Source organism: Glycine max, chromosome 3 (genome assembly GCF_000004515.6).
Source record: "Glycine max cultivar Williams 82 chromosome 3, Glycine_max_v4.0, whole genome shotgun sequence".
NCBI lineage: Eukaryota > Viridiplantae > Streptophyta > Magnoliopsida > Fabales > Fabaceae > Glycine > Glycine max.
In genome coordinates this window covers 2,081,566-2,152,749 of record NC_016090.4, presented here as the reverse complement: position 1 = coordinate 2,152,749, position 71,184 = coordinate 2,081,566, and the positions used below count along the sequence as shown (strand labels likewise).

The 71,184-nt window shown below is 30.9% G+C and overlaps 7 protein-coding genes across 16 annotated transcripts; 6 read left to right on the top strand and 1 right to left on the bottom strand.

Moving 5' to 3' along the window:
• Positions 1-5,907: 5,907 nt before the first annotated feature.
• LOC100809483 (geraniol 8-hydroxylase-like) lies at positions 5,908-8,132 on the top strand. Its single transcript, NM_001317421.2, has 2 exons — positions 5,908-6,820; positions 7,351-8,132. The coding sequence occupies exons 1-2, from the start codon at positions 5,927-5,929 to the stop codon at positions 8,005-8,007; spliced, it is 1,551 nt and encodes a 516-aa protein (NP_001304350.2). The 5' UTR covers positions 5,908-5,926; the 3' UTR covers positions 8,008-8,132.
• Positions 8,133-11,163: 3,031 nt separating this feature from the next.
• LOC100804672 (ribosomal RNA processing protein 36 homolog) lies at positions 11,164-15,514 on the bottom strand. Of its 4 annotated transcripts, none has more exons than XM_006576336.4 (11): positions 14,872-15,514; positions 14,662-14,754; positions 14,410-14,543; positions 14,234-14,300; positions 13,662-13,714; positions 13,006-13,074; positions 12,534-12,588; positions 12,375-12,449; positions 12,168-12,285; positions 11,547-11,593; positions 11,164-11,443 (listed from the first exon to the last, which is right to left on the bottom strand). In XM_006576336.4, exons 1-11 carry the CDS (start codon positions 14,878-14,880, stop codon positions 11,342-11,344), a joined length of 822 nt encoding a protein of 273 aa, XP_006576399.1. In that variant the 5' UTR covers positions 14,881-15,514; the 3' UTR covers positions 11,164-11,341. The 4 variants fall into 4 exon arrangements, with proteins under 4 accessions (XP_006576399.1, XP_006576400.1, XP_040870271.1 ...); XM_006576337.3 differs by having other exon boundaries at positions 14,662-14,748; positions 14,872-15,200; XM_041014337.1 differs by lacking the exon at positions 13,006-13,074 and having other exon boundaries at positions 14,662-14,748; positions 14,872-15,188.
• A 234-nt stretch (positions 15,515-15,748) lies between these two features.
• On the top strand, positions 15,749-30,275 carry LOC100820175 (putative acyl-activating enzyme 19). 3 transcript variants are annotated; one of them, XM_026127723.2, is made up of 18 exons: positions 17,053-17,187; positions 17,280-17,338; positions 17,412-17,516; positions 18,675-18,871; positions 19,078-19,281; positions 20,039-20,746; positions 23,049-23,695; positions 24,676-24,751; positions 24,846-24,932; positions 25,928-25,971; positions 26,860-26,968; positions 27,050-27,109; positions 28,037-28,118; positions 28,228-28,292; positions 28,385-28,444; positions 28,754-28,798; positions 29,757-29,866; positions 29,954-30,275. In XM_026127723.2, the coding sequence occupies exons 3-18, from the start codon at positions 17,462-17,464 to the stop codon at positions 30,183-30,185; spliced, it is 2,781 nt and encodes a 926-aa protein (XP_025983508.1). In that variant the 5' UTR covers positions 17,053-17,187; positions 17,280-17,338; positions 17,412-17,461; the 3' UTR covers positions 30,186-30,275. The 3 variants fall into 3 exon arrangements, with proteins under 3 accessions (XP_006576395.1, XP_006576396.1, XP_025983508.1); XM_006576332.4 differs by adding an exon at positions 15,749-16,230 and having other exon boundaries at positions 17,013-17,516; XM_006576333.3 differs by adding an exon at positions 16,094-16,230 and having other exon boundaries at positions 16,984-17,516.
• A 1,299-nt stretch (positions 30,276-31,574) lies between these two features.
• On the top strand, positions 31,575-34,649 carry LOC100499989 (uncharacterized). Of its 3 annotated transcripts, none has more exons than XM_006576112.4 (3): positions 31,575-31,703; positions 32,895-33,242; positions 33,878-34,649. In XM_006576112.4, the coding sequence occupies exons 2-3, from the start codon at positions 32,898-32,900 to the stop codon at positions 34,166-34,168; spliced, it is 636 nt and encodes a 211-aa protein (XP_006576175.1). In that variant the 5' UTR covers positions 31,575-31,703; positions 32,895-32,897; the 3' UTR covers positions 34,169-34,649.
• An 8,343-nt stretch (positions 34,650-42,992) lies between these two features.
• On the top strand, positions 42,993-53,682 carry LOC100798484 (calcium-dependent lipid-binding protein). 3 transcript variants are annotated; one of them, XM_006576331.4, is made up of 13 exons: positions 42,998-43,276; positions 43,412-43,545; positions 46,768-46,869; positions 46,959-47,009; positions 48,640-48,760; positions 49,843-49,964; positions 50,115-50,213; positions 50,810-50,890; positions 50,981-51,066; positions 51,662-51,887; positions 52,580-52,744; positions 52,951-53,152; positions 53,186-53,682. In XM_006576331.4, exons 2-13 carry the CDS (start codon positions 43,441-43,443, stop codon positions 53,398-53,400), a joined length of 1,575 nt encoding a protein of 524 aa, XP_006576394.1. In that variant the 5' UTR covers positions 42,998-43,276; positions 43,412-43,440; the 3' UTR covers positions 53,401-53,682. The 3 variants fall into 3 exon arrangements, with proteins under 3 accessions (XP_003521498.1, XP_006576394.1, XP_014628931.1); XM_003521450.5 differs by having other exon boundaries at positions 42,993-43,276; positions 52,951-53,682; XM_014773445.3 differs by having other exon boundaries at positions 42,999-43,276; positions 51,662-51,800; positions 52,951-53,682.
• A 13,787-nt stretch (positions 53,683-67,469) lies between these two features.
• Positions 67,470-70,332, top strand: LOC100819101 (receptor-like serine/threonine-protein kinase At2g45590). The gene has a single exon (XM_041014335.1). The coding sequence runs from the start codon at positions 68,176-68,178 to the stop codon at positions 69,328-69,330; it is 1,155 nt and encodes a 384-aa protein (XP_040870269.1). The 5' UTR covers positions 67,470-68,175; the 3' UTR covers positions 69,331-70,332.
• On the top strand, positions 69,613-70,332 carry LOC121174643 (receptor-like serine/threonine-protein kinase At2g45590). Its single transcript, XM_041014336.1, has one exon. It carries the CDS (start codon positions 69,613-69,615, stop codon positions 70,129-70,131), a length of 519 nt encoding a protein of 172 aa, XP_040870270.1. The 3' UTR covers positions 70,132-70,332.
• Positions 70,333-71,184: the final 852 nt, after the last annotated feature.

Genomic DNA, 71,184 nt, shown 5'->3' with positions numbered 1-71,184 from the left:
ATGTATAAATGTTTGATTTTACAAATTTCATGTTCAAAATATATTTTGTCCTTAACATGAAAAAAAAAAAAAAACATGTTCTAATTGATAATATAATTAAACTAATGTATATAAATGGTGAATAATTTTTACTTTACAAATTAATTTTGTAAGGTTGATTGCACAAATCTTTGAAAATTACAAAACGTATTAAAAATAAGATGACAAACAAAATATTAAGCAAATCCTGGTGAATTTTTTTCTCTCTCGTAGTCTTTTTTTCCAAACGGTTCTGTCCCTTTCTTGTCTTTGTCTTTGCACATCTCATTTGTGAGGATTCCGTGCACACAACGAACTGATGATTTGTAAGGCCAATTATTTAAAATTATCTTTTTGCTAATTTGCAGGACATCTCACAATTGATTAAACAACACGTATTTCTATGGAAAATAATTTGTGAACACCAAATCTTAGATGACACCTCAGGAAATAAAAAGAAAGTATAATAGATAATATGATATAATAATAAAAAAATAAATATTGATAATATGTTTGAAGTAATTAAGTATTCATATACCATTATTTATTGGGGTGGTGATATATTTATACACTCATAAATTATAAATATCTCATCAATATTTTTAATTTATTTATATCTCTTTCTTTATCTTATATATCACTAATTATATCAATTATTTATCATTCATTTTTTTTATCTCTCTCAAGTTATAGACGTCTAAAATTCATTTTCTTACTTTATTTTCATATGGTAATAATTAATAATATATCAATATTTATATGTTAAAATATGTTTATAATTCTTAATAAATATTTTAATTTTATATTTGTTCACTAATAAATTATGTCTTCATTTTTGTTCCATAATAAAACAAAAATTTTATTTTTTTTCCTTAAAACTTATTTTTAGTCCCTATAAATTAGAAATTTTATATTTTCTCCTCCACAAAAATTTATTTATTATTAGTTCATTTGAAAAAAAACTAATAACAAATGAAAAAAATATATCATAAAAAAATAAAAAATTTGTTAATTTATCATAAATTAAAAAAAAATATTAAGAACCAAAAATAAAATTATTATTCTATTAAAGACTCAATGTAAAAAAAATTATCATAAAATACACATAAAATTCAAATATTTATTAAGAATTAAAAATATATTTCAGTCATAATTATTTATGATAAGATACACACTTATTTCACACCATTTTCGCATGCGTAATGACATCTCTTGTTACTCTCAATGTATGTTTTGACCTGCCTCCAATTGCATAAAAAAACACACAAGAAATTAACAAAAGAAACTAAGCACAACGGAAGCTAAGGACCATGGACTATATTCAAGTATTTGGACAAACCCTAATCAATTTACACCTGAAAGATTCTTGGAAAGTGACATTGACTTTAAAGGCCAAGATTTTGAGTTAATACCCTTTGGAGCTGGGAGAAGGGTTTGTCCTGGATTACCATTGGCTTCTAGAACTCTGCACGTTGTGTTGGCTTCTCTTCTATATAACTAAGATTGGAAGCTCACAGATGGACAAAATCCAGAGGACATGGATGTGTCTGAGAAATTTGGGATTACCTTGCATAAGGCTCAACCTCTCCTAGTCATTCCTATCCAAGCATAATACTAAGAAAGATTGCTTGATCAAATTGTTAAATTAAAGGACTGTAAAACCTTTCAAAATACTGTTTTACTGCTGTAATTAGGTTTGCTTGTTCCAGCAATAAGTAATGTTGTGATTAGTGGGTTATAATTTGTTTTTATTTTGGCCAAAAATGCACACTTAATGTTAGTGGTGTATGTCTTTTGTTGACATAATGTATGTTGTGTTTTTAATTAATATATTTTTTTAATTATTATCTGCAAGATTATGGTTAGTAAAATCATTTAATGTTACTCATAAATTTCATCAAGCATTATTTATAAATAAAAATTTACCTTAGTCTCTCGTATTTTTATATAGAGTATATATAAAGTATTTCTTAAAGGTGCAAAAATAGTAATTTAATCTTCTAATTTATTTTATTTTTTTCTGTTTGATCCTTTAACTTGATAAAAAAAAACGTCACAAATTAATAAATTGTATTAAATTAAAATTAAACAACAAGATAAATCGATATAAAACTGTTGGATCGAGTGGCTTCGGAATAATTAAGAAGGAGAATTGAATTAATTATTAATATGTCTTGACTAATTAACAACTTATCTTTCTTAATGTTACTAGATTCAATTCGGCTTTACTACTAAGTTATGAGAAAGTAAAGAGCATAAATAATAACTTAAACAAAAGTAAAGCGGAAATAAAAAGTACACAACGGAAAAGTAAAGAGTGTAGGGAAGAATAAAGCAAACACAAGATTTATACTGGTTCGGCCACAATTCGTGCCTACATCCAGTCCCCAAGCAACCACCGGTTCTTGAGATTTCCTTTAATCTTGTAAAATCCTTTACAAGCAAAGAGCCACAAAGGATGTACCTTTCCTTGTTCTCTTTGAAACACAAAGTGGGTGTACGCTCAACTTGAACTGATCCACAAGAGATGTACCATCTCTTGTTCTCAGTATTACAACCCAAGTAGATGTACGCTCTACTTGTACCACAAAGGATGTACGCTCCAATGTGTTAAGACAAAGAATTCTTAGGCGGTTAGTCCCTTGAATCTTTGTAAGGGGAAACAAAAGATATCTCAGGCGGTTAGTCCTTTGAAATCTTTTGTTCAGAGGGAGGAGGAGGAATCAAAAGAATTCTTAGGCGGTTAGTCTTTTGAATTCTTTTGGCAAAAGGGAGAAGGAAGAATCAAAAGAATTTTCAAACGATTAGTCCTTTGAATTCTTTTGGCAAGAGAGAGAAGGAAGAAAAGATAGCACACTTTTATTTTCTGCAGAATTTTCACTTACAGAAAAACAAAAGTTTTGAAACCGAGGTTTAGAAAGCTTTTTGTCAAGAGTTTTTGCAAAGAAAAACAATGGGCAATGGTCAGAAAAGATTTGAAAGAGATATGTGTTTTTGGATGCTTGTAAAATGCATGTCAAGGTCTTGCTTTTATAGACTCGTCATATCTGGTCAAAAAACTATTGGAAGAGTGATGACTTTTGAGAAAATCATGTTAAGAGTTATAATTCTTAACTTTTTCTTCAAAACTATTCACTGGTAATCAATTACCACAATGGTGTAATCGATTACACAATGTATTTTATGAAAAGTTGTGACTCTTCACAATTGGATTTGAATTCCAACATTCAGATTCACTTGTAATCGATTACTAATATAGTGTAATCGATTACATTATTTGAAAATCATTTTGGAATATTACAAATCATTTGAAAACATTTTGAAAATCAATCTGATCACTGGTAATCGATTAACAGAGAGTAATCACTCTGGTAACTTTAGAAAATTTGAGAAAATTCTTTTGTAAAACAAAACTGTGCTATTTGATTTTTGAAAAAATCTTTTAATATTTATCCCATATGAAGTCTTGACTTGTTGCTTCTTGATTTCTTTTCTTAAATCTTGAATCTTGGATTGAATTCTTGATACTTGATCTTGAAGTCTTGAATAAATCTTGAATCAATCACTTGGACTTTTGGCATCATCAAAATTGCTTGATTCATCATCATGAAGCTTGCTTCTAAAAAAAAAAAAAAGGTAAAAGAATAGATAAAATGTAAGAGTAATTAATGTTAACATAGAAAAACTTCTCTAATTATCTCTAAAATAGAATTTTGGCAAAAGACAAACTAATAGAGATATCGAGAGTTATAGATTTTTTTAAAAAAAATAACTTTTTTGTTTGGTATAAAGGTTTCTACGTTATCAAATAATTAAAAATTGTTTTAATATAATTTTAAAAATAATTATTATAAAATTCAATAAATTTATCATAAATGATATAATTTATTATTAAATGATATATAAAAAATATTTAGACTATCAATAAGTTCTAATTCTCTTTTTCACAATAAACATATTTTTTTAGATATATTTTCTTACAATAAACATATTAGTTTCGCTAACTTAATTATAAAAAATCTTTAAGATTCTTTTTTTATTATGGCAATAATATCGGACCGGTACCGACCCACTCTTTCGTCGTTTATCAAAAAGTCTTTTAATCAGGAAAAGGTCACATTCTGTACTCTGTAGTACTGCAGACTGCATAAGAGGAAGGTTTACACATACTTGCAATTAATTACTTGTTTGATTTTTATACTTGTATAATTTTTACTCTTTTTGTTACTACGTTAATAAATCATTTGTTATAGTTTCTATACATATATTTCTTTTTTAAAAAAAAATAGTTTCCGTTGTCGAAAGTTATAAAAATTAAAGCAGATTAAAAGAGTTTCTAAGAAGACCAAAATGAGTTAAAAAAATAATACATTTTCAAGTATTGAAATGAATAGTTTCTACTTTATAGATAAAAAAAAACACATGTTCAAGAATCAAGAACGTAGATCAATGGGTTGTTCTAACTTAAGTTGAGTCTTAGATACTATTATTGAGCATATCCAGTTGCATGATTGTTGTACCTTAAAGGAAAATGTTTATAAATTATAACAGTTTTATCTCATTTAAATAAAATTGATTACTAGATATTAAAATGTGTAAAGATTAGAGGTCTAATCAAATGAATAATTAAAATAAAGAACTAAACAACATGTGAGATCTTTAAAGGATTATCTTTATTTTTTATTTTTGTATCAGTAAATATTAAACCATTAGATATATATAGGACATACAGAGCTAATGAATAACCTAATATATCCTATCCATTAGATATTTTCGTGACATTTGACTTTTCATACGTGAAAGAGAAAATTGATTTTGCTGCCAAAATAATAAACCATTTTATACAAACGAAGCAAAAAGAAAATCCTTGTCATTCTATATAAAAATAAAAATAAAAACCTTGTCAGTTTCCCTTTCTCTGTTTCTAAACAGTTTTGCCTCTCTTGCATGCAATGAATCTGATGAGATAAGACGAATTATTCAAAGTCCCCATTTTGCCAATTTGCAGTACATGTGACGTTTGATTTTGATACAGCAACTGCTATTTTCATACACGGTCGTGTAACCCATAAAATAGTTAAGAGAAGTGTCTTACCACTTTTTTTTTATTTTTTATGAATAGACTTTAGTTATATTTATTTTTTTAATAATTTTATTTAAATATATAAAAATTAGTGTTTTAAATTTTTTATTATTATTTCTATTCAGACATTAATATGCAGCATGTTTATTAGAATATTACGAATATTACATATTAATTAATATATAACTAAAAAAATTGTGCAGTTTGTATTTATCATATTTTAAGATAATTTAATTAAAGCTAATAATAATTTTATTATTGGGATTTAATTTGAACAATTTTTACAATATGATTTTTTTTTATTTTGCATCCAAAAAACATATAAAATTTTAGGTGAAGATAAATTAAAAAATATTATACTAATCTTAATTTATTTATTTTTATAGATTTAGTGAGTTTATTAAACACTACAAGTAACACTTACGACTGTTGAAAGAAAATCTTTAAAATTATAATTACTAAAAATCTATTAAAAGTCAACAATATTATCAAATAGAATAAATAAATTAACAACTTATCTATTAAGAGTGAATTACTAAAATTGATTGATGACTTATTTTTCACCTCAATTTTTTTTTTCTTGGGCTTCATATTCTTTAAACACGACCATGTGATCAGACATTTGATTTTCAGGATTTTGTGTATGAAGAGTATCTATATGGAAAGTAGTTTCTTACTTTACTAGATATTGGTATTGTTCCAACATCTATATTCTATATATATTGAAGAATTAGTTTCTTGTTTTTTTCACTATTCCGGGTTCATTTACTTCATCTATATATACCGATATACACCAGAAACAAACCACAACAGAAACAAAGCACAATGGACTACCTTCTACTTCTTCCACTAATAATCACCATAGTATGGATAAACATTCATGTATTCATCTCTAGCTTCAAACCACTCAAATCCTCTAAAAATCCCCCGGGTCCTCGCCCTTTTCCAATCATAGGAAACATCTTGGAGCTTGGCAACCAGCCTCACCAAGCACTTGCCAAGCTTTCTCAAATTTATGGTCCTATAATGAGTCTCAAGCTTGGTAAGACTACCACCATTGTCATTTCCTCTCCACAAGTTGCCAAAGAAGTGCTACAAAAACATGATCAAATTTTTGCTAATAGGACAGTCCCTGATACTCTCCGAGCACTTGATCATCACATACTTTCTGTGGTGTGGATGCCACCTTTAGCACAATGGAGGACCCTTAGGCGAGTTTGTGCTACCAAAGTGTTCTCTTCTCAGCAGCTTGATTCTACACAGGTTTTTCGTCAAAGGAAGGTTCAAGATCTTATGGATTATGTGAAGGAAAGATGTGAGAAAGGTGAAGCTTTGGATATTGGTGAGGCTTCCTTTACAACTGTGCTTAATTCCATATCAAACACTTTCTTCTCAATGGATTTGGCTTATTACACTTCTGATAAGTCTCAAGAGTTCAAGGACATCGTTTGGGGTATCATGGAAGAAGCTGGGAGGCCTAATGTTGTGGACTTTTTCCCAATCTTTCGCCTGCTTGATCCACAAGGTGTGCGGAGAAGAATGAATGGTTATTTTGGAAAGTTAATTGCGTTTTTTGATGGTCTCATTGAGGAAAGGTTGCGTTTAAGGGCATCAGAAAATGAATCCAAAGCATGCAATGATGTGTTAGATACTGTGCTGGAACTCATGCTTGAAGAGAATTCACAAGTGACCCGCCCTCATGTTTTGCATTTGTTTCTTGTGAGTATATATATTTGCTAGAAATTCAATTCAATTCTTTACACAAATTCATGATGATACTTTTACCTCATTAGAAAGAAATTCAATTTTATGTTAAGAATAAGGAAATATGCATAGTTAAAACAACAGATCCCATTCATTATGAAAGTAATGAAGTCATCTTTTATCAGAACAGAGGAAGATGGTTTTACATATTGGCATCATATCATATAGCATGAAAAGGTAAAAGTTGAATTGAGAAAGCATGAAGAGTGGTAGATTCCTTTTCTGCTTATATTTTAAGAATAAAATCCTTATAGATTCATATCTTATGAATTTCTTTTCTTACATATTAATTTTAACAATCTGATTCCTCAAGACTCCGTTCTCCAATTTTTACTCTCATTAGTCCCCATTTAATTCTCCTTAATTATTTGGACTGGATTGACTATAAACTTGGTTTTTTGTTTTCTTCTTCAAAGAACACTTGCCTCTTACACTTATATTAGTAAATCTTGTATATTATTTGACTAATTGATCACATATATCAGGATTTATTTGTGGCTGGAATAGACACAACATCAAGCACGATAGAATGGGCAATGGCTGAGTTGCTACGCAACCCTGAAAAACTAGAAATAGTTAGAAAAGAGCTTCAACAAGTCCTTGCCAAAGGTGAACAACTAGAAGAATCACATATCTCGAACCTTGCTTACCTACAAGCAGTGGTGAAAGAAACTTTTCGCTTGCATCCACCCATCCCAATGTTAGTGCCACACAAGTCAGAAGTTGATGTTGAACTATGTGGCTTCATGGTGCCTAAAAGTGCCCAAATTCTAGTCAATGTATGGGCCACAGGAAGAGATTCAAGTATTTGGACAAACCCAAATCAATTTACACCTGAAAGATTCTTGGAAAGTGACATTGATTTTAAAGGCCAAGATTTTGAGCTAATACCCTTTGGAGCTGGAAGAAGGATTTGTCCTGGGTTGCCATTGGCTTCTAGAACTGTGCACATTGTGTTGGCCTCTCTTCTATACAACTATAATTGGAAGCTCACGGATGGACAAAAGCCAGAAGACATGGATATGTCTGAGAAATATGGGATTACTTTGCATAAGGCACAACCTCTCCTAGTCATTCCCATCCAAGCATATTACCAAGGAAGATTGCATGCATGCAATCAAATTCTTAATAAGTTGTCGTAAACTGTACCTGAGTTCGATTCTTATGAATAAAAAAAATTCTTAATAAAACCTTTAATCATTTGCATGCAAATGTAATTGGATCATAATTAGTTAGTTAGTAAAAACTTCATTGTTTTTTACCCCCTTCAGTTTGCTCAACTTAATGGTTCTCAAATCTTTGGATTCTAGAATGACCATTTCAACCACCTTAACAAAATTTTGGCACCGGTGCTTGATTGGTTCTTAATAGGAATCAAATTACAAGGGAAGATATTACCAGACCCCGGTTCTTAAAAAGAAAAAAAAGTATAAGCACCTTCTGATAGAGGTGGCATTAGCAAGTAGAATTATATACGTGGGGAAAAAAGTTATTCCAGTCCAAGTTTCGTATGTAAGATAAAGAGTGTATATAAATCATAATGAAGTTAATTTGTTAAGGTGGGTATAGTAGGCTAAACTGGGCAACTCAACCTGCTTTAGGGATTTGTACAAAAAAAATATGCTTTTTAAGATTGCCAAGCCAAAAACTCAACTTCTTTTTCACTCTGCAGGTTACCAAACAATAATCACCTTATTTTGAAGTGGGCTCTTCCTAACTAGCATTACTTGTGCATTAAGGCATTCTTTTGTAGATTTTTCACATCTTTACATTGTTGAGTTTTTGTGTGCTAATAGGCTGAACAAAACCAAACTTGAAATGCATTACCCCTGCTGCTTCAGCTCTTCATGAAAGAAACAAAATTCAAGATATGGATAGTTATTAAGTTCTGTCACTCCCTGGGCTGGGTGGTGCTTTAGTTTTTTATGATAGTTTTGTTACATGCCTGTTCTGCTTTTGAAGTGAAGCTTATTTTGTGTTTACATTGCACTATTCTTTATGGTTAACAAAAATGTGGCTTATATGCATCATGATGATTGTCCCCTAGTTTGGGACAAAAGGACAATCATATCTAATTGTTATATCATTTTACATGGAAGGTAGTTAGTTTTATATGTCCAAAAGCATCTAAGTTTAGTTTCAAGGAATCTATATCTAAAAAATCAATACATTTAAGATATCATTATTTGTCCCAAATATTTCCTTATCCCCATATCCCTTAGAAAGAACCAACTTAAAAGATAATATGACCTTTTAGATTGGAACTTCCGAGAGAAACTGTGATAAGCACATCAAAGCAAGAAAAAAAAAGGAAGATATAAAAAAATTATAATTAGTAATACTAATTAACCTCAGGTATATGTAGTCTCCTAAAGTTGTCAACAAAATGTAAATTTCTCTACATCTCTAAAGTTTAGGCTCGTTTGTTTATTTAATCAGCAAAAAGGTAAAATTATATATAAGAGGACACAAATGGGTACCCAAAATCATATACATAAGAACATGATACCCTGCAATATCAGCCCACCGTTATACCAAATTAACAAAAGCATGTAAATATAGTTTAACCATAGGGGATCAGCTTTAACTATGAATTGGCCAAGTGGAAAGAAGCGCAAGTGCCTGTACTGAGATATAGGAATAAATGAATATCCCATATAAACTCTTTGTTGGTGCTTCATCACGTGATATGCTTCAGATAGGCCTTAAGATACAGAGTGCAACTTATCTTAGGCTTGTCAAACATGACTTTGATTGGAACAAATATTTAAGCAAGGACGCGTATTCTTTTGTTGAGTGGGTGTATCATCTTATGATTCTTTAACAAAAACAGGGTGATTCTTGCTTCACATCCTATGTATGATGATACCCAATTAAATTTGGCTTAGTCCATATTCCATTTCTCTTTCTCTGGCCACCCTCTTTGAATATGGAGGGAGTGGTTGACTTATTGAAAATTGTAAAGGATATTTTATTTCTCATATGTATGTGATTAGTATTTGTCCAGCCTCTGCCTACGATCTTTTGACTCTTGTTTATCAATGAAATTCTGTTGTTTATGCATGTAATACACGATTGCAAACAAAATGATTAACTACTTGTGTAATGATTATATAGTGAAGAATGTCTTTACCAATAAACAACTAATTATTATTACGAGTTACTATATTTCATTTTCTGATTAGATGTTATCTAATCGTTGCATCATTATATTTTAAAAGTAATCGTGTTATATTTGACTTGGCATGCTTATTATGTTTTAAAATTCAAGTTCTAAATTTGACTTAAGCGAGACGACTTCATACTCTTTAGCTAGTGCTTTTTTCTTTTTTTTTTAATATGGGTCCAAACAAAAGTAACAGGTTCAATGATTCATCTTACAAATTCTCACTTCAATGTAAAGGGCTCACTGTATATTTGAACAATTTCATGCGTCCAAACCTAACCTGTTTTCTTATAAAAAAATAATCTGCCTATGTATTATTACATGCTTACCTATATGTTGTTAGTGTATTATTGTCAAATGCATGCATTTAATGTAATTTCTAGTGTAGATGCTTATCTTGGAAAAATTGGTCTTGTTCAACTTTCATTAATCTTTGCTTTTTAACTTTCATTTTCCTAATAAGACAATAAATTTTATGCAGGTACTCTGTACAGTTGCTACAAAAACATGGAATTATAGAATCTCAAACGCAAGCACTTCTAGAAATGCCCACATTGCTTCTAAAGCTTAGGATTATATATCAAACTGACTTTATGTAGTTTTTGAATTATTAGAAAACTGGCCTACATTTTTTGTTTGATTACAACTATAAAAAATGGTTATGTACTCACATGATAAAAAAAATTAAAATGGTTATGTACTCACATGATAAAAAAAAATTACATTATTATTTAATCAAATCACAGTCTTTCATGTATTCCATGTATGATAAATTTATTAACTTTTAAAATAATTCAAATAATAATTTGTGTAATTAAATGACAAAGTAAAACTTTTTTATACTATCAATACATAAGCATTAAACTCTAAAAAAAATACTTTATTTTAAAACATTATAATTCCTACTTTTCACAAGCTACTCAGTAACGTGAGAAAATAAAAAATCTCATTCTTTTTCAGATTCTGATTGTTTATCAATGAATTTTTTTTCTAAGAAAAAGCTTGAACAGATTACACATGGGTTCTAAAACAAGGGACCTAACGATAATGGCGAAAGGAAGTTCTCCCACAAGAACATAGCAGAGAATCAAAAGATTGCCTTATAGCCTAGAGGCGCCTCTCCATTCCCCAATTAGTAAATCTTCAAGAATAGATAAATACCAGTCACAGAACAAATACCATGATAGTCATCAACAAGAGTTCATATTTAATCCCCAAAGATGGCAGACCGAATAAATACACTACTTTTCTTTTTGGTGCTATATTCCAGTATAATTTTAGCCTACAAAAGAATCTTAAAGCTACAAAACCTATTCCACATCACCAGATCTACGATATGGCATGTATCTATGGTCCTTTGCAGCATTCCTCCTCCTCCTTTTCTCAACAAATGCTTCCAGTTTGCCAGATGACTAAAAATGATGAGTAGATAGAGTTAGTAAAAATGACAATCAACAAGTGGCATAATAGGGTGGGGGCAGGGGTACACACGGAAACATGTTCTAAGATGTATACCTTGAGATGGTTATATTTTTCAATAAGCCTTTGCTTCCGTATTTCAGCTGCAAGGAATAGAAAAAGCAGTCAGCATCTATAGTTGATGTTTCATTTGAATTTATCTGTTTGATAAGTCATTAAATTTATTAGTTTGGTGCCCATTAACCCTCAGTTAGATTCATAGGATTGCCAAGGAACCTAACTGTTATGCATGAATGAACTACATTGCTTTCCAATACTACATAGATGTAGCTTTATGTCCTACAGTCACTGTTACACAGTAACAAACACTAACATCCCTTATTATAGTTAGTAGGGCCATAGGCTGTTTCATGATTGAACTACACAGATTACTAGCATCGCCATTATCAAACATATTACAACTCTAAACCACTGGTGAGTTACAACTTACAACAAGTGAAAAGGTAATTGCAATCACTCAAATATTGGAATTATTTAAGAGCTACAAGACATTCTGATCAAGTAGCAAAGGTTCCACATAGCAGGGGGCATGATTTTTCAAGTTCTCTTGTAACCAAAGCACAGACAAAACAAGTTTAACATAAGCAAAATTTCATTTTCAACATATGGGGAGAAACAGAGGAGGAAAAGAGAGGGCAAGAAAGGAAGAAGATTTACATTTCTTGAGATAAAAAGGACGTTTTCCCTGCTTTGCTGCTTCTCTCTCTTTCTTTTTGTGCTTAGCCAATATTTCTGCATCAATATGCTTCGCTGAATCAGACTTCACTTGTTTATCCTGAAAAGACATGAAAATAAGATCAAAGAAATTAACAAATATCATACTTTTGGAAGTAGAAGACAAACTTGTAAAAGTCAAGTACTTACAATCCATGATATACGTTCTTCTATTTCATTTACACGCTTCGGGTCTTTATATTTTTTCAATTCCTTCTTAAGAGCCTGTTATACCGAGATGATGAAATGAGAGGAATCCATAGAATAAGCCATAGAGAAAATTCTACACTTTATAATTTGGAAGGCTACCTGTCTTTCAGCAGGAAGATCATTTTCGTATAAGAAATTATATCTCTTCCTAAACCTGCAAGTCCAAGCACATATATTAATACAAGTTTCCAGATTTACTTCAAAACAATGTTTAAAATAAAACAGGAACATAAAAACCAGTTGCATTAATTTGTTCATGTCATATGTAAAAATATAATCCAGTAATAATGAAATAAAATCTATTGGAAAGCAAATGCTATGAATCTATAACCTAGGCTAGAACTATCAATTATGTAATTAGATACTAACTCCCAAGCAAATGCTACCAACTTAAAGGACAGGGCATTGCAAGAACCACTTCAAGAACTAGTCAGCCAAACAAAAGATACTAATATTTCTCCCACATCCCTATAGTAAGGCAAACAGCATATCTTACAACATGCTTGAATATGGTGTTGAATCAAATATAGAATTACTTAGATCCGAGCATGCTTCTGATATTTAACAATACCTTGATACTTCTTGGTACGCACTATGATACAGATCAGAACAAGAATCCTTCAGCATTATCTGACAGTTTCTAACACATAGTAGAGGCATAATAAGTTTTAAGTTGGGATATTAGGATTTGATATTTCTTAGTTATGCACTAAGATACAGATCAGCATAAGGATCCTTCAACATTATCTGACAGGTTCTAACACATAGTAGAGGCATAATATATGTTTTAAATTAGGATATCAGGTGTTTTTTTATATATATATAGAAAGAGAATTCTTTATGACAAGGAAAAGATTATTATCTATGACAAAGATTATTTCAAACTTGACTCTGGAAATAAAATTTCCTCACATTATGGATATTCATTTGAAATTTACATTTTTCTGTTCACTACTTTAACCCATTCTCAGAGTTGACTCTTCCATGAGAGAGGAACTAGCTTCTTATGATATTAAGTAGTAGCACATGGCTAGGCATGCTCTAAAATAGCAAAGACAACCAGAATCAACATAGCTTTACACTAGTATGGAATTACTAGAAATTTGTAATGATGATTGCAACTAAAGTTATGGCATTTCTTAACACAAGTGTAAATGGTGACAACATTAAACTGGAAAAGAAAGAGCATAACAAGAACAACGTGCAAATGTCCAGAGGTGAGCATACCCATCAGGGTCAAGTTTACCACAAAGAGATTCAAATCGTGGATCACGTACAACCTGACATTATTGAAGGTACACAAACTCAGAATAAGATCAAGATATATAAAACGGAAAGATCATTAATCATATATGTTTTCAAATTCAACATAATTTCTGCAATTCCAAGTCACATAGCACAAGCACTGACATTTCAAAACTTCTAATAAGCACTTACACAGCTAAAGGCATTTCAGTAATTCAATTAACCCAGTTCACATCCAAAATCTACACACATGACAATGAACCCAGAGGCTTAATAATGTGTGAGAATGTGTGTGCATGTGTAAACCAAACAACAAGCAACAAACTGCAATCGGTCTTCCTCCTCTATGTAAGCCACCAAATGGCACTACAGGGTAGTAGCCAAATAGGTCTAAAATATTAAAAATTTAAAATGCTATGCAAGCTACATGGCCTCATTAGATTTTGAGGAGTTAAACTAAACTACTCAATGAATTCAATGAAAAACAGTAACAAATTAAATTTGGAAAAAAAAAATAGAACATTACACTCTATACAAGTAACAAATAAATCCACCTTCTTTGGAGCTTGGATGACCTCTCTAAACCCAGTAACTGGCTTCTTGCTACTAGCTTCCATTGGCCTAGCAAAACATTACACATTTACTTGCATCAGGTTTCAAAGACACAAAAATCAGAAAAAAAAAATAAAAAAAGAATCATCACTCTGTTAAACTGCTACAAATACAATACCTATTCTTGTTAGCCCTTTTTAATTTTATGTCTTCTTTGGGTTTCTGGAAAAATGCATGTGCCCCATTCGAGCGTGCTTTCTGCAACTCCTCAAACGTTACATCAGCCAGCTCCTTCTCTATCTCTTCCTCCTCCTATAATCATCAAAATCAATCACAAACTCACTATGAACTTGGTTTTGAAGAAACCCCAAAAGAAAGAAAAAAATAACCATAAAAATTGCAACTTTATGATATTTCTAAAGCTACCCACGTCTTCTGAGGAACTATAAGAAGAGGAAGACTCGTCTTTCTCACTCTCCTCGTACTGGGTTTCCATGGAATCTGGGATTCTGGTTCTCTGCTTCTTCATTTCAACAACAAATCAGTTATGTCCCCAAGAGAAATAGAATTCAATTTTACGTCAAATTTAAAAATAAAAAAAGATGAAATCAAAAGTGGTGATTAATGATTGGGAGAGTACCTGAGTCATGTATTTTAGGGTTCAATGCTGACGTATAGTTGGTGGGTGGTGTGTGATGTTTGATGGCAATCGGAGAAAATTGAAGAACCCTAACACTGTGATCCGAGGGTTTGTGAAGAGGGAACTGAGAAGGTTTTAGACAATTCTATATACAATTATTAAAATATCCTATCCGTTATATTTAAGAATCAAACAGATACAATTTCTTAATACTTAATAATAGTAATCTGCCAATCAGTTAAGGCTAAAACCAATTACAAATCACAATTAGTTATCATTTATCAATCATAATAAAAATACGCCAATCTACCAATCAAAATAGCAATCTTGACAATATGCAATCATAATTCATAAGTTATACAGATTACAATATTTTATAATAACTATTGAAAAAAAGTTAGGATGGAAGACCGTGGCACAAGTATTATTATAAAAAATAAAAAAAACAAATAGAACACATAATTTAAGATTAAATAAAAATTTGATTGCTTTAATATTTCTGGAAACATAAAATTCTTAAGTCAACACAAATCTTATATGAAATAGTATATTCAAAGTTTTAAATTAATCTCATGAAATAGTATATTGAAAGTTTAAAACTTTCAGTATTTATAGTCATTGAAACATAACAGAGTCAGAAAACATAATTTTTCAAACTATATTCTAATATGAAATAGTATATTCAAAGCTTCAAAGTGCTTGAGCTTAAGGAGGGTGAATAGAAAATAAAACCTGAATTAGTCTCATTATTTTTGGTTGTGAAACATTTTGTTTTTAAGGGGAAAAAAAGTTAGCAAATTAAACCTAAAAAAAAATATAAAAAAAATGTTATAAAACGTATTACTTTCATAATTCGATTATTACACGGACTCATGTTAGAGTAGCTTTTAACTTAAATTTTGTAACAGAAAAGCACTTATACAATTACAAATCACTTTTTTTAAAAGCACTTATTTTCAGCCAAAACAAACACACCAAAGAACTTTGAGAAACCGACGAACGACGAAGGCACGATGAGCGCAGAGAATGAGAGTAAGAAGACACAGTTCTGTTGCATTTCCCACGAATTCTTCCGAACAGCGTCCGCAAACCCTAACAAAATCGCAGCGATTCACGCTTCCGGCGTGGCCCACCTTTCCCGACAGTTTCACCGCGAAAATTCCACCGCCCCCAACTTCGACGGCGACCTCGCCACGCTCTTGGAGAAGCGCGTCGAGTCCACGTCTCCGCCACTGTATCATGGGGACCGCTCCTTCACTTACTCTCGTGTCTCGAACGCCGTTCGTTCCCTCAGCTTCCGCCTCCGCTCCATCCTGCTTGGTGCGGATGACCCGCACTTGATCACAGTCCAATCTCGAGGTTATTTATTCGCTCAGTGATGAAACACTTTTTCTTTTGGCAAATGTTAATTTGTTAATTGTTAGTTAGATAGTTAGTTAGTGTTCTGGTTAAATTCGCTGGTTTAGTTAGTACACGGTATCCCGAGGTATTGTCCGCTCTGCTTCGGTGGGTCGAGGCAGAAGGGTGATTATAAACTGCTCTTGGCCTTGATTCCTAAGCAATGCGAGACTTCTGGGTGGGACACAAAAGTTAGATAGGTAGTTAGTCAGTTAGTTTATCTATTAATAATAATATATATATCTTTTGCCTTCCAAAAAAAAAAAAGTTAGTCAGTTAGTTTTCAACTCTTAAGATACTTGTTTGTTAATGACAACATTGAGAATAAAACTCTCATGTGAGTTTTTCATGTGCTGTTACATGGTCCATTAGAGTGGGCAAGCTAGTTTTATGGTGTGTTTGGGTGGGTGAAGTTGGTGGGAAAGTGAGGGAATGAGTTATTTTTCACTTTAATATTATGAAAATATGAAATGCTTATAAGAGTGAAGACCACGAACATTACCTTGGCCTTGAGTAGAACTAGGTTCCAATATCCTAACAGATATTAATTATTGACAAAACTGATGGATATTTCGCATCTATTACATGGTAATAAAAATAAGTGAATAAGGCATGATTGGATAGTTAACTTGTGTTAAGAAAATAAATATGTGCTTCCATTTTCTCAAATATCTTTAGAAGATTTTGCAAATGCTTGAATCTTTTATGTGTCAGAATGGGTGGCATACTGTATTCTGCTGCAGGTAACGTTAGTGTCAACTGTGAAGAGGGAACTGTACAGACACCTGAGTCCTTGGAAACTGTCATGCCTAGTGAAGGGGTTATGAATGAATCAAGTAGAGAGTATAGGCCAAAGATTGTGGGCATTTATATGCCTCCTTCTGTTGAATATGTTGTTGCTGTTCTTTCAGTACTGAGGTGTGGGGAAGCCTTCTTGCCTCTGGATCCGATTTGGCCAAACGAAAGAATATTGTCTGTTGCTTATTCTTCAAATGTTGATCTCATTATAGGGTCCCAATCTTCTTTTGGGAAAAGCAACTTGGACAAGCTTGATGAATCACATTGGCTGGTAAAGTCAATTAGTTGTCCTGTTTTGAATTACTCCATTGATGAAAACATTCAAGTATGTAGTGGTCCAACAGATTTAACATGGCCTTGTGCCAATGAAAAACGAAGATCATTCAGCTATCTGATGTACACATCTGGATCAACTGGAAAGCCTAAAGGAGTGTGTGGCACCGAACAAGGTAACTCGTTACTGTGGTTTTCTGTAGCTGTTATTGAACATAAAAGCAAGATTTGTTTACTAAAAAATGTTAAATTACATTGTAACCCCTATTAGTTTCCCACTTTCCCAAGTTTTCTTATTCCTGTGCTACACATGAGAAGAAGCATGTCATATTTGTCAAAACCTTCTGATTGTGTTCCCAAGTTTCTTTCATATTATGGTTTTTGACTCTTAACATAATGTATTATTATGATTCTTATTTATTTTGACATCCTTAATGGATAATAGGAATTATAAAATTTTGTATGAAGTAAATCAATGTTCAATAGTTATAGTTCTACTTTTTTGAATTAAACATCTTGTTTAGATGTATTCTCCTATCTGGAGATCCATTCAGTTTTATGCCAGGGAGCCCAACCATATATACTTATTGTGAGGTTTGGTATGGAAGCAAAAAGACTTGTAAATGGTCTTCATTGATATAGGAAAAGCTTGAGATAGGGTTCTGTTCTTCACAAGCCTAGTGGGGTGCGATCAAGTACCTTGCGATCTCAAGGAAGTATGTCGGTCCTTCAATAATGGTCATCCATGCTCCACAATGGTGAGGAGTGTCACTTGTAAGGACTCCAACGCTCAAGTCAGTATTGAGTAGATTCAAGAGGCGAGGGATAGAGAGATAGCATAACTTGAGGTGCTTAGGTTAAGGGTTTTTTTATAGCCCCCCTTTCTTATCTTTAGTCCTCTGTGTGGACAACTCATCTGGTCCTTCTTGGGCCCAACCCTAGTCCAGAACAGCTCCCATGAGAAATTATGTGGAAGGATATTCTTATAGAAAAGAGTTCATAATGCAATTATGCATATTCGAGCTATAAAAGATATGTATTATGGATTTATGGTTATGGGGCAACAATTAGCATGCAAACTCTTGGAGGTGTAACATAATATATTCCTGTAACAGTGTAACAATTAGCACGTGGACTCTTGGAGTTCATAAGTGTTCATCTTTTATTGAAAGTTATTTATAATTTGTTATCAAAACAAAACAATTTCCTCTCTAAATTATCTGTTTTTAAAATAAAAGTTTTGTATCCATAATTTTATTTTATTTTATGTATATCAGTATACATATTGTGATTTTGATATGTTACAATTTGTTTTACTTTTGCATTCTCGCTAGGTCTTTCAAATCGCTTTTTATGGATGCAAGGAATGTATCCTCTGAATGGGCAGGAACTATTGTTGTTTAATTCATCAGTTAGCTTCATTGACCACCTGCAAGAATTTCTCAGTGCTATTTTGACTGCTTGTGTGTTAGTTATTCCTCCTTTCAACGAACTAAAAGAAAATATATATTCTATAATAGATTTTCTGCAGGTATGGGAGTTCTGGTTGTGCTTTTTTTATTTATATATTGCCAATATTATCCAATAATGTTACCATATTTATATTTTAAATATCACATACGATTGGGAAGCCTTCTGTGTTCTGTTTGTTTCTATCACAGTATCAGTTAGTACTATTAATTAAATTATATTTCTTTCAATTTCTTACTTTGCCTGTTATATTAAACACTTCTGTAGGCATATTTTGTTAATAGGCTTACAACTGTTCCATCACTAATGAGGACTATTCTTCCTGGATTGCAAACCCATGCTAACATGCTGGTTGAAAATTCACTGAAATTGCTTGTGCTTAGTGGTGAAACTTTTCCTTTGACCTTATGGGAGATGCTTTCAACTATATTACCAAAGACATCAATCTTAAATTTATATGGAAGTACTGAGGTAAGAGCATAAGGTTATCTTTCTATAGTCTGAGATTTTCCAATAGCGTTCATTATTTACATTTGCCATCTGGTTCCAGTTATGACATTCTTGCACTCACAACTTTGATATAACATTGTTTCTTTCAATGTGTCAAGGTAATTTCAAAATATTTCCTACCTTCTGTCTTGTTTTTGTCTTGCTTTGTTACTGCAATTCAGTGCTTATGTAGTCAGTATGTTAGATATTATAGACCAAATGAATTAATTAGAAACAGAGTTGCCACTTGATACACATAGCAATTATTATCACTAACTACTAGAACATCTGCCCTGCTGCTGCAATGATAAAAAGGGAGGGAAGGGGGGAAGAGTGGGAGTGACAACTGAGATCACTTTTATTGCATTGACTCATTCATTTGTTTCCACCTTCCAAATTACTACACTTCATGTAGGTATGGACAAGGTTGTCAAACTCAAGACTTTAGGTAAACTTGTGGAGGCTAACTTGACTTGTAAAATTTACTCAAACTCGTAAGAGTTTACCTAGTATAAGAAAAATATTGAAACGCGTATAAAAAAACATACATGCGAATTTATGAGTTTTAGTCTATTATCATTGACTAATGCATTTGTTTTCTTTTTCTCTATTATTTTTTAATGCAAATTTATGAGTTTTTGTCATGGTGCTTGTCTTGTCACAATACACTCTTATAGTCTTTTGTATAATTATCATTGACTAATGCATTTCTGTTTCTTTTCCATTTTTTTAAACTAAGGTTTCTGGTGACTGTACATATTTTGATTGCAAGAGGATGCCATTGATTTTGAAGGAAGAAAAGCTATTTAGTGTTCCAATAGGTTTACCCATAACTAACTGTGATGTGATGATGCTTCTTAATGAAAATGGTGCATCAAATGAGGGAGAACTATATGTTGGTGGCTCTTGCATCTTTAGGGATTACTATAATGAACCTAATAATATAATGTCTGATGCATTTGCAAAGTTGCCTCGAAGTTACGCTTGCCAAGGCCAATTATACTTTAGAACTGGTGATTTAGTCAAACAGTTGCCAAGTGGTGACTTTGTATTTCTGGGAAGAAAAGACCGCATTATAAAAATCAATGGACAGCGTATTGCCCTAGAAGAAGTTGAAGAATTACTAAGGGAACATCCGTATATAAATGATGCTGCTGTAGTTTGTCGAAATAATGAAGCAGAACTTGTGCTTCTTGAAGCTTTTATCATATTAAAGAAAAAGGAAAGATCAGGTGAATTATTAATACCTGCAATCCGAAGTTGGATGATTAACAAACTTCCATCAATTGTACTTCCCAACCGTTTCTTCTTTATGGAATCATTTCCTGTGTCTCCAAGTGGTAAAGTTAATTATGAGTTGTTGGTTGGCTCAGCACTATTGACAAAGAATGTCAAGGATAAAGTTAGTAACATCGACTGCAGCAATCTTCTGCAACTTATTAAAAAGGTATCGTTTCATTTTTTTATAATGACAAATTATCTTGTGTCTCAACGGAAATCACAATTTCTCCTTGGACCTCATTGTATTCAACTATACTTTGTAAATTGAATTTTCATAGTTTGATTTGAACAATAATGTAAGCTGTAAAGTATTTGACATTTACTGGCATGCATGACTAGATACCAAATTCTAATTCATTTTTTCTCCACATTTTTGGAAAAACTCTGATTAAGAGACTCTGTGCTTTGATTTTATCGCGTGCCTCTTGTATCTGAAGAACTTCTTACCGCTGGCTAGGAATGCAACAAATGAAAAGGAAAGGTAGTGGGGGAGAGTGGGTTTGTGTCTGTCTTCAAAAAGTGCTTGCTTCAATTTTCATAATTTTGTTTTCTGTCTGTTAGTTACTCTACAAAGCCTGTAGACCCTTATTGAAGAGACTAGAGGTTGTGAAATGCTTGAGTGCTTAACCCACTCAGCTGATCTATATTTATATAGACTTAGGGAGTAAATACAATGTGAAATTTACAAGAATATTAATGAAGTTCTAATACCTATGTACATGCATGTGAATTCCTAGATACATGAATATGTGACTATTCTTTGTTGGAACAACTACCCATACAATGTGTGTAATTCCAACAACCCTTGAGAAAGAAAACAACATGAAAATATAAAATCTGCAATTGAAAGTTTCCTGTTGCCCTACAAAAGAGAGAATGGGTGACAATATATTAGAGTGAATGTTGATAGCAGCTCTCTTGTTGTGGTAGTCTAATTTGATTGGGAATAAAATGACATTATGTTATTGCTATAAATGAAAGAAAAAAAAAATGTATGGCCATGATTTTATTAAGGCCTCTCAGTGTTGTTAAAAAGTGGCCATGGCGGAAAGGCATGGCGGTTTTTTGAAAAAACACCACCGAATAGTGGTGGCGTGGCGGGTTTCGAATGGCGGCCGCCATAGCCATGGCGGTCATGGCGGTTATGGCGGCATGGCGAAAAATAGCGTTTTCTTTTTGTTTTTTTTCGCAGTAGGAGTTGGACTGACAGCGACGACCCCATGGCAGCGGCGACGAGCACCGGCACGAAGCGCGGCAACGAGCACCGGCACGAAGCGCGGCAACGAGCACCGGCACGAACGGCGGTGACAAGCACCGGCACGAACGGCAGTGACAACGCGCACGAAGGCAGTTTCGCACTTCCGCGACCAATTGGCCTTGTGCGAGGTCACCCTTTCTAAGGTGCAAATTCTCTCGAATCAGATCTTCCTTTCGAAGATCTAGAGCGGAAGGCGCCGACAATGAGTCTACAAAAGGTTCGGAATGAGCTTCTGAGAAGAAAGGAAGATCTGACCTCCCGCTGCGATATTTTCCTCTGTGTATATTCATACCCCTTTTTTGTTTTGTTTTTGCTGTTTGACACCCCTTTTTTGTGTTTGCAGCTTTTTTTTTCGTTTTGCTAATTGACACCTACTTTTTACTTTTGACAGTCCCATTTTTTATTTTTTTTCCTATTTGACACCACAATTTTTTTTTCCTGTCCAGTCCTCTTTTGTTTTTTTCAATTTCAATGAGTTTATATATATATATATATATATATATATATATATATATATATATATATATATATATATATATTTTGGTCCGCCATGACATCCGCCATTTTCCGCTACGCCATCCGTCATATTTTTATGGCGGATTTTTGGCTTTCCGCCATGAACCGCCATCCGCCATTAACAACATTGAGGCCTCTATGACCCAGTGGCTACAAGTTCAAACCTTGCAGCCCTGTTCTTATTTGATTTTTTAGCACAAGGTATGATGGGTTTTTACCTTGTCTGCATTGTCTTTCTTGGCAATATTCATCTCTGAAGGACTGATTTATAAGTCATCTTGTTCGGTTTTTTTATTTTTTATTTTATTTCAAGCATGTTCGTTTTGTTAATTTCACATGACTGCTTGTTTTCCTTTAGGCTTTCTTGTTTTGAGGATTCTTCATCCTTTTTCTCTTGAATAAAATTTCCTTAGAAAATTGTGACTGTTCTGCATATACATGTCTTTCCATTGTGTGATCTATGATGCATTACAAATGATGAATGAGTTTGTGAACCTCTAATATAATGAGAGACATTTTCTATATATTTCATTTGTGTATTTCTATGCATATAAATTCATGACTCCTAAACTATTCATGCAATAAATTTGAGTCCACTAAAGGTATTTTCTTCTGGAAATTCAGTCAATTATTATTGCTTATTAAAGATTTTTCTGAATAATTAAGGATTTTGATTTAATAATTGCTTTAACAGGCGTTTCACGATGCTTTAATGGTTGAAAAGGTTTGTAATGATGATGATTTCTTTATGATGGGCGGTAACTCTCTTTCTGCTGCACATGTTGCTTATGGTTTGGGGATTGACATGAAATTTCTTTACTATTATCCAACTCCTTTTAAGCTTTGTATGGCTCTTCTCCAGAAAAAAGGATCATGCTCTTTGCATAACAGGCTGGATTGTTGTAGGCAAATAAACACAGACAGGCAAGATAACCATATTTCTATGAATCATGCTGAAAATTCTAGACCTCTTGAGTCAAGGATGATTTTGAAAGATAATGATCATGATTCTTTTCCTTCTAAACGCTTAAAGAGGGGTTTGATAGATGTTACATCATGGGGTGATGAATCCTTCCCGTGGTATTCCCCTTCACTATTATCATTCTCATTTAGCCGATGCAACAAGGTGTTGTATAAAGGGAAGCAGGCAGTAATTGATACAAACCAAACAACTTGGTCTGCAAATGTTCCAAGAGGCAGCAGAGGTCACATGAACAACTTTTGGAAAGTTTACATGGAATCTTGTGTTGATGCTTCCCCAATACTTGTGTTTAAAGGCACAGACATTTATTTGTTCATTGGATCTCACTCTCATAAATTTCTCTGCATAAATGCCAGAAGGTAAATCTGTTGCTACACATTTGTCTTATTATCAATCTAAAGGATCAAAATTTTGTGTATGATTGAATTTTCATTCTATAGTTTAATCTCCAGGTTCTGATGAAAATTTGCATACCAGCAATAACTCATTTTTTCATCTAATATTTGACCAATTGTGCAATTGGCATCATGATAATTTCTTTTACACTTTATAATCTTTTAGTATAGATTGATGTATGATGTGGATCAGATGGGATTTGAGATCCAAGTGGGTTAGGAAAAATCCATTGATGGATTGGAGGCAATTATTATTAGGAGTGTATGTGATAGAAAATAACTTATCCTATATTAGCAATTTTGTATGAGTTCTTTCTGTATTAGAAACTGCAGGATGGAGAACAAGAAAATAAGTCATACCAGAAGAACAAGAAAACTTCAATTATTATTAGGCATGAGTTCAAGAAAACTTCAAGAAAACTGCAGTGTGTATGAGTTCTTTCAGTATTTGAAGTTTGTGGACAGAAAATAACTTATTCTACATATGTAGAATACTCATAAGTCATACCAGAAGAACAAGAAAACTGATCAGGGATGCAGAACAAAATTTACTATATCATATGTTCTGGTTTTGAAATTGTTAAAACTTAAAATATCTTAAAAGATTGGAAAATTTAACTACTAGTCTACTATCTAAAATTTAATTTGCACAATCTTGCAGTGTTATGCTTGAATTGGACAAGAATAGACATCTCTGTCAATGTTGCATTATTCCTATTGCCTAAAACTACATCAGTGCTTGAATTATACATACATTTTATATTGTTATATGCTTCAATTGCTGTAATACTGATTTGCTTTGTAGCTTATAAATAGAGGGTTAACAATGTAAAGCTCTTCGGCCATAGCAGAGGCATTCACTATTTATGCTAGAACTATATTTTGGTTTCTATTTTCTGTTCTAGCACTACTAAAGTAAAGCTGCTACCTAATAATTGGTTTAGTGGTTCTGTCCAGTGGGAGATCAAACTAAAAGGACGCATTGAATGTACAGCAGCAATTGTTTCTGATTTTTCCCAGGTTGATTTTCCTTTGTTATTGAATATTAAGTTATTCTAGTCCAATAAGATTATAAGATTCTATCCATTTGTTCTAACACATGGCATTTCTCTAGGTTGTTGTTGGATGTTACATGGGAAAAATACATTTTCTTGATTTTTTGAATGGACGCATCTGTTGGATTTTCCAAACTTCTGGCGAGGTATCTAGTTTTAACACTCAAATTCCCGTACTTTCTTGTTTGTGGTTTTATGGTGTCTGCCTTCTTTCATCAAGTTTTTTTTTTCTTTTTTATTTTAACACGAATAGGTTACTGGGGTTGAGGAAGTTTCAGTCTTAGAAACACGTTCGACATTCCAACACCTCAAGCATGATTGTCCATGTTTCATTGTTTGTTAGAGATGTAATAAAGTCATTCATATCACTTCACCTAACAACCTAACTGCTTAAGCTTTTGGGTAGTTAGGTTATTAAAGCTTCTTTGAACAAAGGCAGGCAGTCAAGAGTTTGATCCTTGTTGCCCCATTTTTCTAAATAAAAATTGAATCTCTGGACATAGTAAAAATAGGTCATGCATTTTTGTGCGTCGTGTTTACAATAAAGGCAGATATGTAAAAGATAGTTGGCTCATGATAATAATAAATTCAGCATTTTATTATTAGCATCCTATAAAATGCTAAATTTTTTGTAACGAGTGAAAACCTGTTCACTTTGACCAAACAAAGTCTTATGTGAAATAACCAAATAACATTTTATTCTTCCAAATTTTCGTGTGGGAAATATTTGTGTGGAAAGAATTTGACTGAGTATCTTCATTTCTTTAGAGAAGTTGGTATATTACATTGTTAATGATTAAAATATTGAGTGATTCTGTTCATCGATTCTCTTAACTGTTCTGCACGGGCTGTTTCAAGGGAGTTTCCGTTTCTAATATGCAGTGGCACAGCAACCTTGTGGCATTTATTTTTCACATTCCTTGTATTTTTTTGTTTTCTATTTTGGAGGATGTCTTATCCTCCCTCCCCTAGTTGTACCTTCCTTTGTTTATCTGTATTTTTTTTCATTTATTCATTGTTCATACAGAGGGATAAGCCTATTGTTATTATTTGTTTGTTTGTTATTTGACTTCATCATAGTCCCCCATTTCCCTTTCTTCTTCTGTGGTCAATTTCTAATTATGTTTTTGAACTCGTGAAGGTAAAAGCACAGCCAGTTGTAGACACATGCAGACAATTGATCTGGTATTTTTTTTTTCGCTTCTCTTTCTATTTAGTAATGGTATTTGTGGCATTTGGGTAATTCAGGAATGATTATAGGTTGACGTATTTGTTTTTACTTTGATCTCTTCTCAGTTTTATATTAAATACTGGATGACTTTTACCGGTATGATATCTTCCTTCAATCCTTTTGTCAATTGCCACCACATCTAAGTTGTTTTTTTTCTAAGTTTTTACAATCTACAAATCTACTTTAAAATATACCCATGCAATACTTCTCTTCTTTCCTCTCTAATAAAATTTCTTTTCTAATAATATAAATCATTAAAATTAGTAATCCTTGTGCATTAAATAAGTTCGTACTTTTAACCATATTTAGAATCTAAACATCACCTCGTTCAAAAAATTTAAGGTTAAAATGATTAGTAGGTCCCTGAACTATTTTAGATTTTTTTTTAATTACGTCCTTAAATTAAAAAAAAAATTGTAATCGGATCTTTCATATTATAAAAAAAAATTGGGTCCCTGAAGTTAGTTTATGGCAGCTTTAACCGCAAGAAAATGACAATGTGTGCCGGTTTTAAAAACCCTAGGGATCCAGTCACAAGTTTTCCAAGATCAAAGACCCTATTATAATTTTTTTTCAAGTTTGAGAACCTAATTAAAAATTTCCAAATAGTTCAAGAACCTGGTGATTAATTTAACCAAATTTTAATTATTAGACTAGAAGCAAGGGTGGAACTTCTCACTGCAGAGTTCATGTTCAGAGTCTAATAGTGTATGTCAAATAATACATGTTCCAATGTGTCTTATTGCCAGAAGTCCCTGATATATTATATGTTAAAAAGATATGTTACATGTAGCTTGATTGGAAATTTTGTAAGTTTTTAGCATGGTTTTATGTTTATATAGGTGTGGCTCACATGATCATAACTTGTATGCTCTTGACTACAAAAAACATTGCTGTGTGTACAAGCTATCATGTGGAGGCAGTATATATGGGTCACCTGCAATTGATGAGGTGAATTTTCCCTTCTAAATGACATAATGTATACATATTGTTAAATTAAAAATTACTAGAGTTCTTACTAATTTTGTGTAGGTTCGTGGCTTGCTTTATGTGGCCTCTACCGGTGGTCGTATAACAGCTATATCAATATCGGTATGGTAAATTTATAAATCAATTAATATCCATGCATACTTTTAATTTCTTTAGTGGAGCTTCAATTCTGTATTTATAGAGTGCCTTGTTTCCAGATACCCAAATTCCAGCCTTCGGATTTAGTTTCTTGTGAAAAAAAATTTGTACAAATGTCAGCTTCTTCCCTCTTAGATTCAGAGGTTTTCATTTGTTGGTAACTCCATTAACTATGGTATTTTATGTTTATCTTGCAAACTGAATCATTATATATCCACAGAGGAAATAACCTAAGAAAAAAGAAAATGTGAGGAAGCAAGGAGTTTAATATTTAATGTTTGTCTTCCAAACTGGCAATTACTAGAGATTTATAGAGGAAAGAACAAATAGAAAAAAAAAAAGTATAAGAAAAGAAACAAGGAATTTACTAGAGTGTTATATTGAGAGAATAAAGTAATCTTGTCAACTAAAGGTATGGGTTAAAAGAAGTCTACCAAAACCTCTTAGCTTGCCTTTGACAGGATGACTAAGGAGTTAAACAGGTACACTAATGTTAAACATTTGGATTGTCCTGCATTTTGACAGCTTAATGAATTATAAATTAGGATTTTGTAGCTTGCCTGGTGTTCAGCACTTGAGCTATTTCATGCACTTCAATTTATAGCAAATCTGGTATAAATAGGCACATATTTGCTTTTGCGTAGTTCTTTTTCTTGAAACAGCTTTTTATGCCTAAAGCTTTGGTGATTGAATTGGAATGGATGAGAAAAAATATAAAAAGTAAATTATTGAAGTTTTTTAGTATTGACCCAAGAGATTAATCCTTAGTTTGAAATTTGAACATTAGATGCATTAATCTGCTAATGTTGCTGAGTGTTGAAGTTGCCAACATGCTCAAGTCAATAGAGCTATTGGTCTAAGCAGATGAAATAATCCCTTTTCTGAATCCAGGCTTCTCCATTTACTATATTGTGGCTACATGAATTAGAAGTCCCTGTGTTTGGTTCTCTTGCTGTTGCCCACAATGGAACTGGTATGTATTGTTACTTTGCCTTTTGATTATATTGTATGTCTTTCTAATTATGTGTGTCCTGTGTAAATTTTTGTCCTTATAGCAGTATGCCTTTTCCTGTTTCTTTCAGTAATATGTTGCTTGGTAGATGGCCATGTTCTTGCATTGGACCCAAATGGATCCATTGTTTGGAAGGTATAAAGTATGGACCACATTATGGTTGCAATCTAAATTATATTCCAGGATGAAAGTAATTTTAACGTGCTTTGTTGCTGATTTTTGCTCAGAAAACAACTGATGGTCCAATATTTGCTGGGCCATGCATACCTTCTGTTCTTCCTCATGAGGTACATCAATCTCTTCATGGATTTTACATAGTCATTTCTTAATCATTTTTCCACTTGCCCCCTAACATCCTTTTGTCAAGATTATTAAAAGATTGTGAGAGATTATGTTGGTTTCTGTTCAGGATACAATATAGTAACAACTACTAACTCATAAGGAAATGTGTTCACTGAATTAGTTTACTTTTAGTGCATCCAAATAAAGGATATTTGTATACAATAGAGTTATCAGGTGAAATATATTTCCATCATTATAAATAACCAGTGAAAGATTTATTTATATTAGTACTTGTTTTTTTTGTTCCACCTTAGGTGCTTGTATGCTCCAGAAGCGGAGGTGTGTACTCATTCAAACTGGTGAGAACTGACAGATAAATTTGTTTCCTTATTTCTCTTTTATCTTTTTTGTGGATTTTAATTTTTACTGTATTAGATTCATGACCAGCTACTTTTTAACTATATTTATATTCCTTATCTGAGATCAAAGTTAATTGCTGAATCTGTATATCAATTTATTGGCTGCTTGGTATTAGCAGTTTTTCTCCCTCCCCTTTCCCTTTTTGACGATGCTCCAATTCATTTTGTGTTATATTTCATAGCTTTAGTCTTACATGTTAGTATGCCATGTATTTTCAGTAAATTAGATCAGGTTAGGAGGCAAACATAGCTTGAAATCTTATACTTCTAGCAACTGTTGTGCATTCCACTCCCACCTCTCTCTTCAAAAGAAAGAGTAGAGATGAATCCACATATCCACCTGATGTTGGCAATTGCAGACTAAAGAGTGACTTATGATGTTCTTTAATGCTAATACACAGTTTGGTCATTTTGAGGATTATAAAATAGTTTCTTGACTCTTGCTTAACTGTTTAAGTTTTTTTTTTAAAAAAAAAAGTTAATAGACATGCATCTGTTCAAATCTTGCAAAAGTAATATTCATTCTGCCTTTGAGTATATGCCAGTGGCATTAAAAAAGTATTTAGTGTTGTACAGTCGGTGATGCCTTAAATCTGGCAGTTTAAAAATATTCAATTTTCAGCGTGTATTGATTGGACAAACATCTATTCTATGCTCTAGCACTTTAAAGAACACACAAAATTGTCCTAAACTGTAACTAATTTGAATGTTCGTTTACTTAGTTTTAATATTAGTGAACTTGTACAGGTTTTCTTGAACACTGAAAATAAGATAAACCCATTCTGTATAAACAATATTAAATCATTGTCCCATGTAAAATTGTGTTACCAATGCGTTGGTTCAAGTGAAAGGGGTTCAGGTTACTTATGTTTTGTTCTATATGTTGGATTATCACCAGGAGAAAGGGGACCTACTGTGGGAATACAATGTTGGAGATCCAATTACTGCATCTGCTTACGTTGACGAACACTTGCAGCTGGAGTCTGATGCTTCCCATTCTTCAGACAGGTTAGCTTTGTTTTCTTAATTAAATAAAAGAGAAAGTGCAGTTTACCAGTAATCAACTGCAAACTATGTTTTTACCCTTTTTTTCAGGTTAGTTTGCATTTGTTCCAGTTCTGGAGGCATACACCTTCTTCGAGTGAACATGAATCACTCCGAAGATGCAAATCAACAAAGACGGGATGTGCAAGAATTTGCAAAGCTAAACTTGCCAGGGGATGTATTCTCTTCACCTTTAATGATTGGTGGCCGGATTTTTGTTGGATGTCGGGATGACTACTTGCATTGTATTGCCCTTGAAATTCCAAAGCAACATGAAAGTTAAAAAGCTTGTATAGTTTCAATTTTGTTGCACTCTATTGAGTGGATTGATTCTGTATTTAAAGTCTGAAATCTATGAAAATCCAGGCATATATAGGCAGGCTGTAACCTAAGCTAGATATGCTTAAACAATAGTAGCTAAATTAAATAAATATAAATGTATGAATGAATAAAAAGGTATAGAATGCAGATCTTGGTGGGATAAATTGGAGGTGACTTTATAGATAAAAATTTTCATAAGGTTGATTAGTTTTGTTTTGGTCATTTAACTTTTTAATTTTAGTCGTTTTAATCATTTAACTTACTATCGGTTTCCAATTGCTGAAAGTGTGTTTATGATCATTGCAAAATGTAAAATACTAACATTACTTTCAAGTTGAAGAAATTATCAAAGTGACTCAAATTTAAAAATTAGAGGGCCTAAATAAATCTGTTAAAGCATAAAAGAATAAAATAAAAGTTAAAAATAAGATTAAAAAAAATCAAAAGTATATTTTAGTCTATTTTAAAAAGTATTATCAGTGCAACTCTAATTATATTGTTTTATGAATTTTTACTCATATTTTTAATATAAAAAATCATTTATTAATGTTTAATCAATAATTTAAAGATGTTGATTTGTAAAAGTCTCAAAGTTATAATGTTTAGATATTTATATGATAAAATTAAAAAAATAATTCTATTACGCACCCAATTTGAAAGGAAGGAAAAAGTATTTTTTACTCAAAACCCAAATTTTCTTCATAAAGGTAATTCTAGTTGAAGAGTATGATCATTAATAACAACAAAGCTTTCTTTCGAGTATTTAGGGTTAGTTTAAATATATTTTTCATAAATACTTATAAGAAAAAAAAAAGAAAAATGAATAAGCTTATTCAAAAGATAAAATTAACTATGTATAAGTTAAAAAGAAACTTTGAGAAAACTAATATGAGAATTTTTATAAATTAGCTTATGCATAAATTAATTTTATTTTATGAGAAAACTTATTCATTTTTTTCTTTCTTATTTTTTCATGGATAAAAGACCTTTAATATTAAAAAAATTAGTTATCATAAATAGATTGATAATACAATATTAAGGAAGTTTAACTCAATTAATCGATACGTAAATAGAGCATGTTTAATTCCTATAGATTACAAAATTCTTAATTCAGTTATATATCTAAGTTTCAAATTGAAGACTACACATTAAGACACACTAATCTTACCTATAAAAAAAAAGTCATAGTAATCTCATGTGATTTGATAATAAGGGGGGAAAAGCATTTAATGAAAAATAAAAGTAGTTATCTTATTAAATTAAATTTTATAAAACAATAGTTGTAAAATTTAATTTAATACAAATTTTACAACAATATATAAAATTTAGTAGTACGTGCTAACGTTGTTGTGGGCTGAGTTGAACAGAAGAGATTTAGGCAGCCCGAACCGACGATGTTGTTTTTAACTGACAGCAGCACAAAGCGAACACTAACACTAACGTGAAACGCGTTGCGTTGTCGGAAAATCACCCTCACCTGGTTAGTTCCACTTCTTGTTCCCTTTTCCCCCTTTCACTCTTTGTTCTGCTCATGTTACTCATGCATTTCTTACCCTTTTTTTTTTGTTTTCTTTCCATTTTACTCGACCCCATCATTCTTTTTTAGAAAAAAAAAAGAAAAAAGATCCAATTTTTGGTGGGGTTTCTGCGAATAGAAATCTTGGATTTTACACTTCCTGTCCTGGGATGTGTTTTGTTTTAGAATATTTTTTGTTTAATTTAGAATTCAGTTCGAAACTCATGTTCCCGGGATTTTCCCTATTAAAATTGGTCCTCCCTTTCATTACAATGTTGTTTTAAATTTGCTTTTTTTTTTCTCTTTTAATGGTCTCTGATTGTTACTACAGGCAACTCTCTCTTTAGGGTTCTTGTTTGGGGGGAGGGGAATGCCTGTATGTAAATATGAATTTGTAATGGTGGATTCCCTCTTATATCAGTTTTGCATTGATGCAGTGGATATTGCACCTTGTTATAAATGAATATTCGCATATGTCTATGTGATCATTTTTTATTGTCATTCAATCATGGATTCTCAAATATGGTCGAATTGTTGACTTTTATGTGTTGGGTGATTTCTAATTGTTTGAAAGTGTAAAAAAAGTTCACTCTAACAGTTTGTTAAAATTAAATTGTATTTCGAAACATATTTAGGGTATTGACCTATTGCCCTGTTTGAAAAAATTACCCCATAAGCATTTAAAGAAGAAGAATATAAAAAAGCAAAATGAATCAAACATCTTTCATAAGTTAAAATTAACTTATGAACTTTAGCTTTTTGGAGAAGTTAGATCAGAGAGTTTCTAAAAAGTTGAAGTACATAAATTGATTTTAACTTATGGGAAAAGTTTAATTTATTTTACCTTCTTTCTACTATTTGTACTTACAGAGGAGTTTAACTAAACAGGGCGTAAGATGTAGATGTTGTCATTCGTGATAAGCTAGCTTTTAACCAATGATTATGTCTAATCTTTAGGATTTAGATGCATGCATATTTGAGTTTTATTTCAATAACTAAAGAATTTCTCCTTTTGCATTCATATGATACAAATATTTAGTAACTATATGTTATCCTCTAAAGGGGTTTTAGTATACCAATTTGAAGGTTTTTAATGAGTGAGCTGAAACTTCTGTTTGAATCATGGATATTTAAGATCACTGTGGAAGTCTCTAGGTGATGGCCGGTTCAGAACCTGTTAGGGCAGAGGGAGAGACTATGGCTGTGGATGCTGCCCCAAGGAAGCCCCGGATTCTACTTGCTGCGAGTGGGAGTGTTGCTGCTGTCAAATTTGCAAATCTTTGTCACTGTTTCTCTGAATGGGCAGATGTAAGAGCAGTTTCCACAAGTGCATCTTTGCATTTCATTGATAGAGCAGCAATGCCCAAGGATGTAATTCTATACACGGATGACAATGAATGGTCTAGTTGGAAGAAATTAGGTGATAGCGTGCTTCACATTGAGCTTCGCAAATGGGCTGATATCATGGTCATCGCTCCATTATCAGCAAACACCCTTGGCAAGGTAATCACGGATGTATTTTGGTAAACAACTTAATTAAGTGCATATCGAATAAGTGCTTAGGTTGTTTCTACAATGGAAGAGAAAATAAGATTAAACTTAAACTATTTTCAAAAGCTATTCTTGATAGCTTATTAAAATAAGCTATTTTCATAAACTCTCTTAAAGATTTAGGTTGTTGTGCCATAAGGAGGGATAAATACCAAGGACATTTATACCAATGAGCCATGAGAAACTATAAAAGTAAACTTGATACCACACCTTAATCCAAAACCTTAAGGTTTAGGTTTATGGGTCTTCTCCTCACTTATATGGTGTTCAACTTTTTCATTTTTACCCAATGTGAGACTTCACCTCACACTTGTACTCCAACTATTTCTCCCTCAAGTGTGAGTTTCTTCCACATAATAGTCTCCCCCTCGAGCAGAAGCCATTTTCAATCCACGAGTATTCAACGGTGACCCTTAGAACTTAATCGTAGCTGCCCCGACTTGTCTAGCCATTACTGCCAACTTTTAGTGTTCAGTTTTTGTGTGTAAATCTTACATAGGGCTTACATGCATGTTTCTGTTTAAGTACTTAAGCATTTACAATTGTCACTTCCTTCCTTTTCATTACTTAAGTATATGCCATTGTAGATTGCTGGAGGGTTGTGTGACAATCTACTGACATGCATCGTTCGAGCCTGGGACTACAGCAAGCCATTCTTTGTTGCACCAGCCATGAACACTTTTATGTGGAACAATCCTTTCACAGAGCGGCATCTCATCTCCATTGATGAGCTTGGCATTTCTCTCATCCCGCCTGTTACAAAGAGGTTAGCTTGTGGGGACTATGGCAATGGTGCCATGGCTGAACCCTCTACCATTTACTCAACTGTAAGGCTCTTCTATGAGTCTAAGGCTCAGCAAGGTAATGGTGATATCTGACAATGTTGACAATCAGAAACAAGTATGAATGGTGTGCTAGGACTTGTCTTGATCCCTTGTTTTATTGTATTTGTATTTCTCTTACATCTAGTCTGATAATAGGTGGCATGTTTTATTTAGGACAAAATTTAGATGCAGTTGCTTAGGTGCTTTTGGTGCTGTGCTCTAATTAGAAATGAAGTTTCTCCTTTGTAATTTGCAAAATAAAGGTTTGTATTAATACTTATATCAGCATAGTTTAAAACTCCAATTATAATTGGAGAACACCACCAAAAACACCTGAAAAACTGCATCTAGATTTTTTTCCTGATATTTATTGTAGAGGGAATGTGCTGCAGACTCCTTTATGCCTCGTAGAGTGATGCTTGTATACTTTCATTAGTCACCGGACTAGTTGGTGTAGGATCTTATACACCCTTGGATATGTGCCCATGTAGCATCATTTCATGTGCAATTTTAGAAACACTAAATTGTTTCGCCATTTGTAGAATGACCTTAAAAATACTTGAAAAGCATGATTCGAATGAGGATACGGCATTTTACAAAAGATGGCTTTGGTGTCACAAGCTAAACCTGTTAGTGACTAAACAGCAAGCCACAAAACCTGAACTTGCTAGCAAATAGCAATCAAACAGCAACTACGACATGAACTTTTTTATGCAGAAAAAATCTGAACATTAGAGTAGATAATGGCCTTTTAATGCCACAAAATGCAAACCTGTTAATAACCAAATAGTAAGCATGAAATGAACTTATGAACATGTAAAAAATCTTGGTGAATCATCTTCCTTGTGCATTATGTGATTCACAACTTCATTTTATACTACTATTCATCTATTCATCTATATGAACTTTACCTGTTGTTACTAAAAACTTCGTACCCCATTGTCCGGAGGCTCTTCGCTATGCGAAGGTATGGGGGAGGGATGTTGTACGCAGCCTTACCCTTGCATATGCAAAGAGGCTGTTTCCGGATTCGAACCCATGACCAACAAGTCACCAAGGCACAACTTTACCGCTGCACCAGGGTTCGCCCTCAACTTTACCTGTTGTTACTATGGAATTCAAATAGCTGAGCGATTTTCAATAACCGCAGTAGTGGCCTAAATAGTGGCTTTTCGGTCGCTATAGCAGCACTGCCATAATATTAGAATTCAAAAACCATATTTACTCTTGAAACATCATTGTTTGGCTAAATATTTCTACAAAAGTTACCTTTGTTTTGACCTCTATTCCTTCACACATTACAAAATTATTTTTTATCCTATGTTTTGTTCTTTCTTCATCCTTTAAACTTTCCCCTCAATTCACATTTTGCGGTTTTTTTTTTATCTAATTTGTTATGTACCTTTTCTATTAATTTCTGTGATCTTTCATTTTTTGTTTTATTACTATGTTCTTATTTCTCTTAGATTGATGATGATTGTGTGTGTAAACTATGAATTATTATTTATCATGAACTTCTTTAACTTCGGGTTTTTTGAGTATTTATGTGTAGTATGAAATATTAAGTTTGTTCTGTTTTGAGTATACATGTGTAGTATAAAATATTTAGTTTGTATTATAATATTTAAAATAGCGGTTATCTCACTTCTCCATCGCATTTGGAGTAAATCATACAAGTATTCAAAATCTTGTTTTTATGAAAACCATAAATATTGTATATAGGATCGAATTTTACTTGAAAATCGATAGAGTTATTATGAACACAAAGTTCTCCCTCTAACACAATTATATACTAAAAAATCAAATTTAAGATTATTAGTTAAGTTGAAACCATTTCAAGTTAGTTAATCCATACACTTGTAGGTCCAAGTGTTCAAAATCATGTGAAATAGAAAAGTTAAAAGAATATTTGTGAGCGTTGAGAAAAAGGCCCCCTGTAATTTACGATGTCACCACTGTGACGGAGCAAATTTACATCCCTCCTTATGATAGTCAAACATCCAATAGACAATATTCAAAATATCTATTGTTTTGGGAGAATATGTTTTGGCAAATCAATGAATAAGATTATTTGCAGTAAAATTGCAAATAACTGTATCAAGTAAATGAGTTGAATTGCTAAAAGAAAAAGTTGAAAAGAATTGGTGAAATTAATGTTATGCAAACAAATAATGCAACACCCTGAAAATTATAATTTAATTATATATATATATATATATATATATATATATATGTGTGTGTGTGTGTGTGTGTATTTTTATTTTTCTGAATAATTATCTGTAATTACTTCTCTGTGATTGATTTTTTTCTACCGTTAAATTGTCTACATTGTTTTATTTAAATATTGACTGCTGTGTTTTAATTAATTAAATTGTTTAGATGTTGCTTGAATTCACTTGATTTCTAAGGTTTGTCTGATAATTTAGTATTCGTGAAATTTTATCTGTAAAGTTGCAATTTGCATGATAAATGGCTAATGAGGCTAATGAGTAGTTAATGAGTATGAAATCCAAAATGAACATCTCGTATTACTCTCTTATTTTATTTTTCTACTTTCAAGTATAATAATATAAAAATAAATTATTACTTGAAGAAAGCTGAACAAATCTCATTCATGATCAATACAAAATTCATCACAATTCAAATGATGAGATGTCACGGTGCCGGAGTTTATCAATTTTAATCAAACACAATATGCCACCAAACCTTTGATTAGATTCTAAACCCTAAACCTTTAATTACTCAATGTGGATTAGATAAATTATGCACAAGATATCAACTACTTAGTCGCAAAAGTGAAGGAATGATGCCAAGGAAGACCTATTTAGCATTTACAGGTTATGTCTATTAGGACGTTGATATTTGGAATAACACCCAAAAAAATGTTAATGTACAAGCACATGCTAGTTGACAAATTGAGTTTATGTCGATTAAGACGTTGATATTTGGCATAACACCCCAAAAAAATTTAAAAGAATAATGTTAATGTCAAACACCTACTAGTCAATAATTGATGGAGAAAGCATGTTACAATGTCGCCTGTATGCATCAATTTGAAACGCTAGTTTCAAAGCCATGCGTGTATGCATCATTGACACCTGATGTCATTATCACAACACAACCACCATTGATATTCACATCGCAAAAAAGCACAATCTGATCATAAAAACTTGATAAAATCGTGTATGTAATGACATTGTTTGGAGTTTTTATACTCATTAAATAACAAATTATTATGTAATACGTTGTCACCATGAAATATTTATCAATTTTGTTGATGATCAATTTTGATTGAGAAAATTGACTAATTTTATTAGGATTTTAACTTTTAATTATATTTTTTTATCCATAAAATCTAAATATAATAACTTTTTTAAAAGTCATTTATCACGATTTCTTATTATTTGATTGTGTAATTTTTTTATGTTGATTTAAACTCTAAAAACAGATTCATTTACATGTCATTAACTTCTTTTTATCATTAATCACAAGATAATTTGTCAAGATTAGTTTTTAAAGTCAAACTTAAGGAATTAAAAGTAGAAAAAAGATTATTACACTTTTATATTTTTTAAATGTACTAAACGTTTTCTTTTTTAATAAAATTTTCTCTTTAGTTACTTAAAATCAATATGATGTTAACAAAAGTCAAATGAAAATGATTTTTTTAATAGCTAAAGAAAACTTTCATTAAGAAGGTACAAGTGGTACCCCTGTCCATTTACAAAGCATAAGGTAGCAATAGCCCAGGTATTTGGCTGTGGTGATGCCAAATCTGTATCCCCCAACTATACAAAATGTGTTTCCCAATCATACTAGTAAGTGATCGATATCCCAAATCTGTATTTGCCCTATTACTCCTAGGTGATTTATATCCCAAATGCTGAAAATAATAAACTCTTAAGTTAATCTTTTGAAATTGATTAGCCAATTTAATCTCTGAAATTTTAAAAACCTTTCATTAGTTAGTGACTTTGTAAAAAATGTCATTCATTTTAATTATATTTATTTTATTCAACCATGAGATAGACCCCTTAAATATTTTAGTTAATTTTTTCACTTTAACTTTTCACTAATGTAAATTTCATTTTATAAATTCAAGACTAATGGAAATGTTCAACCTATATAATTTTGAAAACTAATTTGGGAATCCATTCCATATGAAAAACTTAATATATATTTTTTTTCTGTTTTATGTCTTAAAAAATCTATTGTCTTTAGCATGCATGGTAAGTTTTATAGCCTTCTAAGAATCCCAATCATAAAAAGCCAAACTTAAATCTTGAAACATATGATTCTTACAATTTAATAATGAACAATGCATATCTTTTATCAATGTAAAATTTCTAGAAAATCTTTGTTGTGCTTTGCTTTGATTTTCTTGAGAGATAAAGGAAACAAGATTTTTGCATCCTTGATTTTTTTTTCTATTCTTTCTCTTTGATGATGGTTAAGGTTGAAAGAATACTCTAATATCAAGAAGTAAATCAATTACTACTCTCATCAAACAATAATTATTTATTAAAGTTATTGCATTTAAGTGTATAATCCATTTCCAATTTAGTTCATAATCATTAATTATATTTATTAGTTATTAATAAGTCACATACATTTTATATGAGACACTAAATCTTACATGCATATCAATTTTTTATATAAAAAAAAACTTGAATTTTTAAAGAAAAAACTTATATGAAATTCTCATTATGATTAATGCACAAAAGAATTTTCACATCCCAATTTATATCATTATATTTATTTGAGCTTTTCTGTTCATTCACAAATTATACTTCAACGAAATTATGTTTTTCATAAAAAAATAGTAATGATTTATGAATATCTCAGCATTTTAATCATTTCTCTCGATTTTACTCTTCCTATATTATATTTATATCTTTTCTCTCTTTTTTCTTATTATTTGGTATCGATCCATCAATATTTTTTTATTAAAAAAATAAGATAAATAAGGAGAATTGCAATTGCCATTTCAGAAAACTTTTTGAATTGGATATAACTTTTGATATCGTATTCATGATGTCCTTACAAGCCCAAAGTTAGTTGTTTTTATCGTATAGACAAAATGTAATGTGAAGCTTTTGGACTTTCCATTCCCCTTGTCAAACCAAAATAGATTTCACTTATTCCCCATTCATTTAGGAAGTGACTGGGCAAACTCTTTCTCAATAAGTTAGTAATAAATAAAAAAGTGTTTAATCCATATATTTTCGATCAAATGTGATAAAAAAGTTTGCACTTTTATTTTGATAAATTTGTTTCTCAAACTCATAAAAAAACATGTAAATTTAGTTCTTTCTTAGTTTAAAAATATATTATGAATTTTTATAGAAGAGAAAATAAATCTATATTTTTTTAAAAGTTTAAAAGCTAAATCTTTCGATGTAAAATGTTTTTAACCAGAAATATAAAAACTAAAAATATTTTTTCTATTATATATTAAATAAAACTTTTCCTTTAATAAGTTCATTTTTAAATAAATAAATAAAAAGAACGTGGCTTTGCCCCCATTACTACCATTACATTAGTATGCCTACACTGTGTCACTGTCACCTTATTTCCTCCCTAGTCCCTAAATTTTCCTTTAAAGCCAATCCAACATCATCAACATGTACATCTACGTTAAAAAAAAAAAAAAAAACATCATCAACATCAATTAACATGCTCGAACACTGCAAATCCATTGCCTTTTGAATGGTATATGCTGCAATGAGAAAAACAAATACTCCAGAACGTGACAAATTAATATTCATAACTTAAATTATTACTTGCTTTTCATTGTTGTTTATAACCTACTCAGATGTTAATTAAATATGTGAATTCATATTAAATATGTTGGAATATTTCTAAATAATATTATTTAATAATTAGATTAATCTTTACATTATCAGATAATATCAATTATAAATATAGATATTTTATCTTAATTAAGAGATGAATATTAATTATTTATATTTTTATGTGAACAAGCAGTGGTTTTAATTTTTATAAATTATTGTTTTTTTTTACGTGGAGTTTTTCTTTGTTAGCCTATTGTAAAAAGAATTATGACCTTTAAGTAAGCTAACAAGTCAAATCAAAGCTTATATATAAATAGGTCAAGTTAAGTCTAAATTTTTTTATTGTAGATAACATATTAAATTTAGGCCTTAAATTTGATAAACATATTAGGCATATTTATGCAAATCTTTAATTTGTTCTACTTAACTTATTTTTACAACTGATTACCACCATTTTACCTGAAATGGTAATGATCAAACTCCTTGAAAATGTTTTCTTTGACTCCCTATCCAACAACAACCATAGATATTTGCTACCAATCAATATCCACAATATTAAAGGTAGCTAAGACCAAAGTTCAAGCATAAAAGTGGGGGGACACCATTCTATATGATGTTATCAACATACTCTAGTTGTTCCCCTAACTTAAACATTTGGAACCAAAGTGCTACTAAACAGAAAAATTGTTACTTAAATCACTTCACAAATTTGATCTTGGGCCTCCTACATTATGTTTCTCCTAATTAGAGTAACACTATTCCTATTATATGTGTCAATTTAATCCATATAGTTCGTAAAGAGCCAGTTGGACTTGAGAAATTATGTATCCTTCTCACAAATAAGGTATTCTTTTTTAGTTAACTGTGTATTAGAATTTAAATTAACATTAAATGAAAAGATATAACAAAATATGTGACAAATTACAAATTGTAGAAGATAAATGGACTATTTTATCTAAATTTGTTGCAATTATGAAGATGGTAAGAAAAATACTCATAATTGCCAGAATAATTTCATATTCTTATTTTGAGCAAAAATAAAAGAAATAAATCGAATAAAAAAAATAGTGTGAAAAAATGGGGCTTAATTTTCTCTCCAAAACTTATTTATTTTTATTAATATAAAGATAAAGATATAAAGCATAAAAGTGTAGACGAGTAGACAACATACAAATTCAAATTCTCAACGGTTTCTTTTTAAACTTTACGCGATCTAATAACAATAAAAAAATACTTCATCTTATAAATAATAATAAAATGTAACAAAAACTCATTGTGTATAAGCATTGGACTTTTGGTGGTCATGCAATTTGTTTTCAAACTACAGAAAATCCAATTACCTAAAATATAGGAACCATACCTCCCTCCCTTAAGTACACATTCTGCAAAGTAGGACCCAAATTGTTATTAAGGAATAAGATATTCCCATTGTGTTTCCATTCATCATCCAGCTAACCCTAAGCTGGATATTTTTGTCAAGTGATCCTAACCCAACAAATGGCAATATGTTTTTTCAATGTCCCTACCCCAGTTCAAATAAATTGATTAATAAGACAAAAAAAAAATCAAACTTTCTTTGTAAACTTTTACATTAAGAAAAGATGCACGATAAATTATTTTAACATGCATAGACATTTTCCAAAGAATAAGAAAAATATCTCACCTTAACAGTGAAGCAACTGAACCATGACATGATATCGAACTTATCTTAGCCAAAGATGGATGAAAAGTAAACAACCTTGTTATAGAAAAGGAAGAAAGGGATAGGTAAGACTTGAAACTTAAATTTCATTTCCAAATAGTGTGTTTAAGTATAACTTTAAATGCCCATTTGTTTGTATTTTTGTGAAAAATGTACCCTTTTTTTAATAAAACATGTTCTTTTAATGAATAATAAAAACATTTTTAAGAAATTATAACAATAAGATAGTTTTTAAAAAAAAAAGGTAAAAGAATAAATAAAAAAATTTAAACATATATCAATGCTTATATCGAAATTAAGATCATAATTTAAAGTTAAAAAATTCAGTCATTTTTTTTTAAAAAAATTATACTTATTTCACAAGAATAATCATATTCTAATTATCTTTTTTCCAATATGAAGAGAGATAAGAAAACAAGAAAAAAAAGTGTGTAATAAAAGGAATAATATATATAATAGAATAGAAAAAACAGAAGGAAAAGAAACAAATATAAAAACTGTTGTAAAAGTAATACTAATTGAAAGAAAATAACACTATTGGTTGCACAGACACAGAAGGACAATGGTAAAGGGAAATTTAGGTCCCTGAATTCCTTCTCATAGTTGTTCTGAAAAGTCAAAGTAACACATTATTTTTCTCGAAATTTTGGTGAGGCAGTCTAGTGGATATGGTAGGAGTAAGACACAGACATAATTAAAGCAGCCACAAAGAGACAAATTACAAGTGTCATCAAAGCACTGGAAACAACAAACTCCATTTTTTCACTTTGCTCCCATATTTTTCCTTTACCAAACGGTCCAAACTGTCAAGATTCAACACCCCTTGACATGTAATTTGACAAATGTGGATAATATATTGTTAACATTTTTTATTAGAAATTAATGGTTATGTATGTCATGTGACTGTAAAAAATTTATGCCGCCAATTAATAAAAAAAATTGCTGGTAATATAAATTATGATAAAAATTAATATTCTTATTATATATAGTGATTTTTTTACAATAACATGATCAGATTTTTTTCATTAACAATAAACTGTTAATACATTAAGAAAATCACACTAGAGATATGGGGAGAATAGAAAAAGATTGATACATTGTGATTTGTTAAGTATAAAGCTATTTTACATGCTCATGAATTAATTTTTTATTACTAATTAAAAGTTATTAAAAATTATATAATTGTGGAATTTCACTTTATATTTAATAAATTATAAAAAATTATTCTTAATTTTAATTTTTAACAAATTTTAATCGATAAAAAGGAAAATTTTAGAAGAAGTATGTTAAAAAAAAGATATTAAACCAGCAGAGAGAGAGAAAGAAATAAAATTACCGAAAATAAAGGGAAAGTATAAATGTAAAAAATGACAACAATGTTGAAGATGTAGAGACCCTACAGCTCAGCTAGGAAGGCTTTAATGCTTTGTTTTCAATCCTGTGGAGGGAGAGAAGATGAACGCACAACACTGAAAGTAACGTTAGAAACGAGAAAACTTTGCATTATTCACAGTTTTGAAAACTCACTCACAGTAGTAGAAGGGAGTCCTACATCTTCTAGCATTAAACAAGAAGAAGAAAAAATCAACATTTTGGGTTTTTCATTTGGCTGCAACTTTTGGTCTCTCTGCAGAATCTCATTCCAATTGGAGTTCATCCTCTAAAGTAAGACCCTTTGGGGTTTTTTTTCTCGAATTTCACTTAAAGTTTCGTTTTTGGCTTGGATTTGTGCTTTTTTTTTTTTTTCTCATGTGGGTGTCTTTGTCTATGTCTTTGGGTTTGTGTTTTTTGTGTTGGAAGAGGAAAGGTGGTGTTTGGACTCTGGGAAAATGGGTTTGTTTTCTGGGATTTTTATGGGGGTGTTGTTCGGCATCGCATTGATGGCTGGATGGGCACGCATGATGAGGTACCGAAGTGCCAAACGAATTGCAAAGGTATGGGTTTTGGTGGTTTTTTTGTTTTCAGGTCATTCATGCTTTGACTTTGGTTTTGTTGATTAATGATTGAGATATGGTGTCAATTTCTTTGTACTTGGCAGTGTTGGAAAAAAATCGTTGATGAATAGAGAAGTGATAAGTGGATGGCTTTTTCAATTTTGAAATGAAAAAAATGACAACTTACCAAAGGTGTTGTTTTTCAGTTTTTAGTAGTGTTCTCTAGTCAGAACTAGAGTTTTATCTCGATCATGTATGTTAAACCTTTAGTAGAAGAGAAATGCTAAGGACACTTTCTTTCGAAGACTTTTTCTATGATTTGTTAGAATTTATTAAAAATTATCATTTTGGTAGATTTTGCTTCTCATTTAATGATTTTCTTTCTTGATTTAGCAAACCTACCAAAATTGATGACTTCCAATAAATTCTAATTAATCATAGAGAGAGTGTTTGAGGGAGAGTGACAGAGAGAGTGTCACTAGCATTACTCTTAACAGAAACCCTCATTTCACATATTACTAAGGTGAAACTCCAATTCTGATAGGAAGACAGTACCAAAACACCTATAGACATTACTAAGGTGAGCATTGGGTTCATGGGAGTGTCAAATTGTCAATAATCAATCCACTGGTGAATTTTAATAAAACTTATCATATGGGAGGGTGTAAGTGATCAATGTTAGAAAGGATCACATAAGGAAACAAAACTGAGTTTGAATGATGAATACTAAAAATTATAGAATGAAAAATAATGTCTCAAAAGAGGTTGGTGGGAGAAGAGTACATAATATTCTTTTCTTAAGCAATTGGTTTGGTCAAAGAACCTTAAGGAGATGCTTTATCAATATACAGAATTTCTATCTCAGTAAAAAGCAGAAGTAGAACCTTGTATGCAATACCTCTGGATTAGATTTTTCTTTTGGGTAGTAAATTACAATCCTCCATTGGCTTCCACAACTGATGCAGAAATTAAGACCTCAAATAATAGCCTTTATTGCACTATTTCTGTTTATAACTATTCAACCCTAATTTAATTTTAAACTATAATTAGGTTGATGAGTTATTATTAAAATACTCAAATTCCCTTTATATTGAAAATGTTACAATTAATCTCAATAACAACATTAAAGCAAACGAATGAGATTTGTGGATCTTTAAACTTATGAATTCTATTTATTTTTTTCTGCCTCCTGCATGAAGTACAGTTGTTCATAAGCTTTTTCTGTTCTTATAATGTTAGGTTGAATGTCCTAGCTGTGATGCACCTCATTATTATACCCTCCACATTGCACAAACTCACTTTTCTGTCCCCTGATTTGCTTTTTCATACTGACTTGAGAAGTGAACAAGTCAAGATGATGTAGGACTGACTGAAAAGACATTAGTTAATGCCTACCTTTGGCTACAGTCTCGTCCTATTTTTTTTTCCCCATACTTTCTTAGGATGACAGAGAAGTTACTGAAGTACAATCTGTTATTCCTGCTCAACTCAAATCTATTTTTTGCCTATTCATAAGATAAGACAGTTTGGACTCTGGATTCTTCTGGCAAGTTTTCTTCTAAATCCTATTTTCATCCTATTTTCCCAACTTGGAAAGTCCATTTCTTTGCCCTTGAACTTTTTATGCGATAGGATTATGTCACTGGCTTCTCTTGGGTGTTTTTTCTCATGGTTGTTTCTAGTGGTTGCTCATATTGACATACATGAATGGCAGCTTTGCTGCATTCTTGAATCTTTACATATGCTGTTATATCCAGTATTTCTCTCTCCCTAGTTGTATTCTTCAAATGCTCTCTAATAAAGTTTTTTTTCCTATTAAAACAATTTAAGTTGTGGAAAATTAAAACATGTTGGTGATGTGATTGCTCGAATTTTCAGGCTGAAGACAAATTTCTATCACTTTAGATTGCTTACAAATTAAAATTAAATTTCATGATAAAAATGGCAAATAAATATAGTAGGGGTATGGGGTTTTAATGTGTTAACAAATAACATTTTGTGAGTAAATGAATGAAATAGTGGAAGAGATGGGGTTGGGATGAAGTGGAAATAATGTTCCCTTATTTGGATATTTATAAAAAAAATTCACTTAGAATGTACAAACAAATCATAAATTATCATTAATGGGATAAATTTGTTAACTCTTATAATAATTACCTTAATAGTTATCTTTAGGATGATTTCTTATTAGTTGATAGTGCATTTTTTTTACACGGACAGTGCATGAAAATCAAATTCTTTGTAAAAAATTAATTAGTGAATGAGAATAATAGATTAGTAGAATGCATAAATTTAAACTTTCAACCAATCCCTTAAATATTTCAAACAAAAATAGACTTATGGCATACAACTAGGGAAAGTGACAACCCAGTATTTCATTCTTCTCCGCTGGCTGAAGTAGCATCCAACCACAGGAACAATTTCACATACCCCTCTGTTCCACAGTTCCACTGATCCAAACAGAATAGGATCCCCTGTAGTTTCAAAATGAACAGCAGGATGTGCAGTTCTGAATCTCACCCTTAAAATTCATTAAACCAAATTTCAAAAGAAAATTTATCAATCAATATATTAACTCAGAACCAAAATGATTTGAAATGTTCGGTCCAAACAGAGCCTAAAAGTTTTGAAATGTATGTAGGAATGAGAAACAAAGAGAAAGGAGAGAGTTGAAGATTTAGCCTGTTTGATTTGAAAAAGCTTTTTCTTCTTTCATTTCTTGTTTTGACAAATAATCACAAAATATGCACCTTTGTTTTCTGTTTTCAAATATTTGTACAAGAAACAGTGAAACAACTTTCAAAGTTATTATCATTAAGTTCAACTCAAATCTCTATTCTTTCTCTGAAAGCATGATATAAATGGATGAATGCATCATGCATTTGTTTTCAGTGTGTTGTGTCTGATGTTTCCTTTGTCTTCTTAAATCCTGCATCAATGAAAGTAGGAGGTTTGGATTGCCATAGTTGATGTGACTTATTAGAATTGGAAACTAAATGTATATCATGTTTTGCAATTGTTTGTCATGATTCATTGTTTGATGAATTTGTAAAGGTAACTCTGTTGAGAAAATGCATAATGTCCCATTATAAGATTTTATAACAGGGATATCATTATTGTGTTGAGTTGTGTTCTAAGCTGTTCATATTTTCTATTTAAAAAAATGTCTGGTTTTAACATTTTTTTTCTTGTCTTAATGTTCATTATTTATTTGGTTTGCAGGCAGCTGACATTAAACTCCTTGGATCCCTTAACAGAGATGATTTAAAGAAAATTTGTGGTGATAATTTGCCTGAGTGGATATCTTTTCCTGTATATGAACAGGTGGATTTGAAATAATTTTATACAGTGCACCTATTATTTTAGTATGATTGTGTAGTGTGTATGACTCTTCCTTGCATGGGCTTTTACAGGTGAAATGGCTAAACAAGAAACTGACCAAACTTTGGCCATTTGTGGCAGAAGTGAGTATGCTTGCACTCTCATTATGTATTTGCATAATAATTTACTACAGTTTGGGGAATTGTCATCCATTGATTTCTTGCAAGATTTGTTTTATATGCTTGAACTTAAATGTTCCCAAAATTTCTGTAGTTAGGCATGTTAAAAATCTACATTAGATTGCTTATTGTTGGAAAGTCGCTATAATTGTGGTCATCCCTAGCCCGCCTTAGTTGTGGCCTCTTTGGGGCTGCCTTATTTTTAGTCTCAAGGGTGGTGTTTAGTCCCATATTGAGTAGAAATATGGTTTAAATAGAGCTTATAAAGCTTGGACAGCCTTCAACTTACAAGCCGATTTTGTGGGGTTGAGTTAAGTCCTAAACCCAAATTCTAAAACAGTATAAGAGCCTATCCTAGATTCCCTATCCCAAATTCTAATACTCCATTTGTGTTTATATGACTCTTGTTTGAAAGAAAAAATTTCCTTTAGTATTAGTTGTCATGTGTTTATATGACTCTTGTTCTATCAATTTTCACATAAATTGGATAGTTGTTAATATGTTATCTAGCAATATTCATTTATGTTTTAAATAGCATATTATCCATCAAAATAAAATAGTGTGATGAAGTAGCAAATTGTTTTTTATTTGTATGAAATTTTGTAAAATTTATCTACTTTATAAGAACTTTCAACTTAACAATTGGATTGGTTAATTTCATATTTTATCAAAAGTTATTAAGTGGTATAAATACACAAGTTTGATATATTGTGTCAATTGATCTTGCATTCTTGCCCATATATATATATATATATATATATATATATATATATAGAGAGAGAGAGAGAGAGAGAGAGAGAAAGAGAGAACAATTCCCACTTTAAGTTATTTAGCAGTCACATGACCACTTAAATAAATCATGTGAATTTTTTTTAATCTTGACCATTCAATTAAGATCCAATGCCGATATTTATAGTTCTTATTTCTTGTTGAAGATACCACATCGACTAAAGATATGTTCCCAAAATATAATATATAAGTTGGGAGGAGGGGCAACTCTCACATCTTGAGTTAGCTTTTTAAGGTTGAGTTTGGCTCAAATTCAAATTCTAAAATGGTAATAAAGCCTGTCTTGATGATGGTTGTTGGGCTTATCGGGCCACCCGTTATCGGACCTCCTACAAATGTCTAGTCCTACAACCTTTACGCATGATATGTCTAGTCCTCGGTGTAAGGGGAGTGTTGGAGATCCCACATTATCTAGAGATATAGCCGAAATAGAGTATACAAAGGGGGGACAACCCTCACTTCTTGATCTAGTTTTGAGGGGTTGATTTAGGCCCAAATCTGAATTCTAAGATTTCTCCCAGTAAGAAGTATTTGATATGTTTCCTATATATATATATATATATATATATATATATATATATATATATATATATTATTTCTCTTTTTTTCAAAAACATTCTATAAAATGTTGTACGTACCAATGTTCTATACAATATGCACCATGCTTTGCTTAGACACAAACCCCTTCTCTTTGCGTTCAGGCTCTTGGAGACCTTTTACATTAAATTTCCTTGCAAACATAGAGGTGTATTCCTGTTTTGCTTAAATAGATGACATAATATTGATTGATTTTGTTTTCTTTTAGGCAGCAACCTTGGTGATCAGAGAATCTGTTGAACCACTGCTAGAAGAGTACAGACCTCCAGGAATTACTTCATTGAAGTTCAGCAAGCTGTCACTTGGAAATGTGGCTCCGAAAATTGAAGGTATCAACCAATAGTAGTTCCTCAGCTCAATTTACTACCGCACTTGAGTAATATTTAAATTCTGATGATGAGGTTGCTCTGTCTATCTATATTGACAGCATTTCTTTTAGAATGTCATATTTTAAGAAAAAAATTGTGAGACCTTTTGTAGGATCAAGGTTTTGAAATTACCGAAGTCTTTTTTTTTGTCCCCTTCCACTCCCTCCCCCTGTTCAAATGGCAAAGTAAATTCTTTGTCTTAATGGGTACCATAAGCTTGCTGATGGTATTTATTTTTACGATATTTCTCCTGTAAACTATTTAATGAATACCAATCTTTATATGTTCTAATCCTTGTGGACTTTGCCCTTGAATCTTCATCTCGACTTCCTTGTGCATCTTATGGAGCATGTATGTGTTAGAGATGTAATACAAAACCATTCATGTATCTTCACTTAATAGCTTGAGCTTTTTGGGATTGTTGGTTCGTCACAATTTGGTTTAGACTTTAGAGGATAATACCCATATTTTCATCAGTATCTCTTTGCCCTTAATTTTTTTGTGGGATTGGATTCTGTTCATTAATTTCATATGTTATGGTTGTTTCAAGGGATTTCCAATTACAGATTTGTAAAGCATTGGACAGCTATGGGGCATTCTTTTAGCCACTTTGATAATATCTATGATATATCCTGTTCCTTTTTATCTTTTCAAAATCGGGGAAACAAGTAATTAATTGATTTCCAGTTGGATCAATAATTTAAATCGATCATGGAATTCAAGATAATTGTCTTGAATTAAAGGTAACTAGATGGAATGTATAATAAAAGAAATCTGAAATTTAATGTGGCTTAAGGATAACTGAAGTCAAATAGAAACATAAGCCTTGTGACAATAATGTTTACATAAAATGTGTGAAAATGTTGCTTTGATTAAAATGTTATTAAACTTTTGACTAGATGCATAGCATTCACCAAAACTGATTAAAATGTTAACAATTGCATTTTCTTAGCACTTCTGTGTTAGCTCTTTGTCAAAAATTTTGTTCATTTCAGATGTAAAGAATTTTATATTTTATATGCATAATTTCTTCATCCATGCAGGTATTCGTGTTCAGAGCTTAACCAAAGGTCAAATCATAATGGATATTGATTTCCGTTGGGGTGGTGATCCTAGTATTATTTTGGCTGTTGAAGCTGCACTTGTTGCATCAATCCCTATACAGGTAAGACTTAACCGAATCATAATTTCATCAATCCCTATTTTGTTGCATCATTCCTATTGTGGCTGTTGAAGCTGCTCTTGTTGCATCATAATTTCGTCACATTCCTTTTACAATTTGTAAAAACTGAAGTTTTATTGAATTTTGTTTCAGTTGAAGGATCTACAGGTTTTCACCATTGTCCGTGTGATATTTCAACTTGCTGAAGAGATCCCCTGCATTTCTGCTGTTGTTGTAGCTCTGCTTGCTGAGGTAATCCTTGTGAGGAGGGAGAGGAGAATACAATGAGTTCATATATGAAGGAATGTAATTGCATATAGTTCTTGTTCTTTCCTTACCCATCAATAATATTCTTTCTTTTCTTTCTCATTTCAATTCTTGGTTCCTAACAGATCTACTTGGTTTTTTTATCTCCCATTTACAGTTGTCTCTGTGAAAACCCTTTTGTGGACTACTGTAAATGTAGTTCAAAGCATTTGGATTGCCCGTTTACTTGAGTTGCATATGCATGTTGTCATTACAAGATATGGTTAATTGGTATTACTTCTATGATTTTTCTATAAGAATCTATCTGTGAATAAGTAGGAAGTTGGTTAAGCAAAAAACCAAAAAGGTGGAAAGAGGTCCCTTCATATCAAACATATGTTAATTGAATTTAAATATCAACTTCAGTGACTCGCCAATGTGATGTTAGGGCCATTATTAGGGCAATACACTTCTCAAAGATTGTGAACGGGGGGACACTACTGTTAATAACTAAACAGTTTTATTCTTCTCTTGGCCTAAATCTACATTCTAATTGTTTTCTTGATAACTTATTATTGACTTTTCCATTAACATTTTATCAGCCAAAGCCCAGGATTGATTATACTCTGAAAGCTGTTGGTGGAAGTTTAACGGCTATTCCTGGAATCTCAGATATGATTGATGTGAGTTATTTGTTTTATGTACTGCATCTTTCCCTTGGACAGATTTTGAAGTAGCATTTCTAACTCTAATATTTACCCACCATTTCACAGGATACTGTGAACTCAATTGTTACTGACATGCTCCAATGGCCTCATAGGATTGTGGTTCCACTTGGTGGCATTCCTGTTGATACCAGGTAAATATTAAATATTAATCTTCTGGAAGCTTTTGCTTCTTTCTGATTGCAGATAAAAACATGACTAGATATGTTGCTATATCCTTTTAACAAAATTTTACATTTGAGTTTGAAATTTGTGTAAGAAACAAAACATCAATATAGCCTTATTCCACGAGGTTGTCTACCATTGGGTTTGGTTAAAAAACCAAATTCCCAAGGATACTTTTCCATGATATTCTTTTTAATTTAATAATTTTCTCCAATGTCCTTCTTAGTCTCAATACCTTTTAATAAGGCTACAAACCTTGTGATCTACTCTGCTCACCGGTAGTTTCAGTAGCCCTTCTTTGCATATATCCAAACCACATTAACTTTCTATCATCTTTGCATGTATACAATCATTCTATATCATGTCCTTTCTTGTTTATTCACATATTCATCTTAACATTCTCATTTCTGCTACTTCTATTTTTTTCTCCTGTTCTTTCTTTAAAGCCCAACATTCACTACCATAGGGTTAAAAAAGAAAAAACTGGGAATGTCAATTTCAATGTTAATGCTCAATTATGTTTACAGTCAAACTACATAACCAGCATCTTTTTTTTTCTTGCAGTGAACTGGAGCTTAAACCCCAGGGAAAACTTGCACTGACTGTTGTCAAAGCAACTGCTTTAAAGAATATGGAAATGATTGGAAAGTCAGATCCTTATGTAGTTGTGCATATTCGACCATTATTTAAGTATAAAACCAAGGTTATTGATAACAACCTGAATCCTATTTGGAATGAGAAATTCGAGTTGATTGCAGAAGACAAGGAGACCCAATCACTCATTCTTGAGGTTTTACCCTACTAATACTTTGCCTCCTTTCTGTGGGATATGCTGTGACATTTTTGTTTTCATAAATACATGCCCTTCAATTATGCTAATTACTTTTTGAAGAATTTGAAAATTTTATTTTCGTATGTTTAATATATATAAAGATGAAAATCTGGTTAATTGATGATTGCCTGCTTGTGATTTTGATATTAGTGTAAGATGATTAGAAGCATATTACATCTTCCCAAGTATGATTACTTTTGTTTCACAGCTCGGATGATTTGAGTCTCCTAATTCTGATTCTAGACCATTCTCTTTTTGAAACTAGATTTTCCTTGCAACACTAAAAAGTTCTGTTAGTATATTTTGCTTCAAGTCACAAAATTTCTGGATCTGCCACCAGTGGCAGTTCTATAATCTCTGGTGGTATATATTAGAATTTCTACTTGATTACTGACTCAAATGGCAGGTTTCCTATGCATGTCATTTCTTGAAAATTTGGTCATAGTTTCTTTAATATTGACTAGAGGTTTTGTGTTTTTATTTAACTTAGTTCAAACCAAGGGTTTCATCCACCTCTACACGCTATTACAGCGGTTAATGTATTGATTTGAAATCCAATGTTTTTTCTCCCTATAACTCAACATAAACTGTTTCTACACCTTGATTGATGTAAGAGTTAGCACAAATGATGTTCATTACTCTCCAAACAGGTTCTTGATAAAGACATTGGGCAAGATAAGCGATTGGGAATAGCACAGTTACCCCTTATTGGTCTAGAAATACAAACTGAAAAGGAGATCGAATTGAGGCTGCTGCCCTCACTTGATACACTTAAGGTGAAAGATAAGAAAGATCGAGGAACCTTAACAGTGAAGGTATATGTAATGATCTATTTGTACGGTATACATAGATATAGTCATATAGATGTAAACTAAGAAAAAGAGAATATAAAGTCTTTTTTTTTTCTCTTCCCTTCAGGTTTTCAGATCTTGCTATCATTTGGATAATTTTTCCTATTTGTTGGTTGGTCACTTATAGCCCTCTTAGTTGATTCGAAATCATAACCATGCTGCAATTTCAGGTCATGTATTATCAGTTTAACAAGGAAGAGCAGCTGGTTGCGCTAGAAGCAGAAAAGGAGATACTAGAAGAAAGGAAGAAACTGAAAGAAGCGGGAGTGATAGGAAGCACAATGGATGCACTAGATGGAGCAGTATCAGTGGTAGGGTCTGGTGTTGGACTGGTTGGTACTGGTGTTGTTGCAGGTGCCGGTCTTGTGGGAAGTGGCGTCGTCGCGGGTGCTGGGCTTGTGGGAAGTGGCATTGGTGCTGGAGCAGGGCTGGTTGGAAGCGGCATCGGTGCTGGAGTTGGCATTGTCGGGAGCGGTCTTGGAGCCGTTGGTAGTGGACTGAGCAAGGCAGGGAAGTTCATGGGAAGGACAATCACAGGTCATAGTGGCTCCAGAAAGAGTGGTTCTTCGACTCCAGTCAACAATGCTCAGGAGAATGGTGGTGGTGCAAAGCCTCTTTGATTCCTTTCCTTTGTATTGTAAGACTAATGAATGGACCTTTGCAGGCTCAAGCTTTGATAATAGATAGATTTTCTGTGTATGTGTTGCTTTCTTTTTTTACCATAATATTTTCTCCAAGGCTGTTAATCTACCTAGATTGGCAAAATGGTAGCAGAAATATCAATTTAGTTCTGTTGTATCATCTTTGTCTGTAATTATGCTTGACCTAAAATTGTGATAAAACTCATCAATTGTAAACATCCTTATTAGTTCAGGTGCATGATGCAACTTGTATCATCCTTATTTATAATTGTGTTTTGAGGCTTTGAGCTGGATTTGTAATGAAACATGAATATTGTAAAAATTCCTTATTTATTGGAAATCAATGTGGTTCAAAACAAAAAGAAATAAACATTCTAAGCTACTCGATAAATATGGATTTGCATTGACAATGTGTTTTGAGGCTTTGAGCTGGATTTGCATTAACAAATACTTTTCAAAACTTGTTTTGACATTTTTGCTAAAATATTAATCCAGCATATAAAATGAATGTGAAGTTTCGATTAGTATATGGTTATTTTAGAACTACTTTTTTTGTACTGAATTCCACTACTCTTATGCCACTGATTAATTATCATTCGCTTAACAAAATGGGACAACAAACATTGTCACTTTTGATTTTAGTAAACTTTTAAAATGTATGTCTATGAAAATCATAAAAAGTGAGAAATACATATAAGTTTAATAGTCGTACACATGCATACGCTTATCTAAAAAATGATTATCCAAAAAAACAATAATAGTCATGTATAAATATTGTAAAATTCAATCATCGGTATGATTTTTTAAATAATTAACATAAAAGTCAATAAATTTATTATATATAATATGATAGTGATTGAATGATAGTATATGATTATTTTATAATATTAGTATATAATTTATTTTCTCGATATATATGATTATATACAATGTCAGTTATTTAATGCTCAAATGACCGTTGTAAGAATTCTACATATAGCACCATATCAAACGTAAATAAATTCAAACACCCCAAATTTCTTGTGATTTTAAATATCATTGTCAAAAGAATGGCATCGCAAATCCTTGATAAGCTTAGATTCTTCTGTAGCCTCTGGCCGTTTTTGTTTTAGTTCACATCTGTCACTTGGCACCATAATTTATAATTTTTTTCATGCTCTCTTGCCCCCATTGGCCATAAAATACCCAGTTTCCAACACTATAGAATCTTTTCATGAACAATGACCTACTTTATAAACAAAAAATAATGACTATTTTCAGGTCATAATGTGAACTTGTGAAGTCTCAAACAACAACAAAAATATATAACTAAGATTATGTCATCTTGCCTAAAAAAAAAGGTTATGTCACCTAATTTCTAGAGTACTCATCATCGTAATACGATTTTGTTCGGAAAAAAAATCAACTATAATACAATGAAGTTTTATATATACAATGTTTTAGTTGTTTTTAGATTACATTGGAAATGCTCAGCAAAAAAAGAAGATTAAATTAGAAATAGATTTTTATTGTCGTAGAACTTCTATTTTCCATTATTGATATTTTTTTATTCGTAAATGGTTGGTAGAAAAAATTTAAAACAAAATCTAATGATTAATATTGCAAGAGATATCATAATAAAAATGATAAAACTCTGTTGAACCAATTGAAAAATTTATTGATATTAGTTGGGCGTGAGTAACCACTATCACTATCTCTAGTTATAAATTAATCACATGATAAAGAATAAATAATATATCTACCGGCAATGTGAACATTTTTTAAACCTAAGATTTTGCTTAAGTGATCCAAATTATGCTTCATTCGAACTAATGACGTGTAATGATATGGGTGAGAGGCAAATTTTTTTACTAATTTCATATAGTGTGAGTAATCGGCCTTCATAAACAGAAAAGAAAGGTTAGAAAGTGGAGCAAATGAGAATTTATTGATTCTAATTTATAACATAAGAATAACTTTATTTTTAATATTATCAAGCAAATAGTTTTTGAATAAATTACCAACGTGAAATAAGTCATGCTTCATTGTTGCCACTTCTACGCTTTATGGCAACTGTCAAAAACTGCTCGTAATTATCCATCGTTAGACATTGTTTGTGGCTGTGTAAAAAAATTAAAAAAAAAAGTGAGAGGGAAATCAAGTCATACTCATAAAATACCACTTACTTTATATTGATATATTTGTTAAAAACCATAGTAAATTAGTAATTTCAAAAAGAAATTACACCGTACAAAATAGTTATTAGAAATCAGAGATGGGACCTTATAGGTCATAGAATTATTCGCATGAATTGAAGTATGTGTCCTTCACGAATGATGTAGATGAAACGTATGCTGAGTTTTGTCCACTACTCTGCCATATGCATGAGTCACAGGTAACAAACAGTTTAAGCCAAAGGTGCCCCTTCACCCATACACCATTGTTAATTCCTTTGGTCCTTGCTTTCATATAGGAGTCAGATAACATGTCACATCCTCCCATGGCGCTTTAAATTCAAAAATGAATTAGTATCACTGTACCTTCTCATGGAGATTTATTGTATCTTTGAATTTTTGGTGTAGATTGGTACACGATGAAAGATCCTTTCAATATTTCAAGGCATTAAAGAAAAACATTGAGACTGCAAACAACAATTAATTTGTCAAAATCCCAAATTGGTCCTTAGCTAAAGAATATTAAATTTAAAGTGTAGCAAAGATATCTGAAAGATTTTTTTAAAAATTAGTTCATAAAAGAGTAATTTATCCAGCTATATAAACATTCATCATGTTTGTTAACCACCCGATATAAAACTCTCAACATAAGAAGTGACTCAAGTGAATTCGTGAAGCTAACCTAGAGCTTTTGGGATTGGAAGGAACCATTTGAGAGGCACAAACCCTTCTTTGTGAAGATGTGAAAGTAATCTAGGTGCATATTTTGGATAAGTTTATCATCAATGGTGTATACATCAACTAACTTACAATTATTCTATTTTAATTAGTAATTTTTTAGTTCAAGTTTTAATATGTAAATACTTAGAGAAATAAAAAAAAAATTTACACATAAGAATCTTAATGGTTCGAACAATGTTGTCTTTAATGTAAGATACACGTACGTGACATATATCAACAAATTATTTGAATAACTTTTAATGTTCAGTGTACTTTTGAAGAAAAATACTCTTTTCATTTGTTTTATTTTGATAATACTTTTGAAAGGGCTTTAACAATTATTAAAACAAGCACAAATTAGATTGTTCCATAGGTTCATGCTATGAGGCTATGAGCCAATACAATGAGATCCGTGGTTCCAAGAGATTGCCATTATTAGTTATTTTTGTCAAACAATAGTTGTAAGAAAATTATTACTAATATTAATTAATAGTTAATGGTTTTGTAGCATATCTAAGATATAACGAAACAAGAAGAATCAAGAAAACTTTTTTTCCATTTCCAAAAAGAGGCTTCTCATCCTTTGTGAGGATATCTCTTAAAAGAAAGGTTAACCAACAAATTAACAAATCCAATAATTGACAAAAAGTATCCGTGTAAGATCCTATAATATCTTATTTCGGTGTATAACAAATTGACAGCACTTCACACCCTAATTAAAACAAGTGTGTTTTATTTTTTTCAAAAAATAAAAAATAAAAATCTTGAATGGTCCACTGAAATGAAAAAGAATGTCGAAGAATAAAATGATGGAGTAGAATGACTTATATTTCTTCTGTGCAGAACATGCACAGGTTATGTGAGGGAGAAGAGGACAAAAATACAGTAGAGCATACATTAATACAATATTGAACAAATCGATCAGAAATGTTCATATAACCTTATACACGACAAACACCTCGTTCTCGATTCAACGTTAATACAAATGCATGCTGTGATGTTGAAGATACCAACAATACTCATCACTCACCCGCAAGGAATATGTTTATTGAGAAGAAGAAAAAATATCTATTCATGAGTCCAAACTGTCACACTATCATATAATTAATTTTCATCCAAAAATCTAGTTAGTCATCTTTGATGGGATTCTTTCCTTTTAATTTTATTTTTTTTTTACTTATAAAACTCAAATTTGAAACCTTAGTTAAGAAAATCAAATTTAATATCACTCAAATTTATACTTGTTAGTTATAGAAATCAAATTTAATATCAGTCAAACTTACACTTACACTTGTTGGTTAAGGAAATCAAAGTTAGAGGATTAAGGAAATCAAAGTTAATACCACTCAATCAAATTTAAAGCAAATTTGAGACCTTGGTTAACCAAATCAAATTTAAGTCAATTTACAAATTTAAGTATTAACATCGTTGTATTAATAAGTTAATTAGAACGTGGATTTGCTTTAATTTGCTCTCTAACTTTATAATTGATCTGTAACAACAACACAAAAACTCTATCATTGATTTTAGTTTTTTGTTTATTTGGTTACATTTGATCATTAGTAGGTTTGCATTTTAAAATTATTTTTATAAGTTTTAAATTATTTTTTTATAATAATATATGATGACTAAAACAAGGAATTGTAATGAGGGAATTTAATTATAACACACTGAGAGTGTAAATTTTTTTACACTTTCATTCAATCGGGATTACCATTGTATAGTAATATTATTAACTTTAATTAATTGATTGTATAAAAACGTTAACTCTGATATATAACCAACAAAACTTAAACTCTTAATTTCTGTCCAAAAAAAAATTGAACTCTTAATTAAGAAGCATAACCCAAATAAATAATGTTACACAAGTATGATATTGCTAGATACACCATTTTAAAATTATGAGACATAATACGACCAACACATATAACCCATAAAACTAATATAGAATTAGCATATAAGCACAACTAGCGTAAACATGATGATAAGGTTATAGCCTTGTAATCTGAACATCACATGCTTAAATCCTCAAATATTTTTTAATAATAAAACTATGTATGAATTACTTTCTTCAAAAAAAAAATCTTAATCATAATATTAACATAAAATATTTATCATCAGAAATAATAATTAATCTCTACCAAAGACATTGAGTGCACATTAAAAATGGATATTTTCCATCCAATTTCTATCTCATGTTAATAGTTGAAAAAATTATTAAAACACGTTTAATTTTAAATTATTCATTGTAAATTAAAAATATAATTTGTATATTCAAAAATATTAATTTATTACGAATTTTAATTATAATATAATTTATATATTTAAAAATAATTATTTGTTATTATGAATTTTAGTTTCATAATAATAAGCATTTATCATCCAAGGAAAAATACTACTGTAAAATAGACATTCTCTTTTTCTTTAATTTGAAATTGTATTTTCTGAAAATTAAAAGTATGTTTTTTAAAACTAAACATTTTTTAAAATAAATTGGTAATAATATGTTTATTTTGGAATTTTAATAAATTAATTACTTAATGAATTTAAAATAAAATTATTTTAAAATAGTTTATTGAAAATACTAATTAATATAAAAGCTTTGATATCTTTGTGACGCCAATACGCAATTCCTAATCATTTATTAATCTCTGAACACGTGGAGCTGAAGCATGTTCTTTCAGACTTTCACATACAACTTTCAAAAGAATATTTTCACGTTCAAATTCCCAAAAAGGGGGTGAAAAAAATACCAGTTCAATTGCAACTTCAATATTACTACAAACTTACAATAATGAGTTTAGTTTTCATGCATGATCAATGTACTTTATATTAATTTGGGTAAAAAAAATGTACTTTACATTAATTTTATAACGAGGATAAATAAAAATATCTTAACTGAATTTTTTTAAATAATTTTTTAAAAACTTGTATATAAATTTATGATTAGATAATAATATAAAAAAATATTATATTGTAATTATATTTTCATTTTTTTGTAGAAATGGTCTAAATATTTTTTTTATCTTGATGCACTTATATTTTTAAACTAAATATATTTTATTAAATATATTGTAAAAACATCCTTTTCATTATACTCTTTGTTTACAGGCATTTAACTATACTCTTACAACTTTATTAGTATTGCCAAAAAGTCATAGCATGATTTAACTTCTTATATGTATTGTTCTATTTGAAACTCTTCCTCTACATGCATGAAAATCTCCCTATATATATATTTTTTATTTAAAAGGCCTAAAAGCTAGGTTTTCCTTTTCTTCTTATACTATATTTTTAATTTTCTCTTCATCTTTTATTAAATAAAGACTTAAATATTTTTTTAGTTATTAAAATTTAGATTTTTATTTGATTTTTTATCCTTACAAAACTATTTTCCATTTTTAATTTTTATAAATTATGTTTATGTTTATTTTTTATTTTTACAACTTTAAATAATATTTTTTTACTATTTAAAATATTTTTAAAATTAAAAATAAATAAATAAAAACTAAAAATTTAATTTATAAGAACTAAAAGTTAAAAAAAATATTAAATTACATTACTAAAAAAATATTTAAACCTTAAGTTAAAAAAAAAAAACATAAAGTAAGGTCTTGGACATAATGATGAGTTAGGCCTTGGAAATATCGCTCTCACGGGTCCAGCTCTGACCCCCGACAACCATGGGCTAAGGGCTTCTACTTTTTTTGTAACTAACCTTTGTTATTAGAAAGTGGGACTCACATTATATATTCTCAATTTTTTAAAATTATTACTATTATTACACAAAAATTCATAGGGCTTTTGTGGATAAGACCGTGAGTCTATATATCATTATGATAATGGGTTTTCTGTATAAAATATCGTACTATTTTTTCTCTCTGAAAAATAACATTATTGCATGTTTTCACACATACACACACAAAAGTCACACGCTATTACCTAACCCTATTACCTATCCTTTCTCTCTATGAGAAATAAAATCATGATCAAATTAAGTCAATATACTATTGTTGTAGAATAAATAAAAATTATGATAAATGTTTATCAGTATTTTTTGAGTATTGGTTAAAAATCTAAAAAGATAATTTTTTTATTGAATATATAAAATTATATTGTTTATAATTTTTTTTACATTTTCTTATAATTTTTTAAAAATATTTTTTAATTTTTTAAACGCTTGTTAACGATACTAAAAGATTAGACTGTTTGAATTATATTTTCATTTTCTGTTAATGAAAACTATTTTTATTTTCAATTAAAATTTTAAAAATATATTTAATTTGACTTTTTATTTTTTACTTTCAATAAATAAAAATAATGAAAATATATTTTTAAAAAAAAATATATTTTTAAATTTGTTTAAAATTACATTTTCATTTTACTTAAAATAAGATTGTTGATTTTAATTAAAAACAAAATTTTCACTAAAAATATTTTCAGAAATTTATTCAAATAAATTTCTATTATAATAAAAATGATGACAGAAAAAAACAACTAAAATGAAAGATTTATTTTATGCATTTGGCCGTGGAACACTGGAACTTGGTGAGTGAGCTGTGAAAGGTAAAGGTAAAAGCAATGGGTTTCTTTTAGTCTATTTTATATTTTTGTTCTTTTCGAAAACCTTTTAGATTCCTCCTACGAAGTTTAGAGCAAGTCAAAGAGTGTCTTTATGCACAATACCTATCACCTTTCACATTAAATTGAATTGGATTATGTGTTGGCTTCCTTCGTCGCATACTTGTCCCAACATTCTTAATGTGAACCTTAGAATACTTCTAAAAGTTTTTGGCAAAAAAGTAAACAAAAAAAATGATAAATTTTAAAGGATTTTATAAAGACAAGTAATACGGGTTTGGAGAGATAAATCTTAGTATAATTAAGATGTTTATTTTGTGTAGAAAATAAGGACATAAAATTTTCAAGTAACAAAAATTGTCGACAAAACTAAATTTACTGAATTTGAGAAATATGTGAACTTAATTATCTTGAAAAAAATTGAAAGAGAACAACCATGAAATCAAAGTATAATCATGTCTATTACTATTATTTAGCGAACTTTGAAATGTTTCATTTTAACGTAAAATATTATTATATGGAATGATGGCATGCAAGTGGTTAATGGTTAATATAAAATATCTTTTATAAATGAAAATACCCTAAGTTGGTATAGCTTCTTTTTTTTTTTATCTTTATCAATCTATCGTTTATAGAAAAAATAGTTTTATTTACATGTCTATTTATAAGTTTTGTATAATATTAATTAATATTTTAAAATATATTCTTTTATTTATCAAATTCTTAAATATTTTACATATACATTTATAAAAAAAAATAAAGAGTAAAAATAGTTTTCATTACAGTAATAAGAAATTAAAAATATTTTTCATATAATAATTAAAAAATGATAATTATAATTTTTTAATTAATAACTATATATAATTATAAAATTATGATGAGTAAGTGAGCTTTTGAGTCAATATATATTAGCAAAAATGAGGTGTTAATATGATTTGACCATTTTTTTACCTAAAAAAAATTATTTGTCCATTTTGATCATTGGGTACTCTTTTTCAAGGACCTGTTTAGTTTGGTAGCAATAATTTTATCAAAGAATTATCAATGCTATATTCGTAATTCTCCAAGGAAACATTCTAAAAATTATTTAATATTCCTGAGTTTTATATGAATTTAATTGAATTATATTGACATTTGTAAAAAAATTGCATTACTATATAATTATCGATTATCATACAATTAAAAACTATTAATTTCATATAACAATTATTTTAAGAATTATATTCAAAGTGATTTTTGATTGATTAAGTGCATAAATATTTTTAAATTGAAGTGTTCCAAAATTAAAATTCCTTTTATATTATCTCACAATTTTTCCCATCGACCTAAGAAAAAATGTCTAAGCATTTATCATACTCAAAAGAGCTTAAAAACCTCATTTCACTCTTATTATGGAAAAAAAAAAAAGGATAATGATATTTTCACAAAGAAAAGTACCTCGTGGACTCTCAAAGAAGATTGTAAGCCACTTGATGGATGTTACCTATTGGCCCCCACCCCCTAATTATGATTTGATATCATCTTTTTCTCAAATCATCATGCACTTGTACGTTCATAATTAAACAAGAAGTCTTAGTCTTACATATTATTATCATTATGTAAAGTAACACAGGTAACTTAAATAGGAAGTAGGACTAGAGCAACCTTGGCCAATGTAATTTATCTATGCATATTAATAAATAAATAAAATTAAACGAATTATTATAATTTATTTGATATTTATTTTATGATTTGCTTGATCTTTGTTGATGAAAAATAAGAGAATTTGAGGACTGTGGATGGAAACAATGGAAAGAAAATATAGAAATTTTTAATCTTTTCATTATTAGGAAGCATCAAAAGAGAAAAAGGGAAAAAAATAGTGGAATTCCACATAAATGTTTCTTCCAATTTGGGAAGAAATGAGGGAATAAAAAAGTGTATAAACATAAATATATAATACAAAATTATCCTTCCCTGCATATCATATTTTTTATCTGAGATATCTATATTATTTTACATTCATAAGTTTTTTTCTTTTTTATTTCACTTTCTTTTCTACAAAACAATCTAAAAAATCATCTCAGTTTCTACTCTCTTTTTTTCCTTTCCCTGTCTTTCCTTCACTTTTCTATCCTAAACCAGAGATACCATTAAACTTTTAAGATGTAAAATCATTTCTAATATTATCATAAATAATTTTATTTAACAATTTTTTTATTCATAATAGTGCAGGTCTTTATCTAATAAGTAAAAGAAAAGATAAACACAAATATAATCGTAAATAATACGAAGAAAATAAATAATAACGTTAATCATTTAATAAAAAACACTAATGAGACTTATTTGAGTGTGTGTAATTACTCTTAAGATACCGGTATTGTTTATTAAATAACTATTAAGTTTTAATTCTTTTAAAATATATTATGAATAAATAAAAATAAGTTTTAAACAACTAAAACCATATCTTCAAGCACATGAACCCGTCCATAAACCAATGTAGGAGTGTTAAAAAAATTTATTAAAACCTAATTGGTTTTGAATTAAACTTGAATCAAATTGGTTTCAAGTCAAATCAACTAGTTTAAAAATGATCTAAATTGATTTTCAAAACAAAATCGATTTAAATTAAATTATTTTTTAAAACTAATTCAGTTAATCAAAATTGATTGAGAATAGTTCTAAACGGAATCTTTAAAACTAGTTCAAACATTTGAATTTAAGACTCAAACTTGTTAAATAATTAGATTTAGTTTTGTTCAGTTTTTTTTTTTACCGGTCTTTGCACACTCTTTAACCAGGGATGATTAATTTGCGTCACAAATATTAAACAGTGGACTCGATTTCTATATTGAAATTGAATGAACATAGTACACACTTTAAAATGGTCAATGGTGATTTAATGATATTATAAAACAGGCATCAAATTTGGGGTGTTACCAGTGGACTTTTTGTACTCAACTTACATGAAAGAGATTGTTTGTTGCATTATTAATTGTTTATTAAAATTTATGCATGTATTAGATAACTTAATACTGAGGGAAGAGAAAAGGTGTTAAAAAAAAAGTAGGGGCATGCAGCAGTCTTGAAGGTCAACCCTTTTTCTGACCTGAGACTGATTCACTGTGACTGAGTCATAAACATTGCTTTCTGCTGAAGCATTGCAATATTCCTGATAAGTGATAACTCATCCATGTGGCTCACTCAAATGAGTAGCATATTTCAATTCAGGATTTTGGTTTACAGGTTAGTTAATTTAATTTTGAAACACAATAATTAAATTGTTTTGAATACAATATTTGAAAAATTAGTTTAGAGGAATCAATTGATTATGAATAATATACTTGGTGAAAGTTAATTTAGTAATTATATATATATTACTTACAAAAGTTATATCCAATGTCATTTAATCTTGCTCATTAACATATGATTTAATAGCTTTTCATTTCTAACAATAAAAAATATTGAAATACATTTTGTCATAATTAAAAGCAATAGCTAAGATGATAGTATTGTAAAAATCCAAATTAACATATGAAATACGATATAAATATTACTTAAAAAATTGTATACATTATAATTATAGATATCTTATGTAAAACCTCAAACGAATTAAAGAAAAATTCAAAAGCTATGCAGGTATGAGATTAATTTATTGAAATTAATTAGTATTATTTATACTAATGAAATATATCATCTATCTCTTAAAAATGTCATAATTAAATATATTTAGTTGAAGTAATTATGAGATGAATAATTTTTTTAGATTTCCATAAAACATATGAATGAGAACAAAATATACTAAAAAATCTTGTGTTTATTGTGATATCAATTAAGAGCATTATATCTTATAATTATATGTTTTAAATTTTAGTGTACTTCTAATGTAAATTTTGATTGATTTGTATAAATTGAAAACAAATAAAAAATTTATAACAATTAAGTTATCTTATTTTACTGAGATCCTTCTGTGCTTCTAATGTAATTTAAGAGTATTGGATGAATTATGTTAAAAAAAAGAGAAGGAATTGGATGAATAGCAATGGTAACTATGGTATGGAACATGGGTGTGGCGACGGTAAGGAAAAAGTGGCGGTGCTTGATGCACGTGACATCAGGGAACGCTCGTTTTTAAAGAGATTCACTCGCTTTTCAACGGGATTTTCTCGTTGACTTTGCTTCTATCATCAAAACCAACGCTCACAAATCACAAGTTCCAGTGTTGCCACCATCAACTATCAACATTATATAAATTTTCCCCTTTTTGTTTTTTTTTTTTTTAATTTTTAAGTTAATTTTACTCATGGGAAAATTTCATTTTTTTCATATAAGTATTTATGAAAAATTTACTTACTATACAGCAAAATAATTTTGCAACGGATATTTTTTATTTGCAAAATATATAAACTAGATCGTAATCTTTGTTTACCTAATTTTTTAAATTTATAATTGTGGTTCTCTTGATTTTTAATTGTAATATTTGGTTTCTCTAGTTTTATAAATTTGTGATTTTGATCCTCTAATAAATTATTAACTAATAATTATGATTATTAGAGATAGTAAATTAATTATAAATCAAATAAAAATGATAAATCATTGAATTTTTTTAATAAAAAATTATTAACTCTAATATAATATTATTTTCAGTGAAATTGTGTGCGATAATAAGAGATAGAAGAAGTGTTTGCGAAAAAGAAGAGAAACACAATATTATGAAAAATTAAGAATAATAATTTTTTATTTAGTTTTTAATAATTAATAGTTTTGATTAATTTATAATTATCTTAATAATTCTATTAATCATAATAATCTATTAAGAGGATCAAAATTACTAATTTTAAGATTAGGGGACCAAATTCTACAATTAAAATCCAGAGGACCAAAATCATGGATTAAGAAATTAGAAAATCAAAATTACAATTTAATCAAAATATATGATGCGCTAAAAGCTTTAACTTGTAGTTTTAACCAAAAAATATATAGCATTTGGTTACTCATGGCACAAACATAAGGCAATATAATAAGAATTTAATGATCACATATTAACAAATGTAAAAAAAAAAAAAAAAACTTACATGATGAATCAATTAAAAGTTATTGTTATTATAACTTTTAAAATATTTATAATAAAAGGCAATAAATTTATGATGCATGATCCATCTATGAGTTATTTTCTCAAATTATAATAAATACTAGGTTTAGTCTTTTTTTTTTTTGCTAACTAGGTTTAGTCATATTTTGCTCATTTAAATTCAGTGTTGTTTCAGTTTCTTAAATTTTTTATTTTAATTATTTTTTTCTCTTTTATATTAAAAAAATTTAATTATTTAATTTTTATTTAAAATTCTTAAATTACCACTTTTATTCAGAATCTTAAAAAACTTAAGTAAATTAAATTGTTTTAAACCTTCTCATTAAAAATTACTAATTAAAATATTATATTTTACTCACAATAAAAATAAAAATATTTCTCTTCAAAAAAGCCTTATTCTCAAATTCTATAAAATCTTACAAATTTTATACAAAAAAAACCACTAAAATTTTAAGTTTTGAAAGAAAATATTCTCATTTTCTATTTCACTGTATCATTAAATTTCAAATGTTTAAATAAAAAAAATTAGAATTTAAGAGTTTGATAAAATATAGAATTGATATAAAAAGACTAAACATACTTAATTTTAAAATAAAATATAGTTAAGAACTTAATTTAAATACACTGACATTGGTTAAGAAATGAGAATACTAAATTACTTAGGTCAAATAATATTTGATAGGTTCCTTTACAAACGAGCATGAATATCTATAGTTCTATGCTACAGCTTGTAGGATTTTGTCTTCTTGTTTAATATCCTTAAATATGACACTAACACACCAACTAATAATATTAAAATAATATATATTAACTATAATTTTTAAAAAGGATCGTTTTTTAATAAATAAGACTTAATCAAGTGAGAATGATAAAAGGACATTTTTAAATTAAAATTCCTTTAAAATGATAAAGTGAAAATCCATTTATATATAATGATGATAATTTTAATATTATACAAATTGACATGAATTAAAAAATACTACTATTAAAAATTATATATCGTGTAAGATAAAGACATTAATAATGAAAAAAATAGATATAACAATCTATGCGTAATATTTATACATAAACTTTCTTTGTCTCAATTAATTTTAATAAAGAATAAAATATATTTAAAAAATAATAGTTCAAACTATTTTTCCATCACTATTATTTTATCAACTCTTAAGTCTCACCAATTTGACCCATTCATTAATCATTACCGGTCTTTTCTTCTCACTTGATTTTCTGAGTTATCTAAACTCTCAAGTACCAGTTCAACAGGTGACTACAACAATTTTCCAACTGATTTAATCTGTTTTCTTTCTTTTAATTCTTCATTTTCTTGCTGACTTCTTTTAATTCTTCATTCTTACCATACACTTTATCATAATATCTTAAGCAACCCATGTAATTATCGTTTTATTTTTTTAAAAGTATAGTCAATGCAAGTAAGAGTTTGATCTCAAAGACTTGTATATATAAAAAATATTTGTGAAAAAAAATCAACCTGTTTAATAATGTGTATATATGAAATAGATGTTAATATCTGATAAATTATTCATTTACTCTCAAGCTTACAACCAAAAACTCTTTAATTCACCCAAAAAACCAAAAAAAATTACTACATTTTTTGCTTTGGACTTTTTTCCTTACCTATTTTATCTCAAATATCTCCCTCAACAGCAATTGTTAATAGGTAGGAGGCAGGTCCACAAACACAGTCCCAAGCCCCAACTTGCAACTCCCTCCAAACAAAGCACTTATGAAATGTTTGAACTTTTTTTTCTCCAACATAACCTTTTCTTAAATAATTAACTATCACCCTCAGTCACTCACCTTGTAGACTATACATATCCCCTTAATAGTTTATTAACAAAAAAGGAAATCTCAAGATGATGATATTTTTTTTCACATGTATTTTCTAAAAATAATTCTCTTATGATATAATCAGCATTAAATATGAGTATCTTTTTCAACAAAATTTTTAATTTCATTAAATTTTAATAAATCTCAAGACTAACCTTATGTTAGATTTAACCCCAAAATATTCATAAAAAGCATCACTCCAATTATTTTATTTCATTTTCCCCATTTATCTATCCCATAATATTGGTTGGCCAAGGAAAGAAACCAAACGAAACCATTCACTCCTCACTGCTACTACTCTCTCAACTCACAACTATTCTCTCTCTCTTGAATGGTTAACATTAACATTTTCATTTGCATTTCACTTTCATTATTACAACCATGCCGTCGCGTCCGCCGCCGCTCTCACCACCCGCCACCGCCGCCGCATCTCACCGCCGCGAGATAATCCTATGCGGCGCAATCGGCGGCGCGCTCTTCCTAACGGCGTTAATAATCTCCGTCATGATTTTCATCTACCGCAAGCTCTCGTACTCCCGAACGGCGCCGTTCGAGCACAACCAGCGGCGTTTCTCGTACACCGTTCTCCGCCGCGCCACGAACTCGTTCTCTCCCTCCACGAAGCTCGGCCACGGAGGCTTCGGTTCGGTTCACAAGGCCACACTGCCTTCCGGCCAGACCGTTGCGCTTAAAGTTATGGACTCGCCCGGTTCGCTTCAGGGAGAGAGAGAGTTCCACAACGAGCTAACGCTGTGTTCGAATCTCAAATCTCCGTTTGTGATTTCGCTTTTAGGTTTTTCTTCCGACCGGCGTGGAAAAAAGCTGGTTTTGGTTTACGAGCTTATGCCGAACCGGAGTTTGCAGGACGCGCTTTTGGATAGAAGGTGCCCGGAGTTGATGAGCTGGGGGAAGAGGTTCGACGTGGCGGTTTCGGTGGCGAGGGGATTGGAGTATCTGCATCATGTCTGCGACCCGCCGGTGATTCATGGTGATATTAAGCCGAGTAATGTGTTGTTGGATAGGGATTTTAGGGCCAAGATTGGGGATTTTGGGCTTGCTAGGGTTAAGAATGTGGAGGATCTAGGAATGGTGGATGAGAACGAGAAGAAGAAAGATGAGGAATTTAGTGTTTTGGAAGGGGAGAGTGTGGTGGATGTTGACCGGTCGCCGGAGAGTTGTCCGGTGAGGGCTGCGGAGTATTCGGATGCTTCGCCGGTGGGGGGTGATAAGTTGAGTGTTGTGTCTGATGGTGGGGGGTGTTTTGAGAGTGTTGATAGTGGGAGTGTGAGTGTGAATAAGAAGAAGTGTGGTGGTGGTGGCGGTGGTGGTGGTTCGGGGAGGGATTGGTGGTGGAGGCAGGAGAGTGGGGGAGGAGGGGAATCCGGGAGGGTGAAGGATTATGTGATGGAGTGGATCGGGAGCGAGATAAAGAAGGAGAGGCCGAAGAGCGAATGGGTTGATTCGTGTTCGTCGTCTTCTCCGAAGGTGGAGAATGAGAATGGGAACGAGAGTGTGAGTGTGATTTGTGAAATGTGAATTGATAAGAGTACCAAGAAGAATGGAGAGGAAGAAGTTGGATTGGTGGGCCCTCGCTTGACGAGAAGAGGGTGCTCCGTCCTTCGAAGAATAAGAATATGCAGCCGAGGCCGTGCTGGAAGGAGCAGCTTTCCGAGTAATTGTCGAACAAGAGTACGATGAAGAAGAGGCGCATGAAATGATGACAGAAGGACGTAGGAAGGGGTGGAGCAGAAGAAGAAGAGGAAGAGTAAAGGGAGTAGAGGGAGTATTGATTGGTGGTTGGATGGGTTGAGTGGTGAGATGAGGAACAATGGGAGGAGGAATAGCCAAGATTGGGGGGTTAGTGGGGATGTGCCAAAGAGTGGTGGGATTAGCAGCACCCCTAGTATGAGAGGGACTGTTTGTTACATTGCTCCTGAGTATGGTGGTGGAGGGCAATTGTCTGAGAAGTGTGATGTGTACAGTTTTGGGGTTCTGCTTTTGGTGCTGGTGGCCGGGAGGCGGCCGCTGCAGGTGACAGCCTCACCAATTTCTGAGTTTGAGAGGGCCAATTTGATTTCCTGGGCCAGGCAGCTTGCTCACAATGGGAGGCTTTTGGATCTTGTTGACACTTCTATCCATTCCTTGGATAAGGAGCAGGCGCTTCTCTGCATCACCATTGCCTTGTTGTGTCTGCAGAGGTCCCCCGGGAAGAGGCCTTCCATCAAGGAGGTTGTGGGGATGCTTAGTGGGGAGGCTGAGCCACCACACTTGCCGTTCGAGTTCTCACCATCACCTCCCTCGAATTTCCCATTCAAGACCCGGAAGAAGGCTCGGTGAGTGTGTGTAATAATTAATGGTTGTTCTTGTCATGATCATTAACTTGTGAGAGTGTATGGTTTTAGTTTTAGGTAAACTCTAATTATTGATTTTCTTCATCACCAATTTGTAGAAACTAATGCAGAAAAGAAAGGGTAAAAAAAAAAAAAAAATAGTTTGTTACAAGCCTTGTTGCATAAATCCATTTCTTCCCTTTCTGTTTTTTGTTTTGTTATGGTTCTTTCTTTCTTTCCATCATATGACTGTTTATTCTGACCTCGTTCTTGCTTTTTAATCTGAAAGAACTTTTTGGGTGCATGATTCTGGCACGAATACGTGTCTTTGCCTCTACAAAGTTGTTGAATTTCAGGAAATTTCGGGTCCTTTAAAGTTGAAAGAACATTTCTTTTACTTTTGAAGCTGTTTGGCTTGGCCCCTTTATAAAGAATATTTTTGTTTAGTGCCCTCTGACTCTAACTTTGTAAAATTTTCAATTTTCATGACCTTAGTGTCTGCAAAGGACCCAAGGAAGATTTATTTATCTTTTTGGTTGTTCAAACTTTATAAAGTTATATGCACATTATGCCATTGCTGGTAGTATCGGTTTCAGTTGCAGCGAACACATCCCGGCCCCATTTGCGTCTTTTACAAGTAATTATGATGTTACTTTGAGCTAAGTGGAGGCTCCACTGTCCCTGGAAATGAAAGAAGAATAATATCATTTTATCATCAGTGCTTGGACCTACGACAAGCCTTTCTTTCATAAGCTTTAACCCCTTTGGAACAAATAAAGAGCACAGATTCTTATTGAAAGGCTATTGCTAACCATCCATGGAAAACCTAACAAAATAATTAGTTGTATATACTAGCTGGCTCTTTATTAGAAGCACATAAATACTTTTTTTTTCTATATATTTTTAATGTTAATATTCCATGATGCCATGACAATGTCTTTTTACCCAGTTCCCCAATCCAAAAATAGAGATCAACTTTGTCTAAAGTTTTGGGAAAGTTTGCACTTGGTAATTCTATTTCTGAATTGACTGCTCTTACTAATATCTTGGATGACCTGTG

Bases quoted from the DNA above. Each gene is read 5' to 3' on its own strand.
- LOC100809483 (NM_001317421.2), top strand. From the start codon at position 5,927: ATGGACTACCTTCTACTTCTTCCACTAATAATCACCATAGTATGGATA. The intron at 6,821-7,350 runs GTGAGTATATAT...CACATATATCAG, and splicing joins ATGTTTTGCATTTGTTTCTT to GATTTATTTGTGGCTGGAAT.
- LOC100804672 (XM_006576336.4), bottom strand. The intron at 14,544-14,661 runs GTGGGTAGCTTT...TGATGATTATAG, and splicing joins CTTATAGTTCCTCAGAAGAC to GAGGAGGAAGAGATAGAGAA. The intron at 12,589-13,005 runs GTATTGTTAAAT...TTGGACTTGCAG, and splicing joins GCGTACCAAGAAGTATCAAG to GTTTAGGAAGAGATATAATT.
- LOC100820175 (XM_006576332.4), top strand. From the start codon at position 15,885: ATGAGCGCAGAGAATGAGAGTAAGAAGACACAGTTCTGTTGCATTTCC. The intron at 26,969-27,049 runs GTGAATTTTCCC...AATTTTGTGTAG, and splicing joins GGTCACCTGCAATTGATGAG to GTTCGTGGCTTGCTTTATGT. The intron at 28,799-29,756 runs GTGAGAACTGAC...GATTATCACCAG, and splicing joins GTGTGTACTCATTCAAACTG to GAGAAAGGGGACCTACTGTG.
- LOC100499989 (XM_006576112.4), top strand. From the start codon at position 32,898: ATGGCCGGTTCAGAACCTGTTAGGGCAGAGGGAGAGACTATGGCTGTG. The intron at 33,243-33,877 runs GTAATCACGGAT...ATGCCATTGTAG, and splicing joins CAGCAAACACCCTTGGCAAG to ATTGCTGGAGGGTTGTGTGA.
- LOC100798484 (XM_003521450.5), top strand. From the start codon at position 43,441: ATGGGTTTGTTTTCTGGGATTTTTATGGGGGTGTTGTTCGGCATCGCA. The intron at 46,870-46,958 runs GTGGATTTGAAA...GGGCTTTTACAG, and splicing joins CTTTTCCTGTATATGAACAG to GTGAAATGGCTAAACAAGAA. The intron at 50,214-50,809 runs GTAATCCTTGTG...ACATTTTATCAG, and splicing joins TTGTAGCTCTGCTTGCTGAG to CCAAAGCCCAGGATTGATTA.
- LOC100819101 (XM_041014335.1), top strand. From the start codon at position 68,176: ATGCCGTCGCGTCCGCCGCCGCTCTCACCACCCGCCACCGCCGCCGCA.
- LOC121174643 (XM_041014336.1), top strand. From the start codon at position 69,613: ATGAGGAACAATGGGAGGAGGAATAGCCAAGATTGGGGGGTTAGTGGG.